Source organism: Triturus cristatus, chromosome 6 (assembly GCF_964204655.1).
Source record: "Triturus cristatus chromosome 6, aTriCri1.1, whole genome shotgun sequence".
Lineage (NCBI taxonomy): Eukaryota > Metazoa > Chordata > Amphibia > Caudata > Salamandridae > Triturus > Triturus cristatus.
In genome coordinates this window covers 138,676,236-138,748,324 of record NC_140589.1, presented here as the reverse complement: position 1 = coordinate 138,748,324, position 72,089 = coordinate 138,676,236, and positions in this window count along the sequence as shown.

Genomic DNA, 72,089 nt, shown 5'->3' with positions numbered 1-72,089 from the left:
ATGTTGGCCAAATCAATAACAACATCAAATCAGTTGGCATAAAAAGCACTATTGTCTGACCAACCAAATGACAAATGATCCCCCCAATTGAGAAACAAGCATAAAACATGCAGTAGGTCTCACCTTTCATTAAGTTAAAGCCATTTGCTTTGCTATACAATACCATTATCAAAGCAAATGGCTTTAACTTAATCAAAGGCGAGACCTATTGCATTTTCAGTGCTTGTTTCACTATGGTAATGGTGGCTTTCCCGTAGAAAAGCAACGAGTTACATTATAACACGCTATAATCATAACTACTGTTTGACACAACACAATGATCCCGCACTCAAATTTCAATCAAAGTATATATAAAGATATTTAAATACAAATATACATTAATGAATCATGTTTCATAAGATCAAATAGTAGTTCAGCAGAATTGTTTGCATTCACAAATAGGATTTCTCCTTTCTAAAACCTCATAAAATCTGAAAGTATCTGAGAATTCGAATATCAGATATGATGATTATTTGTAAATTTGATTGTTGTATTTCACACAACATGGGATTAGTCAATATCAATCATCCTCCATTCCGATTTCCAATTTGTTGTAGAATTTGATCAGCCGGCACGGTAGCGTGGCGTCAGTCAGGTTTACAAATAATCATCATATATGATATTCGAATTCTCAGATACTTTCAGATTTTATGAGGCTTTATAAAGGAGAAATTCTATTTGTGAATGCAATTCAGCACAGACCGCAAGAAAAAAAGTAGTTTTTTGTGCCCTGAAGAAGCCCACGAGGATGAAACGCGTTGGCTACGGACTTTTTATCTTGCTGGAAAGAAGTTTTTGAATAAAGGATCTGATGAAAACAATTCTGCTGAACTACTATTTGATCTTATGAAACATGATTCATTAATTTATATTTGTATTTAAATATCTTTATGTATACTTTGATTGAAATTTGAGTGCTGGACCATTGTGTTGTGTTTATGGTTATTTGAGACAGTCTTGTCTCAGGAGATTTAGGGGTTTTGGATCTCCGGTCCTTAGCACCTGGCTTGTATAGAAAATTTATCTCACTAAGGATAGGTGCAATTGTGTTTTTGCCCCAAACCTCGTTCTTTTGTGTAACAATAAGTACTGTTTGAGACCACCTAGTAAAATGATTCAAATACTCATTGTAAAATGGATTTTAAATGTAACCTAATTGTCAAGTCACATTTAAAATTACAATTTTGAAGATAACATGTTTAGAAAGTAGGCATTTTCCTGCTAAGCCAAATGTGCCTTTTTTCCTGTGTCTAGGGTCACATGACTCTTAATGGCTCTCTTGTGGTGTGATGTGTATTCTTCCCAGAGAGTGGACGAAGGTGGAGTGGGTGTGGAGTACTTCCTGACGTGATGGCTTTGAAGGAGCTGTGCGCCTGCCCTGATTGTGCTGGAGCAGAGTTTTCTGTTTGAAAATTCGTTGGGTTTTGAAGCTCTGGTATGTCTATTTGTCATATTAATTTATTAATAACTAGCAATTAATTATTTGTCTTGTACAAGTGTGTTTATATTAATCAATCCGTTTGTCCTAATAAGAGAGAGTTACACGTGGGTACGCATAAATGTGCTGTTTAACAATAACGTGCGTGTTTTCATGTTTAAACGTTGCTATGTGCTGTTTATTTTTTAGCACAAAACGCTTTCCGAATTAATGCTTTTCTATGTTGCAAGTGCTAGATAGTTACATACACATAAGGGTATTAGTGGGGTTAACACTGTTTAATCACTATGCTGTGGTAACGTTGTTTTTGTTTCTTTTAATTAAGATGGTCTATTGTGGCCTATGGTGGCCTAGTCAAAGATGGCCGATTTTGTAAGCCTGGCCTCGATTTGAAAGTAGAAAACCGTGATGGGAGAGAGCCCTGCTGAATATGGTCCTGAAGTCAGCTGACCACAGTCCTTGCTTGCCTTGCTGAAATTTCCGTGAGGACAGCAGCAGCCTGGGTAATCTTCAAGTGAAATGGAACGTCCTTGGCAGCCTTGGGAAACAAAGGAGCCTTAGAGAAAGACTCTGAATATTGGTCTCATTGCCGAGGAGAAGTAGAACTAACAAGATACATTTGTGATTCTTGGTTCCTGTTCCGTAGTTTTTATTTTGTGATTTTTCCTGAGCGGAGATTTTCAAATGTAGCAATGTTACATCCTTTCCTTCTCGCTCTGCTCAGCGGTCCAGCGGACATTACAACTTTTTTATGTATCTTTCCTTTGTTCGATTTATTATAAAATTGTTAGCCTAGAGAGGGCACTTGCCACTTGCCATTTGCCTTTGCCGCGTACCGAATCTGCGTTGCTGAGGATTGATGCTGAAGGGACTTCGTCTTGAGAGACTTTACCGAGAGACTTGTCCTGACCCGTTCTGACATTTAGCTAGAATAGGTAACTATGAGAAAAATGATTTATTCTGATTGATTTCCATTTTGACTAATTTTAGATAAAGCAATATAATTTGAACATGGTGTTGGATATTATTTCTTGTCAATTATTGTGTATTATATTTTGATTATTGCCGTATAGGTTGTTTAGATTATGTTTAAGGGCAGTCTCAATAACCAGATCTTATCGACCCCGATATAGATGCAGGGTGTTTAGGAGTTTTCTTTCCACAGGTTTATTGCTGGAAGAGTATTTGAGCGTATGTTAGTGAAATGGGCCCTAGCGTATGAGGAATGTATGTGCGTGTAACTGTGAGATTACTCTATCTGTGGTAGTGGGAATATTATACATACCCTGATCTCTATCAATTTCCTGGTAGCAGAGTAGGATGGTTATTGATGATTGTCTTGATCTGATAAGATTGCTTGTACATTAGCTTATCGATTATTGATTATTGGTTGATGTTGGTATATGTACTAATACTATATGTTGGAGTTGTAATGTTGAGTTATATGTAGTGCTTCTGGAACTTGGGAGCTGGTAGCAGTTCCGTAGTAGGGCAGAGGGAAGTATATGCTGCTCTCGGGAAAGACGGAATTGTAAGGAATAACGTGTGACAATTGAAGTTGCGCGTCACATTGTCTGGGTTTGGAATCAGTGACATTGTCGTATGTTACTATTAGATATTTCTGTTATATAAGGAGTGTGTATGATAGTGAAGGTTATCTGTGAAACTCTGGTCTTAAGTCCCAGGGATCCGTAAGGATTACCGTTAAAGCTTATCGCGGGAGAAGTAATAGGTATTCTCTGAGCTTGTTTGAGAAACTGGACAGAAGAAAGCTGTTTAGTTGATGTATGTTATAATTCTGTAGTGGAGCAGATTATTCGCTGTTCTCGGGAAGCAGGATTCTCTGTGTATGTACTATATTTTCTTGTATGAATGTGCGTAAATGTATATACATATTTAATTGACTGTAAGACTCTTTGGACAAGACCTAGAGGAAACAGTTAATGAATGTATGTTAGAAGGGCAGAGTAGAGGGATGTGCTACTGTGTCAACGAGAGGTTTCTTGTGAAATAGACTCTCTTTTACTATTCTGTGGTTAGCGAAGCAGACAATGGAGATGTTTTTATGTTGTAACTAATAGATTTTGTAGAAATTTTGACACGAAGTCTACTGAGAAGATTTTGTAAAGGAGGGGTAGACGAGTGACAGAAGACAGGAGACAAGCGACTGCAGCGACTGTTGACGTCAGAAAGACCGCGCTCTGATTGGATAGTGGATCAGAATAGTGTTCGCGCTAGGATTGGTGCGTTGGTGTGAGCCGCGCAAGGATTGGAAGAGCTATTTAGTGACGTAGACGCTCCAGGATTGGTGCGTTAGTGTGAGTCGCGCTGCTATTGGTTGAAAATTCGTATTGTATATTTATAATACGGAAAGAGTAGAGAGTTTTTGGTAAACGCTAAAATGTATTACCAAGAAGGGAAAAAGAAGAAAACATTTTTTGGTAAAATTAAAAAGTGGTTTAACAAGGATAAAGATGTTAAAACGAGAGAGGGTGAGTTGTTACCTCCAACGAAAACACCTGCATCCTTTATGGCTGCGAAATATGGGTTTCATACCTGTATATGGTTGGAGAATTGGGTTAGGTATACTAAAGAAGATGGTGTTCTAGCATTTCCAGAACATGGTTCATTTAATCTGGCCGTGTTGAGAAATTTACGGGAAAAGATGTTATGTCTAGACCCGAAACCAAGACCTACACAGTTCGAGGCTTTAGTGGAATGGGAAGAGGAAGTACATGAGCGAGAAAAACAGAGATCTGGAGGGTACTACAGATATATGTTTGGGAGGAGACATGATCGTGAGACTCATCATGATCGAATGAAAAGGTGGCGAGATGTTAGTATGTCAGAGGGATTATATCCGATGAGAACAGTTGAAGGAGGAGCAGAAAGGGTTCCTGAGTCAGAAATGAGAAAATATGGAGTTAATGAGTATGAGGATGAGGTCTTGAATGACATGATTTACAAGAGACCACCTCCATATAGACCAGAACCGGATAAGAGTACACCAGTTGTTTCTCCGATAAGAGATACAGTTTGTGTCAGTGAGACAGAAAATGAGACACCTGAGTTAAGAAGTGATCACTACCTTGATGAGAATGCCAGACAATTAGCCAGAACTACAACAGAGTTGACTGAGAAGATTAGGGAGTTAACGAAGAATCTGGAAGCTGTTACGGTGCCTGTAACAATAGGTCCGGTTATGCCTGTGTTTGACAAACAGAGGACAGGTGAAAATGGACTGGTGATTCCATATGTTGGGAATAATTTGACAAATTCAGTTGGTCCTTCAGGAGATTCAGGCAAAAGAGCAGAAAGAAGTGACCTGAGACAATCAAGACATGACACATGTAGTGAAATATTAGATGCTAGTGAAGCTAGTTGTTCAGGGATGCCAATTTTAGAACCGCAAAAGAGAGTGGTTCCAGTGAGAAAAACTGCTGAAATAACAGTTGAAGATTTGAATGATTGGATGAAAGTTCTACAGAAAAAGGATAAAGATTCACAAGTAATTGACGTGGCTAGGTTACGTGTAGAACTAGAGGAGCTTGTTACAGGAACAGTTCCAACAGAAATTCTGAAGAGTCATCATGATGGTGAGCTAATGTTTATGTGCAAGAACATTACCTGGAGAGCAAGAAATACACATGACAGGCTAAGAGCAATAGCGAATGAGCAGGGAGTTGACATTGATAAAGTGAAAACTTTACAAAACACCTACAGGATGGATTTTACAGAGAAGGATTTTGAAAATTTGAATGCTACTGGTAGAACAGGACAGATTAAGGAAATGGTAGCATTATTGCGAAGATGGGGTGATGTAGAAAAGTGGAAGGATAGGTGGTATAAGAAAAGAGATGAAGCTGAAGATAGAACAACTTATTCAGCATTTCCAGTGAGAGAAAAAGAGAAACCAGTGGATAATTATCCTATGAGAGAAATACCTGGAGGAGGATATGTACATGTTCCATGGACCAGACAAGATATTTTATCATTCACGAATGATTTCCCTCGATTGAGAGAAAAGCCCGTCGAGTGGTATAGGCAGGTAGATAGGTTTGTGAAATTGTCAAAAGTGCTGTGGGTTGACCTGAATAGTCTGTTTGATATAATTGTTCCAGCAGACTTGTGGACTGAGTGTAAAATAGTTGTGAGTTGGCCTACTGAGGAATATCCAAGAGACCCAAGAACAGGGGCACCAGATCCAGAGGTAATGAGAAAGTATGATCAGGTGATGGTATACCTGAAGAGTAAAGTTCCTGCAAAAGAGACAGACTGGGTAAAGATAGATCGAACACAACAGGAAGCGAAAGAATCAGTGCATGCTTTTTACGAGAGGCTGATACTAGCATTTAAACAATTCAGTGGAGATGAACACCTGGGTGACAAAGATTTGAGTCATTTTGTATACAGATTTGTATATGGCCTTAGACCTGAAATTGGTGAGAGAATTCGTGAGCATACAGTGGATTGGCAGAGTAAGAAAGTAGATGAGATTCTGAGACATGCGAAATACTTCAGTGATGAAATTGAAGCGAAACAAAGAAAGCTGAAAGAAAAAGCAATGTGGGCACAAGTGAAAGTTGCGGAAAGACAGGAAGCACAGTTAGTGGAACAGGCGAATAATCCAGGAAACAATGCAGGGAATAGACCTAGATATGCAGGGAAAGGAAAAGGAAGTCTTGATGAAGCGAAAAAAAAAGTTTCCTTGTCACAACTGTGGCCAATTGGGGCATTGGAGATCGGAGTGTCCTAATCCACCATTAGTGAGTAATGAGAATAAATCCTTAAATCAACAGGTGCAGAATGAAGGAAATAATCAACAGCAGCAACAACAGAAAGTTGTGAGACAGCAGAGTCAAGAGCCAAAACCGCCCTTGCCGCAGAATAAAGGGTTACAAAAGTATAATCAGGATTCAGGATTCTACAATGATGAACAGGTAAACAAACCAAGACGTTCAAACAAGGTACAACAGTACTTGTTAAAGAGTGAAGGGAGTGAATCTGAGGGTGATTATTGACGGTGCCGAGGAGAGGAAGAAGAGTGCATACTTGGTGCAACTCTAGAAATAGACCAGGCAGGACCATTTGTGGATGGGAAAATAAATGAGGAGAGTGTTACTTTTTTGGTAGACACAGGTGCGACAAGATCAACTGTCAGGTCAACAGATGTTAGAAATCTTCCTCTCTCGGATGAAGCAATCCAAGTAGTTGGTGTAGCCAATACGCAAATCAGAACACGTCTTACTGAACCAGTAAGAGTACAGATAGGGAAATTTTCAGACATGCACAGATTCATTGTCTGTGACACGAGTCCAGTGAACCTGTTAGGTAGGGACTTGTTGTGCAAGATGAACTGCACAATTTTTTGTACACCGGATGGAATAGCCTTTGAGACACCAGATGAGGATGTTTTGTACCGAGTGACTCTAGAAAATAGAGAAAGTGAGTTAATTGGTGCATTTGCTGTGTTTAATCCGGAGGATTTGCCTCGAGAGCTGAGAGACACAGTGAAAAGGACAGTTTGGGATTTTACTGGAGAAGATGTGGGATTGATGAATAATGTAGATCCAGTGAAAATTGCAGTAAAAGAGGGAATTACATATCCTAACATTCCTCAATACAAAATGACACCAGAAATAATTGAAGGAATAACTCCTATAATTGAGAAAATGATTCAGCAGGGAGTCCTGAGAGAACTACTGAGTAGTCCGTGTAATTCACCGATAATGGGACTAAAAAAGCCTAATGGGAAATTTAGGATCGTACAGGATTTGAGAAAAGTTAATCAAATTGTGGTGGCATGTTGTCGTATTGTGCCAAATCCATCAGTGATCCTGTATCAAATTCCACATGATGCCGAGTGGTATACAGTAATTGATTTGTGTCATGCGTTCTTTTCAATTCCATTACATCATGATAGCCAGCCGATTTTTGCATTTAGGTTTGGCCAGCATATCTTAGCATGGTGTCGTATCCCACAGGGGTATACGGAGAGTCCTTCGATATTCAATCAGTTATTGAAGAAATCGTTGGAAAGTTTGATCATGCCTGAGAGCTCAGTACTAGTGCAGTATATTGATGACCTACTTGTGGCATCAAAGACACGTGAAGCTTGTGAAGTAGATACCATAGCTTTACTGAATCATCTGGCAGATGGAGGGTTAAAGGTATCTCCAGCCAAATTGCAATTTTGCAAGAAAGAGGTGCATTATCTTGGACACAATATTGAAAAGGGTCTGAGAAAAGTGACGGATGACAGGATCAGAATAATCAGAGAAATGAAAGCCCCAAAAACTCAGAGGGAAGTGAGAATGTTCCTGGGTATGGTGGGTTATTGTCGTCAGTGGATAATTAATTTTTCCTTGATAGCAAAGCCACTGATTAAACTGACAAAAAGTGAGATGACAGATCCATTGGATCTAGATGCAGAACAAATGGCAGCATTTGAAGAGCTCAAAAGTAAAATGTGTGAGGCTCCAGCTTTGGGTATGCCTGACTATGAAAAGGAGTTTGAGTTGTACTGCAGTGAGAGAAATGGATGTGCACTTTCAGTGTTAATTCAGAAGCATGGATTACTGAGAAGGCCTATTGCGTACTTCTCATCGACACTTGACCCTGTAGCTGTGGGTTTACCAGGTTGTCTGAAATCTGTGGCTGCAACATGCAGAAGTCTGGAACAAAGTGAGGGAATCATAATGGGATATCCTGTAAGGGTATTCGTACCTCACAATGTGGCAATTCTTTTGACAAGAAGCAGAACCCAGTATATGTCACATAGTCGGTTGACTAAATATGAAAAAGTGATTCTGGGAGCATCAAATGTGACTCTTGAAAGATGTGTGAATGTGAATCCAGCGACACTCTTGCCGGATATTGAAAACGTGGGTGTAAAGATGGAAGATGATCATGATTGTTTGGATGTGCTTGAGTACTGTACAAAACCGAGACCAGACATAAGGGATCTTCCCTTGCATGAGAGTGATCATGTGTTGTTTGTGGATGGATCATGCCTGAGAAATGATGATGGTGTGTTATGTGCAGCATATGCGGTGTGCAAAGTTTCAGAAGTCATGGAAGCATCACCATTGAAAGGAGTGAAATCTGCGCAAGTTGCTGAATTGATAGCATTGACAAAAGCTTGCGAAATTGGGAAAGATTTGAGGACGACTGTGATGACTGATAGTCAGTATGGATTTGGAGTTGTGCATGACTTTGGCCAGCTTTGGCTACAAAGAGGTTTCTTGACATCGAGTGGAACTCCGATAAAGAATGCTGAAATGATTGGTAAATTGCTTGAGGCGATACAGCTGCCTAAGGAGTTAGCAGTTGTAAAATGTGCTGCCCATGGACAGGGAGAAGATTTTATCACGGTTGGAAACCGTTACGCAAATGATGTTGCGCAATACTGTGCCAAAACAAATCAGTCTATTAATCGGGACGGAGAGGGGGAAATGTCTTTTCTCTCTGTGATGTTTACTAATGTCTTAGAAACCTGGGATGAAGTGAAACAGTTGCAGGATGAGGCAGGAGAGGAAGAGAAAAAAGATTGGATTAAGGCAGGATGTGCTCCAAGAGAAACAGACCATGTTTGGGTCTACAGAGATGGCAGACCAGTAATGCCTAACTCCATTTTGTCGTCAATGGCAAGAATGTATCATGGCCAGGGACATTTGGGGAGGGATGCGATGGTTAGGTCATTTAAACAAACCTGGTACAATGCAAAGTTCAGGACAATTGCAGAAAGCATCTGTCAAAGGTGTTTGGTTTATCAGCAATTTAACACCGGGAAAAAGACAGTGGTGAGTCTGGGGACAATAGGCAGAGAAGGAGGTCCTTTTACAAGAATGCAGATTGATTTCATTGAAATGCCCCAAGTAAACAGACTGAGGTATGTTCTAGTGGTAGTCTGTTTGTTTTCAAGGTGGGTGGAAGCTTACCCGACTAGAAGAAATGATGGAATAACAGTGGCAAAGTTACTGTTAAGGGAGTTGATTCCTAGGTACGGGTTCCCAGTAACAGTTGAGTCTGATAGAGGTGGACACTTTCAAAATGAACTCATGGGTTTGATTTGTGAAGCATTGAAAATACAGCAGAAGCTACATTGTGCATACCGACCAGAGGCTTCTGGTGTGGTTGAGCAGATTAATGGCACAATCAAGAACAGGATTGGAAAAATGTGCTTAGCCACTGGCATGAAATGGCCAGATGTTTTACCTCTAGTGCTGATGACTATTAGATCTACTCCAGATAGAACTACTGGCTTGAGTCCGCACGAAATAATCATGGGACGTGCAATGCGCCATGCATGTGTGCCTGTCAATAAGTTGGTGACAATAACTGATGACATGATTTTGGATTACTGTAAAGGCCTGGCTGACGCAGTTCATTCTGTGTTTCACCAGGTTGGAGAAGAAGCTACCACACTTGAGAAGAAGCAAGCCCATGATCTGAGTCCAGGAGACTGGGTGAGGATTAAGGTACACAGAAGAAGAAATTGCTTGGTTCCAAGGTGGGGAAGGCCGAGACAAGTTATTCTGACTACGACAACTGCAGTAAAGTGTGCTGGAGTGAGACACTGGGTACATGCAAGTCATACTCTGAGAGTTCCAAACCCAAAAGAAGGGACTGGTAAAGAGTATTTTGAAGAGTCAGATTCCAGTGATGATGAAGATACAGAATCAGTGGGGAAAGAAGTAGGAAAAGCTTCGAATGAACCACTGCGAGTATCAGAGAAAAGATCAGATTCTGTGAGAGAGCCTGAAGTTTCAAAAAGCAGTGAAGGAAAAAGAAAAGAAAAGAGAAATTTCACAGAGACTACTCCTGAATCAGAAGAGGAGGAGATTGAGGAACCACTTGAGATTATACTTGAAGAAGTAGGGTCAGAAGAAGATAGAGAGGGAAAGATTGCGGAAGACCCCCGAGGAGGTGTAGGGAACATTCTTGATGAGCTAGGTGAAGGGACAAGTAGACAGCAGAAGATTGCGTGTCGGAGACTCGAGGAGGGACAGAAGTAGGGAAATCTCAAACAGTGGTGAAAGAATCTGTGGAAAAGAGGAAGACTGCTAGAAAACGAAAACAGAAGGCACTTGAAGCAGAATTGGATGATGAGAATGAACAAACAGAGGGTCGAGTTCTGAGAAAGAGAACTTGGATTGGAGAAAGAAGTAATAAAGAAATGAAGCCGAAAAAGGTGATAAAAGGAGATCGTTGGCCTAACAACAGAGTTAAAAGGCTGAGATACAAAATAATAAGAGCAAATACATCAAAAGCTGAACAAGTGAATGAAGTATCGAGTCAAAGTTCAAAGGCTGAAGGAGAAGAATCAAAGGAATCAAAAGAACCAGTAGAAATAAAAAGAGTAAGAAGACCCAACCAAAAGTACAGATCACCGGAATGGTCTTATGTGGCACTGTCTGAAGAAGGAAAAGAAGAAACAGTGACTCGAGATAATCCGGAAGAGATCTTGAGAGAAGTGGTTGAGGAAGATACTGGTGAAATTCTGAAAGTACTCTTGACTGACATTGGAGAAGAGTCAAGTACTGAGGATTTTGATGTTGGAGATCTAATACAATTTGATGTTGAAGAAATTGAAGTGAAGAATGACAAGTATCCAAACTGAATAAAGAAAGGATTCACTTGGATTAAGTGAACGAAAGGATCATTTGGAAAAACTGAAAGACTGAAGAAAAAATTTGAAAAGAATTGTTGAAGAATTTAAGAGTTCCAATTTCAGTAGTGGAGTAGTAGAGGCTAAATTAAAGTAGTAAAATGGCTAACATAGAGGATAATCGAAATAGATGTGCCTTCTTTAAAAGGTGGTGTAGAATGTGCTGCTGCTGTACTGGATTATTAATGCTTCTATGGGGTGTTTTAGTTTTATTAGTTACTTTCAAAGTTGAGTTTGAGATGCATACAGAGAATGTGACAAATGTAGAGAAGAATTCGCAAAAAGTAGTTCCGATTAGGATTAGTAATACTTACATACACAAAGATAGGTCAATTAATAACTTTTCTAGTAATGTTTTTTCAAAATTGTTATATGAATATGTGAAAACAATGGAAGTGAGGGATTGCTACGTTTGTATGCAATTACCTGCATCTATTTCAGAGGGTGTTACTTATCATCATTTACCAGCTACATATGGTATTTCTTGTAGTATTTTAAGTAGTGTTTTTTATTTGTTAGGGAAAGTAGATTATAAGATGTCTAACAGAGATAGTATTTTTGGGCATTTGCCAATGAACAAAGAGCTGAATCCAGCTAAAGAAGCTAACACTTTTGGTGAAATTTTTATTGAAGAAAAAGGATTAACATTAGAATACATTTTTAAGAATAATTTAACTTACAGTCTGAAAGGAGAGGAGAAAGCTTTCCTGGATATGGTAGAGGAAAGGAGATTGAACATGCAGGAGAAAGCAGGGAAATATAAAGTGAGTGAGACAATTTGGGACATTGAGATGGGAAAAGAGTTGAAGAATGGGGCTAGTCCAACTTTAGCTTTAGATGCACCACAGAAGGGTAAACTTTGCATTACAAGAAGGAAATCCCAATATGATACATACTTTGTTGGGACTAGTGAGTGCCATGATACATACTTCATTGCAATAGGTTGGGGTTTCAGAGGTGGAGAAGATACAATTTTTCCAGGAGTATACTATGTTTGTGGGAACAAGGCTTATTACAAGTTGCCTGACCATTGGTATGGCACGTGTTATGTGGGCCTGGTTTTTCCAAAGATTTTTCATATAGATAAAATAACAGATGTAGAACATATTAATTTACTAATGCGTTTTAAGAGAGAAACTTGGTCTGAAATAGTGGGTGATATTTTTGGAGTTTTGATTCCAGCAGTGGGAATTTCTTTGAATGCTTATGGAATTCGGAAACTGTCCACAGTGGTTGATCGCTTATCGACAAATACCGCTGGAGGGTTTCTTTTGGTGAATATGGAATTAAGTGCCGTACGTGCCATGTCTATGCAAAATCGACTTGCCCTTGATATTCTATTGGCCAAGGAGGGTGGAGTCTGTGGAATGCTGAAAGTTCAACATTGTTGCACTTACATTCCAGACGAAAGCAAAGACCTGAAGGTCTATATCAAAAATATTACTGATTTGCATGAAGAATTAGTACCACTTGAAGCTGAGAATTTATGGACTAAAATAGCTAATAAAATGATAGCTGTTAAGGATTTTATTGCAAAAATAGGTAGTACTATTATAGGTAGAATATTGTTTCCTTTAACTTGTATAATTGTTGCTTTATTGATAATAAGATTAGTGTGTGTGTGTTGTAAAAACAGGGGAGGGAAGAAGAAAGTGAATAAAGAGAAGAAAAACAAGAGGTTGAAAAGAGAACCGCAAGAAATTGAATTGGAAGAATTGAGGGAGAGTGTTTACTTAGAGACAAAAAGGGATGATGAAAGAGTGACTGGTGTGTAATGTTGTGTAAGGGGAAAAAGACATTTCCGATTTCTCCTAAAATGGGACTAAATTTTCACTATTTTTTTTTTGGGTTTATTTGGTGATAAAATCACCAAAGGGGGGATTGCTGGAGCAGAGTTTTCTGTTTGAAAATTCGTTGGGTTTTGAAGCTCTGGTATGTCTATTTGTCATATTAATTTATTAATAACTAGCAATTAATTATTTGTCTTGTGCAAGTGTGTTTATATTAATCAATCCGTTTGTCCTAATAAGAGAGAGTTACACGTGGGTACGCATAAATGTGCTGTTTAACAATAACGTGCGTGTTTTCATGTTTAAACGTTGCTATGTGCTGTTTATTTTTGAGCACAAAACGCTTTCCGAATTAATGCTTTTCTATGTTGCAAGTGCTAGATAGTTACATACACATAAGGGTATTAGTGGGGTTAACACTGTTTAATCACTATGCTGTAGTAACGTTGTTTTTGTTTCTTTTAATTAAGATGGTCTATTGTGGCCTATGGTGGCCTAGTCAAAGATGGCCGATTTTGTAAGCCTGGCCTCGATTTGAAAGTAGAAAACCGTGATGGGAGAGAGCCCTGCTGAATATGGTCCTGAAGTCAGCTGACCACAGTCCTTGCTTGCCTTGCTGAAATTTCCGTGAGGACAGCAGCAGCCTGGGTAATCTTCAAGTGAAATGGAACGTCCTTGGCAGCCTTGGGAAACAAAGGAGCCTTAGAGAAAGACTCTGAATATTGGTCTCATTGCCGAGGAGAAGTAGAACTAACAAGATACATTTGTGATTCTTGGTTCCTGTTCCGTAGTTTTTATTTTGTGATTTTTCCTGAGCGGAGATTTTCAAATGTAGCAATGTTACATCCTTTCCTTCTCGCTCTGCTCAGCGGTCCAGCGGACATTACAACTTTTTTATGTATCTTTCCTTTGTTCGATTTATTATAAAATTGTTAGCCTAGAGAGGGCACTTGCCACTTGCCATTTGCCTTTGCCGCGTACCGAATCTGCGTTGCTGAGGATTGATGCTGAAGGGACTTCGTCTTGAGAGACTTTACCGAGAGACTTGTCCTGACCCGTTCTGACATTTAGCTAGAATAGGTAACTATGAGAAAAATGATTTATTCTGATTGATTTCCATTTTGACTAATTTTAGATAAAGCAATATAATTTGAACATGGTGTTGGATATTATTTCTTGTCAATTATTGTGTATTATATTTTGATTATTGCCGTATAGGTTGTTTAGATTATGTTTAAGGGCAGTCTCAATAACCAGATCTTATCGACCCCGATATAGATGCAGGGTGTTTAGGAGTTTTCTTTCCACAGGTTTATTGCTGGAAGAGTATTTGAGCGTATGTTAGTGAAATGGGCCCTAGTGTATGATGAATGTATGTGCGTGTAACTGTGAGATTACTCTATCTGTGGTAGTGGGAATATTATACATACCCTGATCTCTATCAATTGCACTTCAAATGGTAGCCTGGGGAGCTGTAAACTAGCCCCTACTGACTTCACAAGACCAGCCTGTCCTTTTTTCACTAACCAGGCTGGAGCCAAACCCAGGGGAAAGATATTAACTGACCAGATTCAGTTAAACAAAAGGGTGTCACCCACCCGTAAGCTGGCACTGGACATAAAAGTGATACACTCAGAACCTGAAACCAGAATACTCCTGGACCAGAGACGATCCAGAAGAAGGGCTGCACTGCTGTCTAAAGACAAGCGGGCCTGATTGCTTGAACCCAGGACCCCAGAAGGGACTACAAGGGGACATTGGCTGACCTCTTGTTTGAGTTACAGGGGCACAATAAGCTTCCAGAGGCCTGGCCAGCTTTCCAAGTCTCCATACCCAACTGGACCTGACCTGGTCCCTCCGCTTGCCTTTGCGGGAGTGAGTTCTGACCCCAAAGTACAGCCTTGAATACCCTGGACCCTTGGCTGGAGTCAGAGTGTACTTCTCCCTGCTTAACTGAAGCATTCACCAGATCCGATGCAGGGTGATGCTGAGCAACACAGGGCCACATATCGCAGTACCATGCAGATCCTGTCGGCGGCTTCACCTGATCTGATGCAGACCAACACAGATCCTTGCAATGCAGAACCGCGTAGAACCTACATCAAGTATAGAAGGTATAACTCCCAGGGGACTGAACCTCGTCCTGTACCCTGCCCGTGCTCCATCGTGGTCGGCCTGAACTTGTAATTATTTACCCTATCCGGCGCGACCAGATACCCTCAGTTGCTACTTTGCCCCTTATTGTCCTATTTTGTAACCTTAGGCTTTAAAAACTCATAACTCGTGTTCTACTGGTTGAATTGTTTTTATGTCATTTTCTTTAATCTAAATTACTCTATTTTACAATATTCGTTTGGGATTTTTCTTTGTGTATTCACTTTATTACAGTTTGAGTACTGCATAAATACTCTACACATTGCCTCTAAGTTAAGCCTGACTGAGTGTGTACAAAGCTACCAAGGGGGTTAAGCACAGGTTTAATTAGTGACTTTTGTGGTTCACCCTGACAAGTATTGTGATTATTCATTGATGTGGAACCACTTCATCAAATATTCCTGTTTCTTACATGCACCTGCTGATTACCACACACCAAACAGAAGGGAATTAGTGGGTGTGCAATTTGCATCCACCATGGTATTCCTAAGCACTTCTTTTGCAATCAGTTATCAACAGCATGGAGCGTGTGGTAAATATAATTGTAAAAATCAAAGCAAGTGCAATTTTAATAGCACTTGCGCACAGTTCTAAATGATAATCCTTGTATATGTAGACTTTTGAATCTGCTGTGTTTTTTCTGCAAACATAAAGATGGGCTACAATTGTATGGTTGCATGTCTTTAGGCCACAAATCCTATTTGCTGCAACATTAACCCATTGAATTAACACAATGAACATGCGGGTTGTATAAATTAAATTCAATTTTACCTTTCCTAAAAAAACTCAAAGCATATACCCTTGATGTTTTTTTAACTTCATTTGAAATAGTAGAATTTCAGTACATATTATTTGGCTGTTCGCTGAATGGAAGTAGAAGGATAAGGTTTAGGAACCTTCAACTCAAGACACTCTACTGTTTATCTCTAAGGCCAACTTATATGTCCTAAAATGGAGTACAATTTTCACACTAGTAATTTTTCACGGCTACTAGGATTGTGGAGAAGGACAGTTGGTAACACAGTTCCCAAGTAACCATGCAGTGAACCAAATATTTGCCAAGGAGCAGGTTAGATGATACCACAACGTAATTAGAAAGCAATTGTGCACTTCAATATTTAAAAATGTTTGTGGAGTGGGACAATGTTATTGAAACCTGTAATTGCGGCCTTATGTTTGTGGATGGCTGCACCAATAATAAGCCATACAATTGCAACCACAGTGCACAAACTTTGAGTCTTTCTTGAGTTTGGGATCCAACTTTGCTAGAGCTGATGGCAAGAATATTTGTAAAGGACAAGAAGATCTCCAGAGCTGAATGACTCCTTCATTCCAAATCATCATCAGCAATCTTCGAAATCTAAGTCCAGTCAATTCACTCTCATTAATTATCAGTATCACGACAAATTACCTGGAATCTTTTGGCACTCCAGCCCATTAAGTCAACAATGTGAGAACATTTGCCTATGCCGATGTCAAAGATTATCATCTGAAGACCTCTGCACACTCTGTGTTTGCCTGTGCCTAGCAGTTCAAGTTTTCACTGGGAAACCAGAGGGGCACTCCTTGGCGTCAGTGATCATTGTTGTTATTGCTAGTCCAGATTTGGCAAGAAAGAACCAGGAATAGATTGTTTATACGAAAGTGTGATGCACTGATGAAGACTTGGAATTGACGATAAGGCCCAAACTGTATATATATATGTCTTTCACACTCTGGAGCACAGAGTGCGTCCATGGTGCAAAGTATTGATACCTACTCATGTGGGTAGGTTCTCATAAATCATCACTGTGTAAATTATTTGACTATATTATTATATTATTTTTCAAAAATGCATAACTATTTCAACTCACATGGAGTGTTTCTAAAGCAACAACAGCTTGTCATATATGAAAGAGTCCAGTAGAGAATTAATTAAACAAAGTAGAATTTAACAAATAAATTGGGTGGAAACAAGTATTTGGAGTTTATTGAACAATTCATCATACATTTTGATTTTTTCATTATCCATATTCACATAATAATTAACATGTTATCAGTATGAGACACTGGATAGAGAGGCAACTGGTTGTTTTAGTCAAGTGTAAGGAGTAGAATGTACATCTCCCAGTTCTAATGAGACTGCATCACCGCCCCATGTTTTGTTGTGAAATAATCATTGTTACCATTTCACTGCATATAAAATGATTAAAGAATCATGATGAACATTTCCATTGACTGATTAAATACTGAGCAGACATTTCCATTGGGAAAATATTCAATATATGAAATAAAAGCTAATGAATTATTAAAAAAAGACTAATCAATTGCCAGGGCTGGGGATCAGAAAATGTCTTCTCCTTATATGCACAAACCAAAATGGATAGAAAGTTTCTGATATTGAAAAAAAGATTCTTACTGCTTCATTCAATCTGTTGAAGGAGTAAAAAAACATTTACACACCAAAACATGTCTGCTAGAAAGTGTGTTATGAGGAAGGGCAGGTTATTTAACACAGTCCAGAAATTTGACTTTTCATCAGACACTCATGAACCATAAACAACTTCCAGGGATTTTCTGCAATCACTGCTGATCATGAAAATCAGGAGACCTTGCATTCCTTTTTGACCTTCTTTGGCACCTTGACCAACTGGGAGCATTTTTAGCCACTGTACTCACATATGTATCCTGTGCTTAATTTGTAAAAAATGAATTGCAGTTGCCCAAGGTATTTCAGGCGGGTCCACCACAGCTGGCAATGCTTTTTAAAGTACACTAAAGAGTTAAATGCACCACTAATGAACTCTGTTACAAATTAAATACCCTGCACCACCATGTTGTGGAGTCTCATAAGCAGAGCCCAGAGTTTACAAATAAGTACTGTGCCGATCACCGACAAACACTGACAGAAATTAAGCACCAATGTACCCACAAACTACAGATAAAGCGGTACTTTAGTGACTGCAAAACATTTAATTGTGAAGAGGTTTTTGAACTGTAAGCCCAGCTTAGACTGAGCACCTGCTAGGATCTAATCTAGTCCATGTTGGCACTTCTGGCTTGGCCCATTAAACAGTTCTGTCCAAACAGGGTCGTTTTCTGGAGATATTTCCACCACTACAGTTTACAACTTTATTGTACAACTTGATTCTGCAATATTGCAATTTACCACTTTGATGCCATTGAAATTATTATTAGGTTTTTTTTTCTTACACTATGCCGGGTCCCTTCTCATTAGGAGAATCTTGATATATTTTAATTTCCCTTGCCTAAACGTTATCGGAGTAGGAAAAAAAGTGATAATTACAATCCAGTCCCAAGTTGGTACGCAACCGCTAAAACCCACCATTAGTATGCACTTAGGCATAGCTTTGTTAAAATCACTAAAATAAGATAGCGAATATAATACTTTGGGAATTGGGCCTATTTACAAACTGCCTATTGTAGTATGTTTTGTTATGCCACTATAGTACTACAAAATGCTATTCTTAAACCTGTGTTAGGAGTTTCCGTCTCTGCCTCTCCTATATTTTTTTGTGCAGAGACTACTAACCTGAATTCAGGGTTGTAGCATATGTAAGTATACGGGGGCAGATTTACGAGGAAGTGCCCCAGCGCAGCAACGCAAGCCCTTTGGCTGCGCCACGCTGTAGCACTTCCAAAGCACAGGGATGCAACATATTTACAATAAGATGTCGCATTCCTGTGCTCTCCCATGCGCTGGCCAACAAACAGCTGCCATGCGCCGGCGCAGGCACCCTTGCACCAAGGTGCAAGGATGCCCTTGTCATGGGGCGATTGTTTTTGTGCAGGAAGGGGCACCTTTCTGCACAAAAATAATCACTAGAGGCATTTTCCTCTTTCAATGCGTGCTGTAGAATGCAGCACACAATGAAAGAGGATGAAAGAGCAGAAATGAAAACATTTCTCCTCGTTGCGCCTCCCTATGCCTTCCCTAGGGAGGCGTAGCATTCACACGCATTTGCAGATTTAGGATTCCTCGTAAATCTAGAAATGGGTCTTGTTCCATGGGTGTTGCGTGGGAACACCCACAGCAACACCCATGGAATGCCCCTTTCACAAAAAGTGCTTTTAAAGGGGCCATATTTACAAGGACAGGAAAAGCCACGCAGGGTGGCTTTTCCAGTCCTTGGGGCAGAGAAATACGCCACCAGTACGTCACAAAAGTGACGTAATGGTGGCGCAAGGGGCTTATAAATCTGCCCTATGGTTTTCTCGTAAATGCGAGAGGGATGAAGAGTGGTTGGGCAAATGTCAATACTACTACTAAAAAGGGTAGGTGTTCAGTGAGAGGTAAGAGAGGTTAAGGAAGAGCTAGAAAGTGATCTAGGAAGGGACGTGTGCCCACACACAAAGAGTATGCCCATCACTATTCATTAACCGTCCTGCTAAAGTTAGTAAAGCCAAGAAGGGAAGCAAAACAGCAGGCAATTAGTCCAGCTCAAAACTGAAGTAAGTCTAGCAGCACACATGGCCAACCTCTGGTTCTGCAACATCCGCTCATAGAAATCAATAGAGGTACAGATTTAAAAACAACCCCAAAGGAAATAATAATAAATCAATTCAAATTATTATAAAAAGTTAAAAAAGAAATATACATAATTTAATGAAAGGAATATATACAAATAATATATACATATATTATTAATTATAAAATATCTTAACCTCTGTTGCATTAAAAAGTAATGTAAGAATATATTTTACTAAAATATAGTTACACTTCTTTTAATTATATTTTTACTTTAGGTGTTTTAATTTAAACTTGATAAAAAATAAATTAAATGTAGTAAATGTATGTTTATGTAATTGTTAATTCAAACTTAAGTTAATAGGGCCATTGCATATTTTCCTTTCGTTCTACATTTAAAATACATATATAACATGATTTTACTTTAAAATGTAAAATACAAATATTTCACTAATGTTTTCCATGTTTAATAAACTTTTCAACTTTTTCCTATACTTTACCATCAGGAGATTCTGCAGTCCTGGCATTAATAATTATTAAAAGTGGTGTGTAGAATAAATCAAAAGATATGTAATTATATTTTAATAGAAATTATTATTACAATAATGTTTACACTCAAAAAAGGTTATTAAAATATTATATAGCTAAATAATAATAATGTGCAATTTCTAATTATTTAAAATAAATCAATATCATCATTTATATTTTTGAAATTTGGAAATATTTAAATAATGTTACATTTTCCCACGAGGTTTAAATTAAAGTCCCTGCCTCCATTATTTTGTATGGGGCAGTGTTGCAGTACCAGTTGTTGGCCCTGTGTGATGCTGAATTTACTACTGTCTTTTGTTCAGTAGTAACTTAGGGCTTGATTACAAGTTTGGTGCAACAGCGCCGGCTCAACTGCGCCAAATCTGGTCATGGACCGCCGACCCTATCACGAGTTGTAAAAGTACAACTCGTAATACGATCGGTGATCCTCTGGCCTTTAAATTACACATGCGAATTACTCATATGTGTAAGTTAGCTTTGTGAATAGCCCCCTCAGTGTTTTGCAACATTACTTAATTCCAAGTCTGTAATATAGATTTACAAACCATATTTACTATGCATTCACTACTAGCGAATAACTTGCACATAGCCATCAAGTGGAAGCCTGTGGTAACTAGGTTCAGCCTATAAAAAGGGGACCAGAACGCATCAGTTTCCTTTCACAGGGACTGCATTCTAAGCAATGAGGAGAAGTATTTTGGCAGGACATTAGAGCAGAAGAAAGAGCTAGGAGATTTTTTTTAGGGTCAGATATAAATACTTTGATCAAACAGAGGAAGAGATGTAGAGCAAAAACATTGAAATCTGCTTTTGTGGCTTCTGCGATTCCACACACTTTTTTTGCCTAAGAAAAGCATGTTTGCTGTTGTTGAACATAGAATAGATTTCTAAATTGTTTAAAATTACCTACTTGAGCCCAGTCTGTCTCTGGTAATAATTGACCTGGTTCTGATGTTGCTCTATGCTGTGCCAGTAGTCTGCTTCACATTATAAGTCATCTCAAAGGAGAAAGTACTTGTGCAGGGGTAAGGGAAAGGTTGTTGTGTCAGCACATGTAGGGTTGCAAGGTTTAATTCTGGACCCTGATGTATTTTCCGTACTAACTGGTGTAGGTACACTAATGGAGGATTCCATTATTTCTTAATCTTCTGTATCTGTCTGAAATTCTCGTTCCTCTTCCTGACATTCATTGTCCAAAGGCAAATTTGTACAAAATGTCATTTGATTTACTTACTAAGAATTACAATTTGATCTATAAATATTAATATACAAGTAAAATATTTGTATCTTATTCTACTAATCTCATAATTCATTTATTTAAAAACAATTATAACATGTATTACATCTGGAAAAAATACTTTACATTTCATCAAAAAAAAGGATTTGATGTTATAATGATTTTTAATGTGAGGCATTCATTAGAATGTATAATAATGATTACTATTGAAGTGTATTATGGTATTTTTAGTTCTTTATTTGAAACATGTGAATCAACAGCACAAGGACCTAACAGCTTTCCTAATCGCTAGATAATATACAGCATATTTATGAAGATAATTTACATGTTCTTGTAACTATTAATACATACCTTTTTCAAAGTATCATATATTTAACCTGTACTCGATGGTGGGATCTAGCATGAGTTTCACTCGATGATTTTCTCAGCGGGGTTTGCAGGGGGAACAGTAGAGGATCTTACGACTTCACTGCTTCTTAAAGCTTGTTTTCTTTAGTGCATGATCGCAGGTCATTCCAACGCTTATGGAGTTTGTTTATTGTGAGTTGGGTCACACCAACATCATTTATCCTCTCGTATGCCCAGCCACATTTTTATCTAGTTGGACTCAGGTACAGTTAAAGTTTACTTCCGCCAAATTTAATGCCGCCTGTGTTTTCATCACCACCACTCTTTTCATGGTGGTCGTACCGCCATGAAAAATGTGGCAGTGAGGAATCTCGTAATATGCTTGGCGGGCCACCCCCAGACTTGTAATAAAGCCCTAGGTCTGCTCTTGAGAATTTAAACCAGCAATGTGTTCAATAAGCAAATATCCTATTTCTCGTGTCATCAGTAGCAGCTCATTCGACAGTTGCAAATTGCAAAAACAAATTTGATATTTGGGACTGTTATAGATTTGCAAATAGGTGATTGCTAAATTCAAAATGCGAGTCCTAAAATATCACAAAAACGGAACAACTAGGAATAATAAAATAGTTTTGTTATATGGAAATTGTGATTGTGAATTTTTGGGAATTGCTGAATTGCAAAAATACATATTAGTACATTAGACACTAATTTCCTTATCTCTCACAGTACACCAACCATAGCTCAAGTGAAGTATTTTAAAACTAACTTTTAATGCAACACGCATGACACAATAAGACACATTTTCAATTGGAAAAAATGGAGGAAACATTTTAATTCTTGTACTTTTGTAAAATAACATGAAAATGTATGAGTACATCTGGCTCATACACATTTAGCAGCCACGTTATTTCCATAATTGTTCTTGTATTAACGTTTGATAGGACAGTTTAGGCTATCACAAACATTCATGTGGAATTTAATTTGTATCTATCAATTTTATAATGAAGATCCTGGTAGGGCTCTGAAATTTAAATTCTGCCAACAAAGATCTGTGAATTTCACAATATTGAACCTCCATAAATGTATTTGAAAAGATCTATTCAGACCTGTGTATAGTCCGGTTCCATAGTGGGACAGAATGTTAGGCCAAACTGTAACACCTTGATTTAATCTGGTGTCAATACCCTTTTGGATAGATTTATTAGTGTCATTATTTCTTGGGGAGTTATCTTTTCCCTCTCCTCCCCCGACTGCGAGTGACTCTTGGGGTGGGTGCTTCTCCCCCTTCTTTTTTGTCCCCTCCTTGTTTTATATTTTTAGGTTGATGTTGCTCCGGGGGATGGGTTCTCGGTACTGGTCTTTGTCTCGCCTCTTGCATGACCTTGTACTCTAGAAAATACCCAGGCTCACTTGCATTCAGTCTTTTATCCATTCCTGTTGACTGATCGCCTTCCGCGGTCTCCCCCGCTGATTCTGACGTTTCCCTATTCGAATGTGGAACACATCCTTGTTGGCTCAGCTTTTTCCTAGGGACGTCATACTTGCGTGCATACTTGAGTATTCGGCCTGTTGCATAGTTCTGTTCGTCCCTTTGGAACTTTGTTTGTTTCGGCTTTCGAATTACTGCCTCATACTCTTTGAGACGTTTCATCATGCTTTGTTTCAACTCCTCATTTTGTTTCTTGTCCTTGTCTTTGCTAATCATCTCCTCGAGATTTTTAATCTCGATCAGCAGTTCTTCTCTATCGCTCGAGGCATATTTTATTAGGATCCTCACCATGCCTTTGGCTGATTCGGTAGTATGTTCATACCAATCCTTTAATAATGCTGGATCAGGATTCTCATAGGAGGGGACAGTAAAAATACATAGTCCCCGTGGGATTCGTTCAAAGTCTAGATATTTTTGTAGGGAGGTAGACTCCCACCACTTGCGTATTTCTTTTTCTTGGGTTTTTTCTGGTGTCTGGTAAAATATTTTCAGATTACTTGGCGGGGTACTGCTGACACTAGTTCTTTGTGTTGCCGCTTTTCTGTCTAAACAAATGTCCGCTGCTGCTTCCTCGCGCTCAGTGACTGTTGACATGATGTCTTGTGTGCACGTTTGTCGGGGGCCCGCAATCAATTGGTTATTTTTAAACCCTCGGGACTGTTGCTAACATTGCCATGTATACCACAAATTGTGCGCAGTGCATGCCGTCACTCACCAACTTTCCCCGCGGAAAGTCCGTAGTCCACTCCTCCAGCTCCTTCAACTGCAGGCAGTCGATAGTACAGCAGTGGCGGGATGGTTGCATCCCTGCGCGCAGTGAAATGGACGAGGCTACGCTGATGTTGCAGAAGCACTCTCTTCTGTAATAGCAACGGGGCTATATATATATATATAGGTGGCTGATGGCTGTTAGTTTTTAACATAGGTAAAAATTAGGCAGATTTAAGGCTTGGTGGGAAGGAGTGGTTGAAACAAGACAAGAAACAAGTCAGAGCTCCTGCAAATGAGGCTCATGTTTTTCTGGATGACTGCGAAGTAACTGGTTCTGTCAAACCTTGAGGATGCTCATAGTTTCTGAGAAGCTGAAATAATCTGCCTCTCTCCCTTAGACAGTGGACCCTCAGTGTGAAGAGTAACACCTGAAAAGGATGTTTGATGTTACAACGCATGCTGTTACAACGAAACTGTTACAACGCAAGTGGATTTATAACGCATGCCATTACAACGCAAGTCTTTACATCGACTTGCGCTAGATGGCGTGCTAACATTAGAAAAGTGTAATTTACTATTCCAACTCCAGTCCACTTAACAGTAGGGAAGGTGTTGGGATAGTAAACTACACTATTTGTAATGTTAGCACGCCATCTAGCGCAAGTCGATGTAAAGACTTGCGTTGTAATGGCATGCGTTGTAAATCCACTTGCGTTGTAACAGTTTCGTTGTAATGGTAGTGCGTTGTAAAAGTTGCGTTGTAAAGGTTGTTCCCCCCTGAAAATAATGCTACCCTGGGGAAAAGAGTGTTCGGAGGAGAAAGAGAGAGACATGTGCTGTCCTAATGACGATGCAGCACAGCATGTCCTAGGTATTCACAATGACCCACAAGATGTTTGTGTGTGAACACTGATAACACAGAACACATTAAAAAAGAAATCTATAATAACCATTCATTTCTCTAAGGCCCAAAACCCAAGGTGGTGCTTACCAGGATCTGATAGGTGAATCACTGTAACTGGCCATGTAGCTACCAGAATAGAGCCATAGAACCAAAAAGGTAGGAAGAGGCAATGAAGCGGCGCTCTGGTCTTTGGATTTTCAATAAATGAGCCAAAACAATGGATGGATGCCAAATGGTGAATAGGGTAGCACTGATGAAGGCAAAATAAAATATAGGTGAGGAAATGCCAAACTGTACAAACTGTGATGGAAGCAAATGAAGCCCAACAACCACTGTTCCCAAACACAGTATTCCATGATTGCTGTCCATTTAACTGGAAGTGAAACCAGTTCCAGACCCCAGTTGATTGAGCTTCGTATCCTCCTGAGTCGTAATGGGCTATACAAATTTCCACCTTCCCACCATCCAGAGTTTTTAGGCCTGTGTATGTTCATCCCACTGCTAAACACAACTATATCTTGCTAGGATCCTTGGAAAACTATGTCATAACTATCTGGGAATGCTTTTCTGTAGACCTGATTCTGGGAGACTAACACGTCTGAGAAAGTGGCTCTATCAAATGCTTTGACTAGCGTAGGAGCAATTACATATAAAGATGGTTCCTAGGATTGTTCAGAAGCGTCATAGCCCTCACATGCCACTAAATATTGCATCTGGTTCTAAACTCATCAGAAATCCAGCAACCCATCTACTTCAAATTCAAGGGACCCATCAATCATGACTGGGGGTGCTGGTGTTAAGGCTGATGAAGCTAGAAATGGGGGTGTGAACAAGGGACAAGGGAACCCTGTAAGTCAGGAGGGACCAAGGGTAGCAGTATATTATAAGAGACAGAGGTCCCTATCAAGGAAAATACAAAACCACAACCACAAAACTACAATCAGAGTTGGGTATATTTCTGTGCAAATGGAAGGTATTATATTTATTTACATATTCAATAAACATGAAGCAACATATAACATCCTTAAGTGAGCAAGAAGTGACGGGGTTCTGGAAATCAACAGATTTCCTGACCTCAGGCATATAACTGCAAAGTGACTTTTGGTGATATATAAATCACAGCAGTCACAATGAAAACAACATCTTGTTCTCCACCTCAATCATGAGTAAAGGTTTGGAGTTAAGATGTGGGCATCTTAACTCCAAATGCATGATATACTGCTACCCTTGGTCCCTCGTGACTTACAGGGTTCCCTTGTACTTTGTTCACACAACCATTTCTAGCAAAGGTACTAAGGAAGATCATCAACAAACAACTCATGACACACCTGGAGCAAAACCAGCTACTCAGCGCCTTCCAATCCGTCTTCTGCAGCAATCACAGCACCCAAACTGCCCTGGTCACAGCCACCAACAACATCAGAGCCCTCCTCAACCAAGTAGAAACAGCAGCTTTGATCCTCCTTGACCTCTCAGCAGCCTTCGACAGGGTAGCCTTCAAGACCTCCCTCAACCTATACCGCTGTCTGCTGAGGGCAACAAAGAAGACAGCCCTTGCCACATGCATCAAAACTAGCACCAACAACACCAAGGAACTTTTAAAATTGTTAAGTAATTCTCCAACCCAGCTGCTAGCGAAAACAAAATCACACCATCACAGGAGCTCTGCAACATAGTTGCCCAGTTTTTCCATGACTAGATTGCAACCGTATACAGAAACTTCAAACCCCACTACATATCTACGGACTTCCTCAACAGATACGCCACCACCGTAACCAACATGAACTGCACACTGACCACCTGGAACATCCCGTCCACCCAGGACACCACCTCCACCATGAGTTTAATCCAACCAGGAGCTCCCACAGACCTATGCCCACACCACATCTTCAACCTCGGAAACCATGGATTAGCCAGGAACTCACCACCCTACTCAACACCTCTATAAGCACAGCAACATTTCCCGATGCCTGGAAACATGCCGAAATCAGACAACTACTCAAAAAATCCTCCACTGACACGGGCGAACTAAAAAAATACCAGCCAATCTCCCTGCTCCCATTTCCAGCAAAACCATAACCACAAGACTACAATCAGAGTTGGGTATATTACTGTCCTAATGGAAGGTATTTTGTTTATTTACTTATTCGATAAACATGACGCAACATATAATATCATAAAGTGAGCAAGAAGTGACGGGGTTCTGGAAATCAACAGATTTCCTGACCTCAGGCATATAACTGCAAAGTGACTTTTGGTGATATATAAATTACAGTAGTCACAATTAAAAGAAAATCTTGTACTTCACATCAATCATGAGTAAAAGTTTGGAGTTAGCAGCAGACAGCGGTAGAGGTTGAGGGAGGTTTTGAAGGCTACCCTGTCGGAGGTGTCCTTGCTGGTGCCCCATCTCCTCGCCAACTGTTTGCTGTCTCGTATCGCTGATATGAGTTCTTGGGAGTACCAGGGGCCTTTTTGGAGGATTTTTTTTGGATGTTGCTCTTGATGGAGATGATGCTATTTGCGTAATTACTGATCTAGTTGTTGAAGCTTTTCACTCCCTGTTCGAGGTTGGTGGTGGTAGCAGGGTTGGAGGTGTTGAGGGCGTTAGCCCAGCTCATCTCTGAGATTTTGTTCCACCTTCGGTAGGGGGTGTTGGTCATCTTGGGTTTGGGGTTGCAGGGGTTGGAGATGCTGAAGTGGAAGATGGAGAGTTCGGTCCATGCGGGTTCTGTGACATGGCTGTATTTGACATGGTTGCTGGAGGTGAAAATTGAGTCCAGCAAGTGTCATGCGGTGTGTGGAGGTTCGTTGATGATCTGGGTCCATCCGAGGCTGCTCATACTGTCGAAGAGGTGAGCAGTGTTTTTGTCGTTGGGGTCTGTGATGGTGTTGCAGAAGCTGGAGCATGGGCCTGGGCCTGGGGGTCAGTATGCGAGGGTGCCTCTGATGGTTGTTTTGTCATTTGTGTGGCTCTTTAAGTTGAGATGTTCCATGGGGTGGTGGTATTCTTGGTGGTGGTGGTACACTGTGTGGCTCCTCCCGGCTTGTTGGTGCGTTCCTGGTGAGTGAATTTATAACTGCCAGGAATTGCTGTGGCAATGTCTGCTGCGGTGGTGGGTTTGAGCCATGTCTTAGTGAGGAATACGATGTCAGGTGCGAGGGTGGCGATGAGGTTCCATAATTCAGTGGAATGCTTGCATAGTGAGCGTGTGTTGAGAAGGGTACATGTGACGTTTGTTTTTGTTCAGGAGATGTCTGTGGTGTGTTCGGGGTGGGGCTGGTCGGTGGGCACAAAACTGCCCCAACAGCATACAAGGAGACATCTAATTCTATTATGAAGGGTAAGGATGTGATCAGGGTGTCTTTATATGTGAACTGTAAATATTACAACGCACCTTCACCACGTCATTATGTCTTTGAGAAGGATTGTGAATACAGCCTGTGTGTGATACTCAGACTACTTTAATTGCAGTATCAGTATTTTTTTTTTACATTAGGCAAATGTAATAGCAGGAATACTTGGATTTTGTGCTTCTGCCTGAATTATTCTCTCTTTGTTGGTTCTCTCTGCTCTTGGAGACAAAGATAGAAGCATCACTTTGACCTTAATATAATCAAAATAAACTTTCTGCTATATGGATTGGTTTATAACAGCATATGGGAAGTGGTGTTGTTCCATGCTGTAATCCTTTGTACTGTCTATGATTAATAACAGACCATATATAGCTGTTAGGATTTATTTTTGCATGTTTACAAATCTATACATCTTTAAGGAAGAAATTACACTTGAGCTATTTTACTTTTGGCTTCAACAGCACTTTCCATTGCTCCTGTGCTTAATATCTTTATGGGAAGGCTGAAAAACATCAAATTACCTTTGGCATGCCCCTCTCCCAAATGTGTTAAGAACTCCTCTATTTTCTTTGACCTCCTAAATAGAGGCACTCCTCCACAAGCACTGCTTTGGTCCTTCTACCTTCAATAACTGGGAAAGCATTGTTCAAACGTCTTAAAAAAGAATCACCTTCACCTACAAAAACTCTTCCTATTGTATCTATGGATCTTCTATTGGAAGAAAGTTGCCCTTTACAGCCGTACATGGAGGAGACAAACACCAAGTTGCAACATCCCATCGATAGACGGTCTCAAATGGAGGAAAGACTTTCCAGAACTGAACAACATATCACAACTTTTGGATCTACTACTCTTCAAGTAAATAATCTTCAGGCTCAAGTTTCCTCTCTTCATAAACAAGGTGAGGACCTTGAAAATTAAATTAGGAGAAACAATCTACTTATTTATATACTACTTGAGGGTACTGAAAGTATTGAGCGTCTCACTTTTTTCAAATAATTTTTTACTAGAATATTAAACATATATCGGAAGGAACTTCATTTAATATCCAACGTGCTCACAGATTAGGTCATCAACCTACAGTTCCTTTCATTTCTAGACAACCAAGAGGAGTAATTTTCTATTTTCTGGAATATATTGACCTACTTAGTGTTCTTTCAGCAGCTAAAATGATGAAATGTATCTCATGGTCAGGTAAGGTCCTGTATTTTTCTCAATACTGTGCCAAAAAGTACTGCAGATAGATGCAGATATTTCTTCAAAATGTGACCAGCACTTTGCTCCCATGGTGATAGATTTGGCTTGTTTTATCCTTGTCTATTTAAAATAACTTAGCAAAATAAGACAACCACCTATGAGGATCCCGCCAGTGTGAAAATCTTCATCGACACCTGCAAGATAGAGAACTGCTCCAACTGTTGGTCAGAGCCATTCTGAATGCTTCGAAATGGCCTGTTCGGATTCCTTTCTGACTGACCCATTTTGATGGGGTCGCTCGTAAAGGAATCCGAACCGGATTTCCGAATGGCTTCTGACGGGCTCGGAGAGGCCGGATGTCATTTGGAAATCCCTCTGGCGGCTCTTTCCAGCTCAGGGATTACGATGGAAGATTCCAACAGCCTTTCTGTGCTGGCCTTTCGGACACAGAAAGGCTGTGGGAATCCTACTTTGGGGGCCCCCAGCAATGCCCCCATTGGTGCAAGGTCTCCGGATGGTGGCCTAGGGGGGACCCATGGTGCCCCCTGTTGATCCCGGTGCCTGCCACTGGGTGCAGAAATGAACTGCACCTCTGCTCTTCACAATGAGAGCAAGCATTCAGTTTGGAAAGCATGCTCCCATTGTAAATAATAGTATTGCGACTGAACGGGGTTCGGTTGCCTCCTACATGCTGGGCTTGAACCTACGAAAGGAGGTAGTTCGATTCCAGTTTTCAAAATATGTCGGAAAGACTCTGTTCCTTCCAACATTGTAATCGGCCCCTTAGTTGAAACAGTGTATGAGAAAAATTTGACGACTTACATTTCGAGCATGAGTTTGTTTCTAAGGGTACTCATAGCATGCATATTAACTCAGAGCTTAGAGACAGAGGCGTCAAAAGGATTTGCACAGTTTTTATTGAGTATTTATACTTACAATCCAGGTAAGTGTGCTGCAGCGTGAGAATGGTGAGAGGTGTAGAAGAAAAAAGTTGCAAGACTGTACCTGTGGGGTTGTGTTGTGAGAGTTAGGGCTGATTTTAAAAAAAGACGTTACGTGAGCTTTTCAAGATGCACTAGTTCCATCCCTTTCTTTATAGAACATATACGTTGTAGTTTCAATGGACTGAGTACCGAAACGCTCAGGGGCAACCATGGGTCATGAGACATCAGTTGTAGAGTATACTCCTGCAGGTTAGGCGATAAGCATATGAACGTCTGTGCATTACTGTCCTCTAGGCATGCCGGATAATTGATAATGTGGAGTAGAGGGCATGCTTTTATGCTGTTGGTTAAGCTGTATGCCACCATGGCCAATGATAATTCTCAGTGAAACCTACCCTATATTTTGAAAATTAGATAATATCAAGCAGAGGCCCAGTATCATTCAGGAGTAATAGGGCCTACTCATGTAGGAGGATACCATTGAATGTGGTGGGAAATTCACTTCAGAGAATGACATTGGTGGTAAGGATAAGAGCTCCTGTTCATGCATCTGGGAAGTCAGGAATTGTCTCTTCTTCTGAAATTGCTGTTACAAGCATAGTGGGAGAGTTAAATTACAGCATATCCTGATTGGTAAAATAGGCAAAGATGTTTTTGCCCTGCCATTTAATTTGTCTTCCTGTTGGCTTCCATTTTCCTTAATTTTCTGACTCGCTTCCATAGCTCATTTTTTTACTTTACTCTCATCTATACTACTATGCAGACCACTATCCAAGCCCACGCCGGACTAGAGGTGAGGAAGAGAAATATAAAACAAGCACTGGCAAAGCCAATATGTCTGGCGTTGGCTGCCAGCCTTTTGACTAATCTTTTGTCATATTTCTGCAAAACTTTGTTGTTCAGTAAGCTGCTGGGTCCTCATTAAATCTAAAAAAAAGAAAACATTTGCTATTGGCAAACTTTTTTTTGGTCTTAAGAAACTACATATTGTCATGATACAACTTGTACTGAAGAGAACTACTTTGTGTGTGGATGTTCTCTTTGTGGAAGTGTAGAATGCCATAACGTATAGTGAAGTCAGTCAATGCCCCTTGATATATGCTGAAGTAGGTGAAAGAAGCATGTGAATGACACAGACTAATGGATGAAGTCTGGCTTAAAATTCCTATTAGCAACTATGTTATCCATACTTTTAGTAAAATCAAAAGGTTGTGGCTAACACAGACCAAAAACAAAATTGGTCTGGCATTGGTTGCTAGCCTCGCCTTTGAGATTAGAAGCGAAGGAAGGAATGAAGGGGGGAGGCAAAAAGGAAGGAAAGGCCCAAAAAAAGAAAGAAGGAAATAGCCAAAAAAGATAGAAGGAAAGCATGAAGGAAAGAGGCAAAAATAAGAAGGGCAAAAAGAAAGAAAGAGCTAAAAAAGAAAGGACATAAAGAAGGAACGAGCCAAAAAAGGAAAGGAAAGAAAGAGCAAAAAAGGAAAGGAAGGTAGATAAGACCAAAAACGTAAAAGACGGAAGGAGCAAAAAAGAAAGAAGGAAAAAGCAAAACAGAAAAAAGGAAAGTTATGTTATGTTAATTTACTGGATTTGTAGAGCATGATTAATCACCAGTGAGGGTATCCAGGCGCTAGAAGGGTGTTATCTGAGTCTGGCTGAGGACGATGTAGGAAATAGTGTACTAATGAAAGAGTAGGTCTTCACCTTCTTTTGGAATTCCAGCAGTGACATGAAGGTCCTGATGTGGAGGGGGAGGTCATTCCAGGACTTCGCTGCATGGTGGGAGAAGGATCAACTCCGGCTCTGCATATGCAGGGTGCGTGGTGAGTGAGAGAGAGGCAGAGTGAAGATGCCTGGAGGGTTGGTGGAAGATGAGGCAGTGGTTGAGGTAGGAGAATCCGGTGTTGTGCAGTTTCTTGAATGCTTGTGTGAGGAGCTTGAACTGACATTGTTTCTGACCGGGAGCCAGTGTAGCTGCCTGAGGTGGGGTGTGATGTGGGTGTGACAAGGGACGTCAATGATGAGTCTGGCGGTGGCATTCCGGATGCTCTGGTTTTTTGAGGAGGCTGGAGGGGCTGGTATTCCTAAATAGAGTGTGTTACCGTAATCTCTCATGCTTGAGACAAGGGCATGGATGGCGGTGCACCTTGAGTTCTGAGGGAGCCACTGGGAGATCTTGTGCAGCATCCACAGGATGAAGAAGCAGGAGGAAATGATGGCATTGATCTGTGATGCCATGGAGAGTTTGCTGTCAAGGATGATACCGAGGTTTATGGCGCTCAGTCAGGTTCGGTGTGGGGCCGAGCTCTGAGGGCCACCATGAGAAGTCCCATGGGGAATTCTGACTTCAGAGGATCAGCACCTTTGTCTTGTCGGTGTTGAGATTCAGGCAGTTCTCCTTCATTCAGTCCGCGACTCTGGTCATGCAGTTGTGGAAGCTGTTCAGAGAGGAGGAGGATGAGTTGCGTGTCGTTGGCATAGGATAGGTGTTGAGTCTGTGGGATCTGATGATGTTAGCTAGTGTAGTCTTGTAGGGTCTGAAAAGGGAGGGCTGAGAGGCCATCCCTGTGGGGCTCCATAGAGGATTTCCTTAGTTACTGAGGTGAAAGGAGGCAGGCGTACTCTTGGTTTTTCCTATGAGAAAGGAGATGATCCATTTAAGTGCTGCTCCCCATATTCTGGTGCGGTGGAGTTGGGCGACGAGTGTGTGGCGTAAGATAGTACGAATGCTATGGAGAGGTCGAGGAGGATGAGTACAACTGTCTTGCCTGGGTGGAGTATGGTATGGATGTTGTGTGTGGCTGCGACGAGGGCAATTTCGGTGTTGTGGTTTCTTAGAAACTTGGTTTATGAGCTGTCCAGGATTGGGTGATGTTCCAAGTTTTTGACGAGTAGCTGGTTGATTGCTTTCTCCATGACTTTGGTCGGGAAAGGTAATAGTGAGATGGGTCTTTAGGAAGGCGTTAACCTCTGCATGTTTCCAGTCACCTGGGAAGGTGGTGGTGGAGACTGAGATTGAGACTGTTCCTGGGACAGCAGAGGTTGACGATGTGGTGAGGGAATAGGACAATGTGGGCCCTTAAGGATTTATCTTCATGATGGAGAATGTGTCCTGGAGGACTGGTGTCTTGGCTCCATTTGGTCAGCTGGGTGTCTGTTGTGCTGGTGGTGGGGAGATTGATTAAGTCGGACAGCTTGGGTTGAGGCTTGAAGTTTTGGTAGACCATAGAGAGGGAGTGTTTTCCCTCCCCCGCTTTCAGCTCCATTGGTGCAGAGGCACCGTCCCGGCTCTCCTGTCTCCACTACCGCAGTTCGAGATCCAACCTTGGTGTATGTTCTGTGCATTACGTGTTTTGCCATGAGAAAAGTGTCTTGAAATGCTGTGTGTTACATGTTTTTGCTGGGATTGTGTTGTTTTTCTTGAAACACTGTGACCAGATAGATTTCCTCTGTTTTTTATTTCCCTTTGGGTGTGACTGTTTACACTCTGTTGTGCCTGGACTTGTTTTTGCTCTTCTCGCTCCATTCTGTTGCCTCCAGTTTCTATGGTGTCATTTCCCACCGCCACTCAAACCCCCTGCCCTGCTAGCTCCCGGACAGCCCCTCCCACTTCCCAGGGCTTCATAATGGAGACTGAAGCATGGCTCCAGTGAGTAGCCCTCCACGACTTTGGTCGTGCTTGTCGCTGCCCCGCTTGCAGCTCCATTGGCGCAGAGGCATCGTCCCAGTCCTCCTGCCACTGCTGCTGCACTTCGAGATCTGGTCTGCCTGGTGTATGTTCTGTGCACCCTCTACCACAGCTGGACCAAGGCCGCTCAGCAGCAATGGACCGACGCCCTAAACACTGCTCAGCTCAACATTACTACAGACCTGGCAAGACACTAGAGAATTTCAACACCTGGATCACCAGTGCTGCTGACCAAGTCACCCCATCAAACCAGTCTCAGCGACGCCATCGCCAAATTCATAACCCCGATTGCAGTTCATTACATGTTCCTGTAGACCTCAATTTCCACGTGGATGACCCCACAGACACCACAAACTTACTGGAAAAAGTACACAAAATCGGCCTCAATCAGATTATCACCGACCCCACAAAGAGTGGGACATACACTAGACCCCATCTTCACATCCAGCAACAGAATCAGATACAGCCACAGCTCAGAACTCACCTGGATGGACCACTTCATCATACACCTCACCCTCAACAGTCCGCCGGCCTCCACTCTCAACCAACACAGCACCCCCTACCACAGCTGGACCAAGGCAGCTCAGCAACAATGGACTCACTACCGACCTGGACCAGACATTAGAGAATTTCAACACCTGGATCACCAGCACTGCTGACCAAGTCGCCCCATCAAGCCAGCCAAATCACACAGACCCACGGAACAAGCCAGCTGGTACACGTCAGAACTTAGTGCAACTGAATGCAGATGTAAACAACTGGAAAGAAGATGTGAACCAGCAAGAACGACACAGACGAGCCACCTACAAATCAGCCCTCAGTGACTAACACTGCCAGCTCAAAGCTGCCAAAAAGGAGACCCTGACACTCCAGATCGAAACGAGCACCAACCAAACAAAGGAACTGTTCACCATCGTCAGAGTGTTTACCTGCACAGCAGCCACAGAAAACTCCATCAATCCCTCACAGGAAGTCTGCGACTTCCTCTCCGACCACTTCCACAACAAGATAGCAACCATCTACAGAAACCTCAATCCAGAACCCCCGGACCCCTCCTGCAACCCATAAACCACACCACCAACCACTCACTCACTGAATGGGAACAACTCAGCCGCAAACAACTACTGCCCTGATGAACGCCATCCACTCAGGAGCACCTATCGACCCCTGCCCCACCAACTCTTCAACCTCAGAAGCAGTGAGATCAGCCACTAGCTCACCACCATCCTCAATGCCTCCATAATTACAGCTGCCTTTCCTGATGCATGGAAGCACATGGAGGTTAGACCCCTCCTCAGGAAACCTTCAGCAGACCCCAGAGAGCTCCAGAACTACCTGCCCATCTGTCTCCTCCCATTCTTCACCAAAGACCTGGATATGGTCATCCATCTTAAACTCACTGATCATCTGGAAAGAAACAAGCTGCTCGACCTATCCCAATCATGTTTCAGAGCCAACCACAGCACTGAGACAGCCCTGATCGCAGCAACAGACAACATCGAGTCCTATCCAAAATAGGATTATCGGCCGCCCTCATCCTCCTGGATCTCTCCACAGCCTTCAACACCGTGTCTCAACACACACTCATCAATCGACCCCGCCAGATTGCAATCGCAGATGATGCGCTCAGATGGATAGCTTTCTTCCTCACAGGATGCACCCAGGGAGTCCGCCTCCCTACTTTCACCTCGCAACCCAAGCACACGATCTGAGGAATATACCCCTAAGGCTCATCACCCAGTCCTACCCTCTTTAACTTCTACATGACCTCTCTCACAGTCATCATCCGATCGCACAACATCAACATCATCTCCTACTCCAGCAACACTCAGTTCATCCTCTCACTCTCAAGGAACCCTACCCTGCCAAAAACTAATTACCACAACTGCATGAAGAAGTCGTGAAATGGATGAAAGATAACCGCCTGAAACTCAACACAGAAAATAAAAAAGTACTGATCTTCGGCAGACACATTGCCCTTTGGAATACCTGCTGGCGGCCAGAGGAGCTCAGACCCATCCCCATGCCAAAAGACCATGTCCGTAACATCTGCATCATACAGGACAACAAACTCTCCATGATACAACAGGTCAATGCCATCACCTCAGCCTGCTTCCACACGATCCGCATGCTCTGCAAAATCTTCAGATGGCTCCCTTTCCGCAGCAGAAGAATTTCGGTGTTGTGGTTTCTTAGAAACTTGGTTTATGAGCTGTCCAGGATTGGGTGATGTTCCAAGTTTTTGACGAGTTGCTGGTTATATAATAGAATAAGAATGAGTCCAGCAACAAAGCAAACAAGCAAATGCTAATGATAAAGTCCGTGGTGCCGGGCTGCTTTAAAAAACAAGCATTTGCAATGCAATAGGTCTCGCATTTACGCGAGTTTGAGCTATTGACATTGCAAATGACAATGCCTTTTTTTTTTGTTTTTAAAGCATAAATAAAAGGCATTGTCATTTGCAATGTCAATAGCTCAAACTCGCATAAATGCGAGACCTATTGCATTGCAAATGCTTGTTAAGTAACTAATGAAATTGTGATATTTGTTTATGAAGAGGCATTACTGAATGCCATTATAATTACTGAATTAAACAACAGTCATCCTTGAAAAGTAGAGATGTGTTCTGTAAATATAAATTTATTTCAGTAGTAGTTGCTGACATGAGAACAAATTTCTGAGTGTCCGTATCAAGAAAATATACAATTTATTTCTCATTGAGGAAAGTCTTCGCTCAGGCGAGGTGCCCGGGAACGCACTCAGCAGGCCTGTTTGAATGAGTGGCTTGTGAATAATTGCACTTGCCAGCAAAAGAGCTGGCCTTTTTTGATACAGCCATGCAAGTGCACCTCACACTGGGCGCACCCAGTGCTTCTTCTGCCACTTACGCTAAGTGGTCAGACATCTTCATATCCATGCATGTCTCATCTTTCAAGGGTGAAGGAGAGATGGGAAGACCCATTGGAAACCAAGTGGGGCAGGCAAAGTGAGGTAAAAACTTATCAGAAAAGGTAGAGATGGTAAGAATGACAATTGCTTAATGAAATATGCACATATTTAGCAAAGGTTGCGTGCATTAAGAGCAAGTGCATATATGATAAGCCTTTGATCTTCACAGAGCATCACTTTGTCCAGTCAATCGTGGGCGTGCACTAAAGCAGATCTGATCAAACTGACCATCACAGGACCTTATCTGAATAAAGATTAAATCATCAACATGTACACGTCTATCTAATGGTCCTTGCTTTAGGCCTTGTGATGTCACAACTGTGTAAGGTAGTTATGAAAAACCACTATGAAAGGCAGTATCGAATGCTGGGACTGACGAACCTGATCCTCCTGAACATGTCAATGTGCAGTTTCAAGAGGAAGTTGTCGAGTTCAGTGTAATCCTTTTGCATCATGGGAGCAAGTTGTGCCTTTATCAGGATTGAGGAGCACAGGATTTACGTATGTTACCTATATAAAGTTTGCTTGTGGGTACCGATTAAGTACACTTGGTTTATTGCTATTGTAAGGTTGGCGTTACAAGTAAAACACAATGATAATTTTAAATATTTCTTACACAGATGGTGACTTCTGTGCCCTCTTGTTTTTGCCCAATGCAGCTTTGGTTCATGACAATTGTTTTGTCACGTCAGGCCTCAGTTTTCTTTTGAGTTTAGGCTCATAGAAGTATAGGATTTTTTTTAAGTCTACTGTGAACCCATGTTATAAAGAAGTTGAACAGAAAACATTCAACTGAACCCTGAATGCCACACAATTAATAGCTTGGATACTGTGTTTGACTTTTGCTCTGAATTAAACAAAAAGAGGTTGTAAACTCGATGAGGGGGTATATTGCTGCCTTTGATGAGCAAACACGTTCGTTTATGGAGGGCCTGGGAAAGGGAGCCCAGGGGCACCACCAAGCCAATTTTAACCACCCAAAACTGCAACGCGCAGCAATTCCAGACTGGAAGCAATTTGAATGGTCAAAGCAATTGCTGTCACCCTCAGGTACGAAGAACGCGGCGGAGGCTTTTGTACACAAATGATTACAAATAAAAGCACACATTTTGTCAAAGCGATAGTGAAGACTTAACATATTGACCCCCTGGTGTCGCTTTAACAGAATTAATGTGCAGGGCCAAAGAGATCGAGTCCGCCCTGAGGGGGGCTGTAGGCCAGCTTGTGGAGCGTGCGGAGAGATGGGCTGAGTGGGAGCACTCCGCAGGGAGGCCCGCGAGGCTTGCACATAAGTGAGATTAATCAGCCCCGCCGCCTACATAATGACTCACTTCTGACATCATCAAAGTGCTGCAGTGCGAGGCTGCGCTTGTCAAGCATCGTCTTGAAGGAAGAGCGGCTCGGGAGGGGCGTCGATAACCTGTACCTGCCTTTTCTGCTGCAAGCGGAAGTATACGAGGAGAGTGAGTGACCTGCACTTGTGGGGAGCGGAGGTGAACCCCCAGTAGTGCTGAAGCCAGGTGTCGCCCGGCGGCAGCTGGTAATGCCTGGCCATTATGGGGTAAATAATGAGGCTTCCTGGGAATAATTCACGGGACCCCCCAGGGAGGCCTGCTTTCCTCTATTAAATCATAACGCGGAATACTGAAAATTAAGAAAAATGAGCGCTCGAGGAATGCTCCAGGGAGCCTTTTTTTTCACCTCAGACTGATATCACCCGCAGGAGGAAGAAAAAGCAGAATAAGCTAAAAAAAGAGTTAATTCTTCATAAAAGTAGAGACAACGTTCTGGACGGGAACGTGTTCCATTGCATGCGGTATAGAAACCTGCAACCAACACCAGTGCGTGCTGTTAATGAATGGTATTGGAACAAATGTTGCTGTACCTCTAGTAAAGCATGTTTGAACTCATCCATAACAAACCTATACATAACAATTAACAAGCATTGAAAGCATGCGTCATCACGATCTCGATCGCTCTGAAAGCGAAAGTGATCGCGATGACGCAAGAGTTTTCAAAGTGCTGCTGAAGGCTGGCGGTTCGCGCGTGCACGGTCGCATGAACGCAAGCACTACGCCAGCCAGCAGCACTTTGAAAACTCACCTACAAAATGTCTCTCCGAGCCAGCGCATGCGCTGGGCTCAGCGAGACCTAACAAGCAGGAAAATGATTGCAAGCGAAAGAGAAAGCACGGTAACGTTGGCTTTGGCAGTGATAACTGACTTTCCTCCAGCTCTGCCAACCTCTGTGAATTCTCTAGAAGCATAGGGGCTCTCTAGCAAATCTTCTCAGTGGGCCTTTGCTGTCAAGTGAGTACTTTTGATAAAGGTGCTACATTTTTATATTATTCCCATTCAAGTGAAACCTCAGTAGTTATGCTTTGGGGATTCTTATATCAAAGAGATTTATTTTAAAGTTGCTTTTGACATTGTGGCTTTATACTAACCCATTTGCTAAAAGAATAGAGACACTTCAAAAGCTATTTACCTCCACCTTTCCCTTTATTAATTTTTAATATCATTATTTCAAATGAGAATTGATAACCTTGGTTTGAGTCATAAATGCTTTATTCTTTAATGTTTAGCTGTGTCGTTTCATCTCTATATCCCTACCCGAAAACACTTTTTAAGAGTAAACCTTCAGCCTCATCCGAGGGTACCAAAAGGTGAGACATTGCCTGCTAACACCTTCCCGTTTCTAATAATACTGACACTTGAGTTAGTAGAAAAGCTTAGAACGAAGCATCTTATTTAACAAATACTATTGGGTGTACTGGTAGAAAACACAGCACAGAATTGCCAATGTAATTTTTGTTTCAAACTTGAAATATTTTACTGCACGTACCTCAACATTCCAGAAGCCTTTAAGTCATGAGAATACAAACTCTTACAAGTTACGTCCTAGTAATTAAGCATTATTAATTTGTATCTATTTTTGCAGTTATCATATATCACAAATTTGCCGCAAGATCTTTAGATTGCTTTACTTGAGCACTAAATTACATTACAGAAGGGCAGATTTTTTTTTAAGAACAGGGAGATTTAGTGATTTTTCCAGAATCACAGGATTTTGATGCAACACCGGAACTGGAACCTGTTTCGTCAGTTCCTAAATCTGCCGCATCTCTTAGTAAATGCACCAATCGCACATCGTCGAACATTCAATCCAATTAAAAATTAGGACTTTTAAAATCCAGGATAATAAAAAGCAGTACTTATTATTACCATTTCGGTATCAACTCAATATCCTTGCAGCCAATTGGTATTACGGGCTCTCTGCTGTTTCCTACCGATTCAATCCAGCGCAGTCTGTAAGGCTGTGCTGGACGAGTTCTGTGCATCTGCGAATGCTTGAAAGCCGAGAAAAGCCCGAATGTTCAGTAATGCAGCTTGCGCGCTATCCGTCGTCATCCAAAAGAAACACAAAGAACAGTTGTGTCCTCAAGTGCGGACCAGTTTATCAATTTTGACACTACAAGCTACGCCGCTGTACCCTGCCAGCAGCGCCGAGAAAATTCTGGACTGACAAAAAAGAAGATTGCGTTGCCTTTCCTAAAGTGGGTGTCTGGGCTAAGTTGGAAATTGCTGACAGGACTCCAGTGGTGAGCTCCGCTGCTACCTTGTGTGTTCAAATTCAAACAGGAAAGCAAAAGCCTGCCTCCTCACTCTCCTCCCCACCCCCTGGCCATAGGAGCACAGCCCAGGTGGCCCTCTCGCCAAAAAAACAAACAAAAGACAACAGTTAGCCTCTCCACACACACACTGCCTCTGAAGCCACACTGGGAAAAACTTGTGAACAGAAAGAAAGACAAACACTCGCTATAGCCCAACCACCTGCAGATGCCGGGGGAGGGGGGCAAAGCACAAGTAATTATTTAAATTAAATGCGCGAAATGTGCTTGCATCACCACCTACCTGCCACATCTGAACTGGAACCTGTCAAGAATCACAAGTCCCAGCTGCGCAGGGAAAACCTGTCCCGGAGCAGAAACGCACCTCAAACAGCGGCAGCAGCCAGGATTTTCTCACCCGGAGACGAGATGAAAGAAAACAAGTGCGTGCACCTCGCGCTCAAGATAAAAAAAAGTTTGAGGAGAGGCAGCAGGGGGAGGGGATAGAGGAGGGGGCCTGCGCCTGTTTCCCTTGCGGGAGTGAGCAGGAACCATCTGTCAAAGCTCGCTCCCGCAAGGGAATCGCCAAACGTGCACACGTTGCCATTGAAGGCAATACAAAGCGTGCACGTTTTGGCTGAAAAGGCAAATCAATTGCTAAAGGTCTTCTATGTAGCGCATGCGCGCTGTGTAGGCGAGACCTAAAAATGACAGTGCCATAAGGGAGAGCCTTGGTGCGCTACACTGGTCAGAAAAGGTAAGTAAAAGTGTAGTGTCCAGTCGGAAAGGAGAAGGACCACTCATCCCTTTAACTTCCTGTAACCTTTGTAGCCATGATAAGGTCAAGCACTTTCTCACATTCACACTTCCACAGTCATTTCACAGTCACTATGCTTCTTAAAACACTTCAAATACTCATACCTTCTACTTCAGTGATGTCCACCCTAAGGCTAGGAATGCTGAACCAATGCCAGGTCCTCCAGAAATCCGGAGATTAGCCATGGACGTCATTTAGGAGTCGCCAGGGCTCCCTGTTGCGACCCCTGGCATGCCCCTTGTGACCCCTGGCACTGCCTTTGCAACCCGTAGCGTCAGCCGTGGATAAATCAGTCGAAGGAACAGAAGCAGCTGGGGTAGGACATGGGAAGCAGCCTGCCACTAGGACGTCGGTGGGGGGTTCACTCACCTCGTTTTTGTCATTTTGTTATTATACCAATAGTGAATAACATTACATTATTCGTTATTAGGTTCATACAAATAGCTGGAATATGACTTTCCCTGGCAGCTGAGGTAAGTAAAAAGAATGCTTTTAACTGTATGCCTGTTGTGTGCGTGCTTGCAGTTTTAAGTGCGTTTATGTAAGAGAGAGTGTGTGTATGTGTGAATGTTATGCATGTGTAGGCAGAGTGTGTGTGTGCATGTGTGAGTGTGTGTGAATGTGTGTATTCGTATAAGCATATGTATGTATGAGTGAAAGTGAAGGTCACGTGGCATGCAAAGTCACTTCCGCTGAGGCTACCCAAGGCATTTTGGTAAATTGACGTCAATGAGGTTAGCCTGTAAGTCTGGCAAGGATTCTCCCTCCTGGAGTCATTTAATATTCTCTAATTCCACTGCTTGTTTTGAACAGACTGCAGGACAAAGAAACCTGGTTATTGTTGAAGACCCCCTGGGGAAACATCTGCAGGGCCTAATTGCTGTGTGCAATTTACAGCATGTTGTCTCTGTCGTAAAAGCATCCACGGACACGGGGATAGCCATTAACATGTTTTCTTGCTGGTAGATTCTGGCAGTGTTTTTGCACATTTATGGTTCCAAACTTTAGACCGATCGGGCTAAATGGAATTAAGATAAATGTGGCCAGCACGAAGGATGTGTACAGCAGCGCCATTTCACAACAATGGCCTTCTATCAAGAAACAAAATCAATATCATCCCGCAGACAGTGCATACAGATAAGCCGCTGATTATCAGCAAAATAACGAGCTACATTTATGTGCCCATTTAATAATGTTTATTTATGACTCAGCTGAAAGCCAGGCAACAGGGAGTGCATATTTTATGGCAATTCTTATATTAAAACTAATTGGACTTTGTGAGCCAGGACATCTTCCAACATTCAGCACGCTTGCAAAAAAAAAAAAAAAACATTTTGTGTTCTATGGTTGATTTAATGATAGAAAATTGGAAGGAACAATATTCCCTCTGCAACTAGAAAACTTGCATCGGGAAGAGTTAGCATCCCCACTGTTCATTTTGTAAGCAATCTCCGTTCTTTTTTTAAACTAAAAAACGTGCAAGATGTACTAATGAGATCTTGAATGGCAAGTAACAAACACTGGGCTCCACACAGTCTGTCTTTTTCCTGTATCCGATACATGGATGTCGCTCTGGATGTATGACCTGTGGTGGGGCCTGGGGCACCCACTTCAGGAGCACATGCGCTCTGTAGCTATGGGACGCTTTCATCTCCTGAGTGTAGCCCTCATTACAGGAGGGTCTGTCTGTCACTCACGACTCAGTCAAGATTGGAAGATGCAATGCGCTCCTTCAAACGTCTAATTACCCAACTCCTTGCAAGGCAGTAGTAGTGGCATGGGTGATTTGAAAGTGGTATGGTCTCTGGCATGAAGGATGAAGTCACCCCTGAGGCTTACAGTGGGCTGCACCCTGACTGCTGATGGCATTACAAGAAAATGAACATCACTCTTATTTTTGGAACTTAGCTCTGCTAGATGTACTCAACTTGAAACATATATGCCGCATGGAATCAGTTCTGAATGATGAGCAAACACGCATAACATTTGCATTGTGTAGAATATAGGGCCTGATAGCGAGTTTGTAATATCGCCAATCGCAGCGCTCCCAAGAAGACCGCTGCGGCAGCAGTCTCCCGTCCGCTGCATTACAATGTCACTGCTGGGCCAGCAGCGGTGTTTCTGACGGTGGGGAATATTTTTTCATATGTGTCGATACAGGTGTGTATAGTTTGACTTCACACGTGTTAAATGCATGACTCGTGAAAAAATACCTACTACCAGTACTTTCTCATTGCTGGAGTCTGGACCGTATGTGCCCAGCCCAGTCAATTGGTAAATACTGCAAAACGGAATTACCTGGATTTCGGCCCAAACAGGGTCGTTTTCCTCGGGATCAAGATGCTGCTGTGAAGGGGGGGGGGGCTGGAGGAAGAAATCCACAAGTGAGACTGAATGGAAGAAAAGGAAATGGGTGAGTATGCACCCAAATTCCTTTGATTCCGCTGACTCAAAGCAGGCGGTCTTCCCGCCACGGTCGGCTCGAGGAGAAGCCGACTCAAAATTCCAATGGGAGTAAACTTGTCTGTACATCCCTCAGATAGCTGCTTTCCCCCACCACTGGTACAGTGGTCTGCGAATGGCTGGTGGAGTCAGTGGGAGGGTCTTTCCTTCAACAGACCATCAACATCGTAATTCTACAGCCGGACTGCCAACTGTGCATCAGGGAATTTGACTCCACTTCAACTGCGGTTCCCTGACTGCTCAACTCGTAATCAGGCCCATAGTCTGCTCTTGAATGCAAATGGTTTCATTCCTTAGAAATGTAAATGTTTATAAGTACTGATTGACCTGAGTTACTGAGTTGATTTGTCTGCATTGATTTGGGCATCTAGATCATGATGTTGTTGTCTTCTTGACCTGTGCTTCTTTACATTCGGAGCAAGTGAGGTAGGGAAGGGTAGATGGATGTTTCCGAACAACTGAAAAACACCACTCCCATGAGTTGACCATTGTTCAAACACCTGGGTTTACCCCGCGTGGAAACAGCACACCTTATTTTACCAGCCAGAATATCTGCCTGGTAAAATGACCTTGGGAAAGGGTTGCATTGCAGCCTGAGCAGGTTTCATAGCCCCCTCTCAACCCCTCACAGACAAAGGCAAAGGGGGGCATGTATTGCTAACCCAGGCCTCTCCACCTTGTTCCCTTCCCTCCCTCCTCTACATGCTCGGGGAGGTTGCAAATAATTGTGTTGAAACCTCACAAAAGAGGGAATACCATGCAGAGTACAGCACAGTAAGCCCAAGTCTGCACAGCTACACCTCTGCTTTGGGGTTTAACTCATATTAGAACATTGGAATGTTGGGAGCTCCATTGAAAACAATTGAAAAGTGATCCCGGCTTCAAATGGCCGGTAGAAGCCCAGAGCTCCAAAATCCAATGTTTGATTTTGTTCACAGCTGTTGCTATGAATAAAGGTCTCTCGGAGCCCAAGGAGATTTAAACCCCCTCGGACTTCGAGAGGCATTTGTTTTACTAATTAGAAAATTCTGCCCTCTAGGGGCGGAATATTCTAATAGCCTTAGGAGCTCGCAGTGGTGGGCTCTACCGACCATTAAAGGCCTGCTCCCTTGTTCAGGGCCCTTGCCGTAATGGCCGGTAGAGCCTGCTATGGCGGTCTCTAAGGCTATATTAGAGCTCCCAGTTTTATGGTATTTATTTTTATGACATTTCCATCCGTAAATATCCATAATAAATATTTGTTTTGCTAATGTTATATATATTTACCTGTTTTTAATTTAATTTCAACTGCAATTGGTATAATTCTACTTCATTTAACCACTAAAAGTATCGTGTTAGAATGTCCAGTGGGTTCTGGAACTTTCCAGTACAATTGTCTAAAAACATTTGTATTGTAGACCAGCTCATCAAAAATATGCCCATTTACAGTTATCTAAACTACATTATAACACTGGAATGTTGGGAGCTCCATTGAAAAGTGTTCTGGACTTCTAATGCTTGCTAGGAGCCCGGAGCATCAACATTCCAATGTTTTTCCACAGTTATTTCTGTGAACAAAGGCCACACGGAGCCCGAGGGGATTCTAATCCCCTTGGGCTCCATGAGGCCTTTGTTTTACAAATTAGACAATTCTACCCTCAGTAGCGGGCTCTACCTTCCATTAATGGCCTGCCCCCTTCTTAAAAGCCCTCGCCTTCAGCTCAGGCCTTTAACGTGGGAGTGGGCCTTCAATGGCTGGTGATTTGCCTCATCCCCTTGCAAGGTCAGGAGCCGATCCCTCCTAGCTACTGCAATTATTTAAGGCGCGCTAGGCGAACAGCTAGAGAGCAGAAAAAATGGCAGCTCTAATGGTACAATGCCAAGGAAGAAAATCTTCACTTCCCTCGGCCCCACCTCTGACAACTCCCAACAATTCCCTGCAGCAAAAGTGAGACTGGCTCAAGGACGTTTCAGCCGTTTAGCTGGGGGAGGACATGGGAAAGGGAAGAGGGATAAGAAAGTGGTCTGACCAAGTCAGAGGAAGAGGGACGTGGGCCTGAAGATTCAAGATATTGCTAAAGACCAGGTCAATAGTATGACCTTTATCATGAGACGGTCCTTCCACTAGCTGAAGCAACTGTAGGGAGGCCAAATCATGCAATAACATTTTAGATGAACTATCATGCAGGTCATCCATACGGAGATTAAAATCTCGGAGTAAAGTAAAATTAGGCCTATCCACAGCTAACTCAGCAACGACCTTCGGGGAGATCTTGAAGGAATTCGGTATAGAGACCTGCAGGTCTATATAGGAGGATTCCGGCAAGAGAGAAGATAGGGCCTAAGGTTAGAGAAATGGCTAGGCTCTCACAATTAGAGATGGGGGACAAAGATGAAGTGCATTTAAGTGATTTCCTATACACAATTGCGATTTCACCAGCTACTTTGCCCTTTCTATCCAGCCTTACAATGCAGTACCCCGGGGTTAGAGTTTCAGCGACAAATGGCTGAGAGTCCTCTGACAGCAAAGTCTCCATGAGAAACATTGCGTCCGGAGTAGCCCCAGATAGAAGATCGAATATGTCTAGCTTGTGGGTCTCTAGAGAGTGACAATTCGCTAGATAGAAATGCCAGCCTACTGGGGAGGATATGGGGGATCCCTGGGGATGACACAATCTGGGCTGCGCTAAACCAACTGCAGTAGATGCAAGACCGTGATGGAAGATTAAAGTCAAAGGCATGCATACAGGAAACGGATGGTGGAGTATTAAGTGCTAGTAATTGGCCATGTGTATAAGTTACCTTATCTGACAGGGTAAGGGCAGCATCCCTGGCCCTTAGTCCCAGAAGGGGGCAGACAGGCGCAAACAGTCTTGCCTTGGGACCGCCTTTGGCGCACCAGTGGCGCAGCTGCACCTTGTCCCTCATTTAAGGTGTGCTGGTGGAACAGCTAGAGCGCACAAAAAATTACAGCTCTAATTGCACAATGCCGAGGAAGAAAATCCTCACTTCCCTCGGCTCCACCCTCCGACAATTCCCAACAATTCCCCTCAACAAAATTCAAGCAGCCACATGTTTTAAAAGAATCTCAGTGTTAAAATACACGGCCCCTGTATTCCCCGCAACAGATTTAAACATGCAATTATTTTTTTAATTAAGTTAGCGTTAAAAAGACAGCATGAGACAGAGTCTAACTGAGAAGAAGTGGGAACGGGAAGAAAGAGACAGAAGAAATGGTGGAAGTGATAATGATGAAAAGGTTGAGCTGTCCCGGGGCTGGGTTTAACCTCAAGCTCCCCAAGGGAATAGTACCAAGGTACACATAGGGGGATAACATTGACAAATGACTCACAGCATTTGAGAGGACCCTTGAGATGTGGGGGGCTCGCTCCAAGCACTGGGGTTCACTCTCGTGGGAACTGATTCCAGTAGCTAGGAGGGATTGGCTCCTGACCTTGCAGGGGGATGAGGCAAATTTCTACTTTCACAAGGCAATGCTTAGTTGAGAAATGGTTTGACCCCAAAACAGTGCGGGGTGAAATTCAGGGAAACCCAGCAAGTGAGGTGAAATATGTGGATCTCACAGAGAAGGCACTAGGATGCTGGGTTGATAGTAACCAAGTAGACACATATGAGGGGTTGCTTGATTTGTTTATGAAGGAACATATTTTGACTCATTGTGTGCAAGAGAAGTTACACCAGTACCTAGTGAACTCTAAGCTGACTAATCCTAGGGAACTAGCCAGGACAGCTGATGAGTGGGTGAGAACCCAGGTTTCCAGTCAGCTCCAGGGGGGTGATCAAAAGAAGTGGGGACAACCCCCTAAGGGAAAGCCCCAGGGAAAAAAGGTCAAAAACAGAAGGAGTCCTCCAAGATCAGCAAAACCCTGAACAGGGAGGGGGGGTTCAAGCCAACCTAAATTTAAAGGAAGGGACAACCAGAGAAAGAATGGTACGTTCTTTGACCTCTCAAAGGTGAGAAAGTGCTTAGACTGTAACCAGCCAGGGTACAAGAAGGGAGATGCTTCCTGCACCAAGAAGCCCCCCACTGGTGGGCAGCCCACAGGGGTTGCTGGTGTGAGTTTGGGGGTGGAGAGTGTCCCAGGGAGGGGTAGGAAAGGGAAAGAATCATCCTTAGTGTCCCTGGGAGGGGTGGATAATGCAACCCTGTCTGCCTTACCCCGAATCATGGATAAGTATAAGCAGAGGCCTAAAATCAATGGGGCTGAGGTGGAGGCTCTGAGTGACACAGGGGTTGCTGGTGTAACTATGGGGGTGGGAGTGTCCCAGAGATGGGTAGGACAGGGACAGAGTCATCCTTAGTGTCCCTGGGAGGGGTGGATAATGCAACCCTGTCTAAAGGCCTAAAATCAATGGGGCTGAGGTGGAGGCCCTCAGTGACATAGGTGCCAGTATGACTATGGTTATGGACATACTGATGTCTCAAGAGCAGATCCTACCTGGTCAGTTTCACCAGGTGACCAATGCAGACAGCAGCACCAAGCTCCATCCCCTCGGCAGGTTGGATTTGGGAGATGTCACAGCTTCTGAGAAGGTAGATGTGTCTCCTGTGCTTGCTGGGAAATGGTCTTGAAGCTTTTGAGTGGTCAGAGGTTGTAAGAGGGCTCCATATGAGAATATTGGAGCTCCCTGAGTGGGTATGTGCTGTGACTAGGTCACAGACTATTCAAAAGGGGAATAGGGACGCTTTGACTCTGGAACAAGTGGCCAAGCATCACAGGACAAGGGCAATGGGTCTGGTGAACCAGCCTAGGGAACTCCAAAGGTGCAGCAGGAATCTGACCCTGAGGAGGCAGATCTGGCCTCTGAGGGAGGGACTCCATCCCTTTCAGAGCTGTCAGATTTGGCAGAATTGGCAGGTGGACCCTCGAGAGAGGAGTTTTGTCAGGAACAGAGAGACTGTCCGACTCTTGAGGGCTTGAGGCGGATTGCCTTGAATTAAGAGGAGGGGGATGTGAGTGGATTTCACAGAATCTACTGGGAAGATGGACTGCTCTATACTGAGGCCAGAAACCTAAAGGAAGGGGCAACCAAGAGAGTGGTGGTGCCCCAGAAGTACAAAGAGCTCATCCTGACTTTAAGTCATGACATCCCCTTTGCAGAGTTTTATATAGCGCGAACTTGACCCAAATCCAACCAGGTATCAGAGCGCTTTACATAGCACCAGTTACGTTACATGAGGACACACGTTCATTTTTTTTTTTGTTAGGCACGGGGAGATTAAGGGGCATATGTATCAACATCACCATTTGCGATTCTCAAATAGCGATTTTTAAAGAATCGCTATTTGAGAATTGCAAAACGGGATGTATTTAAAAAATTGCAAACTTTTTGCGATTTCTTAAAATTCCTTAATTGCGATTAGCAAATTGCGAAATCGCAATTAAGGAATACCTGCCCATTCATTTCTATGGGCCAGGATACCCATAGGAATGAATGGGAAGTAAATCTCAAATAGCGAATCGCAATTTGCTAATCGCAATTTGAGAATAATTTCAAAGGTGCAAGGGTGTCATGATGACACCCTGATGCACCCCTGAAATGAGCATGTGTGTGCATATGGCGCACATACATGCCCTAAGGGCATGTATGAGCGCCACGTGGCACTTTGTAAAATTCAAAAAAGTGCATTTTGAAAGGAAATCGCAAATTACCACCAACTGGAAGTTGGTGGTAATTTGCGATTTCTTAAGGATAATTCGCACAACTTGGGTGCTTTTTACATATCATTTAAGAAATCGCAATTTGCGATTTCTTAAATGCTTACGCAAAATTAAGAAATCGCTAAATTAGCAATTCCTTAACTTTGCGATGGGATTTGGCTCATACATCCAGATTACCGATTTTTTAATCGCAAACGCTGTTATTTTGCGAATCGCAGCGTTTGCGATTAAAAAATCGTTTGATACATATGCCCCCAAGTGATTTGCCCAGAATCACAGAATGTTTAGCGTTGTTACTGAGACTCGAACACAGTTTCTCTAGATCCGAGGTCGAGCGCCCTAACCATTAGGCCAAATCCTCTCCCCTGATGTCTGAGAAGGTAAAAGAGTTCTGTAGCTCCTGTGTCACCTGTCAGTCCAGTGGCAAGGCAGGGGACAAGACAACGGCTCCTTTGATACCACTGCCAGTGGTCGGATCCCATATGAGAGGGGGGATTACATTGTTGATCCCCTAGAGACACCCAGTGCATCAGGAAATAAGTATATCTTGATGGTAGTGGACCATGCCACAAGATACCCTGAGGCAATACCCCTCCGAACAGTCACTGCTCCTGCAGTGGCTAGGGCTCTACCGGGGGTGTTCCCAAAAGAGGCTGTTTCAGATAGGGGCACAATCCCCCATGTCTAGCTATCTGAAAATGATGTGGGATGAATGTGGGGAAACCTATGAGTCCACCACTCCAGACTAATGGTCTGTTGGAGAGGCTCAACAAGACCCTGGAGGGCATGATCAATGGGTTGTCTAACAAACTCAGCAGAAGATGGGATGTTGTCCTCCTGTGCCTACTGTTTGCCTACAGGGTGTCTCTTAAAAAGGGGTTGGTTTCAGTCCCTTTGAGGTGTTGTTAGGGTACCCTGTGAGGGGGCTATTGAGCCTGCCAAGAGAGTCTTTGGAGAAGCCTCTCAGGGAAGCTAAGGACAATGTGCTTGACTATGTACTAGGCCTTAGATCTCGCATGGCAGAGTACAGGTACAAGGCATGCAGGAAGCTAGAGGAAAGCCAAGAGCTCATGAAGCACTGGTATGATCACAAGGTTGCAATGCCTGAGTATGCTCCAGGTCAATTGCTATGGGTGTTGGAGCTTGTAGCTCCTAGGGCCTTCCATGACAAGTGGCCTTGGCCCTATCCAACCCTTGCAATGAAGGGTGAGGGTACCTACCTGGTAGATCTTAACACCCCCAGGAAACCTCACAGGGTCCTGCAAATCAACAAATTGAAACCCGAACTTGACAGGGCAGACATTACCATGTTGTTGGTCACCGATGACGGTGGAGAGGAGGAGACTGAGCCAGTGCCTGACCTCCTCTCCATCAGTTTGCAAAATGGGTCAGTGGAGGGACTTGTACTCTCTCCCAAACTGACAGACCAGCAGCACAGAGACCACAAGCAGGTGCTGGGGTAGTTTGCTAGCCTATTCTCTTTGACCCCAGGTTTCACTGATTGGTGTGTACACTAAATTGACAGTGGTGATAGACAACCTGTCAAGAATAAACTGTACAGGTTGTCTGACCATGTCAGAAACAGCACCAAGGCTAAGATGATGGAGCTGAGGGCAATTGACCCTCTGACAGGCTATGGGCCTGCCCAGTGGTGCTGGGACCCAAACCTAATCACCATGGTGTAAAGAAGGAGTTAAGGTTCTTTGTGGACTACGGAGGACTCAATGTTCACCCTATACCTAGAGCTGATGATCTAATTTATAGGTTAGAGGCTGCTAAGTATCTTAGCACATTTGATTTGACTTCAGGCTAATAGCAAATTGCCCTCACTGAAGGAGCAAAGGAGAAGATAGCATTCTACACACCAGAGGGACATTACCAGTTCAAAGTAATGCCCATTGGATTAAAGAATGCCTCCGCCACCTTCCAAAGGCTGGTAAACAGGGTCCCTTGTGGGTGTGAGCCGTTCAGTGCAGCTTACCTGGATGATATAGCTGTTTACAGTTCTACTTGGAAGGATCACTTAAACCACTTGAGGGAAGTACTTCAGGCCATGCAGCTGGCAGGCCAGACTAGGAAGTCCAGCAAGTGCCAAATAGGGTAGCGTTCCATGGTGTACCCTGTAGGTGAAGGCCATGTGCAGCCTCTCCATGCCAAAATGTAAACCATTTTGAATTGGGAAGCTCCCAATACCCAGACACCAGTCATGGCCTTCCTCGGACTGACCGGGTACTATAGAAGGTTTGTGCAGAACTATAGGACTATTGTGGCTCCCCTGAAAGAACTCACTTCTCAAAAGAGGCCAAAGAAAGTTGTGTGGATCACTGGGATCCACACAACTTTCTTTGGCCTCTTTGACACTGGGTCAGAAGACTTTTGACACTCTGAAATATGCTATGTGTATAGCCCCAGTGCTGCTGGCCCCTGACTACACCAAGGAATTTGTCATTCAGACAGTAGCTTCAGAAGAAGGAAATGGCGCAGTGTTGGCACAGGTAAATTAAGAGGGCCTTAATCAGCCAGTTGCCTTTATTAGCAGGTCACTTTTACCCAGAGAAAAAAGATGGAGTGCCATTGAGAGGAAAGCCTTTGCTGTGGTGTAGTCCCTGAAAAAGCTGAGACCATACCTGTTTGGTACTCACTTCAGTGCCCAAACTGACCACAGACCTCTCATGTGGCTTATGCAGATGAGGGTGGAAAATCCCAAGCTATTGAGGTTGTCAATTTTCCTACAGAGAATGGACTTTATAGAGGAACACAGACCTGGGGTTGCCCATGCGGATAGACTTTCCAGGTTTTTCCACTTAGCTGATGAGGACTACCTGGGTGCAGGTTAGTGATCCCTCACATTTCGTTTGGAATAGCCATGTTAGAAAGTCACTCTTTTTGGCCTGATCACCCCCATTTTTTTGGTGCTGAATGTAACTGTAGTAGCTAACTATGGCTGTGTCCCGGGCTATGCTAGTCAGGCCCAGGGCCAGTTCTATGTTAAACACAAATACATACATTGAGGGACACTTATAATTGGAATTGTCCTACCCTACAAGTCCCTAATAGATAATAGGGCTTCAGGATGAAAACTACCCATAAGTGCCTAGTATATAATAGGGCATGGCAGTTTAGAGGCAAGCAGCCTTTGTTGCACTTGCATGTTTGCACTGCTGAGAGATAATTTTAAAAGCAGCCCTATATTTAAACGTAGAATTCACTGCAAACTAAACTTTGGTGGTATGGGTACTTTTAAAGTGTTAATCTGCCTTATTTTTTAATTGTGGGTACTCACAAGGTCTCACCTAGATGATCCAGGGGTGGGTGGGGGGACAAGCAACTTTAAGCAGGGTCCCTACAAAAGAGGTTTTATAAACCCTTGTGATTGGAAACTGCCATTTTATTTCCCCCCAGTAGGACATTCACTACAAAGTCGCCTTAGATGCTGTGGGCACTGTGAAAGGATAACCTAAATTGTTTTTGCACATTAGGTCTCCCCTAGGTGTTCCAGGGGAGGGGAGTCCTGTAATTAGGAGCAGGGACTTTATAAAAGAGGTTTTATAAACACGTCATTTTTTTCCCCTTGAACATAGTTGGCCTCAAACGCTAACATGGCAATATGTTATGGACGCATATATATTGCTAGGAGAGTGTGGAAAATATCACTCAAAGACTGACCTGAATGGTATTAATAAATCCAGCAACTTGGTATTGTTGAATTTATCATAACGTGTGCAGAAAAGAAGTTATAAGAATTTCTTTTCTATAATCCAAAACCCAGCCTCTAGCACTCTCCCCTGATTGTTCAGCCCTCATGGGATTAGGCAGTCTGCCTTGATTAGGTATGAAGTTGCAGGCCGGGCAGAGGCTATCTGATGTAGCGAGCTGGTTGGGGAACAGGAATGCCAGAGCAGGGGATTGGGTCATAAATCATCATCTTCAGGTCAAGCAAGCCTGTCAGCCTGGGTCAACCCCTCTTCCTGCCAGATGGGAGGCTTAGGAAGGAGTTCACAGATGTGAGTGGGGGAGTTCATGGAAATAACCCATACTCTGAGTTCGGTTTAGTTAGCTTTGCTGCTCTGCTGAAATTTCAGCCATGATGGATTTTGAGAGAATACTGCTTGCTGAGACAAGACTATGCCACAATGTAGGAAGTTGTCATGCTTTGGGGTGTTGCCCTGCACCTCAATACACAGGGGTGCTCCCCTGCTTGTCGCCCAAGAACACTGGATGCATATTGGAGAGGTGCAGAGCCTCTCAGTATTTCTGCTGGAAACTATAAGAAATGGGAGGATTGTCCTGCTGGAATCCTGATTTGCACCTAAGGGCCTTTCTGATGAAGACTGTGCCTGCAGCTCTGAGAACTTTGTCTTGCTTCAAGAAGGAGTAAAGAGTGGACTCCCTGCAGCTACAGGTCAACAGAGACTAACTGACCCATCTCTAGCCATACTCCCACTCCTGGAGGGCGTCCAGTGGAGTTTTAAGGGGTTGACAAAGTGCATTGTGGGAAGGGAAGTCCAGGCCTGCCAAGGACATTCTAGGAGTTTCAAGACCCTTGGATTTCTGGACACTTGGAACCCACTAGGAGACCTTCTGGAAGGACCTCCAGGTGTTTGGTAATGTTTGGGACACTTTTTGGAAAAAGATCTGTGAGGTGACGGACCCAACCGCGAGAGCCAAGCCGACCACCTTCAACCGCGACCCGGCCCGGATTCCAGGTTTGTCCCACTGAAGAGCACCAGAGGTCCGACTTCCAGATTTTGGCCCGGAGCTCCCTGAAAGTCAAGCTGACAAACCCTCACCAACTGCGGACTGGCAGAGAGAAGCGAAGGCCCTCAGCTGAAAAAGCTCCGGAAAGGTTTCTAAGTCTACATTGAGAGGCCTACTGCATGGGGTATCCAAGCAGGGCTCCATCGCGGTCGACCTAAACCTTTGACTTTGTCCTGGTCAAGCATGACCAGATGTCCAGAAGTGGTGCTATTGGTTTCTAAGCACTAGAAAGTGTTTATTTAAAAAAAATATATATCTCTGGTTCCCTACTTTGGATTTTCATGGTTTTGGTGTAATTTAAAATATTTTCTATTTTTATAAATTAGTGTGGGATTTTTATTTTGTGTTGTGTCTTACTTATCCACTGCATTGATGTTTTCCAATGTTTTACTTGCCTGTCTCCTAAGTTAAGCCTTATTGCTCGGTTTCAGCCACCAAAGGTTGTGCAAGGAACTAATTTATAGAGACCCTAGGGCCCAGTACTGTGTTGGTGGGCTTGTTACTGGTGTTAGGTGCCTACCTACTACTCCCTATAACCCACCTTTCAAAAAAAGCATAAAACCTTCGTACAAATTACTCAAAAGAAAATACATCAGGCATTAATCAAATCAAATATCTAAGAAAATCAATGAAGAGATTCTGGAGCGAGGTACGGGGTCCTAGTCCTCTTCATGGTTTGGGTTTTCTGAAATAGATAATCAAATAAATGTCCTTCCACAGAATCATGCTCTGTGATTCCACATCATAGATTCTATACCCATTAGCAGCACCCATAAGAACCCATTCATATTTATACGGCATCACCAAGGACAGTATACGAAGGAGATGCGAAATGTGTAACAAGAATGACTCAAATGTTTTACGGGAGGCCATGTTGCTAACAGCAAAGTGGGTCCTGCAGCAATGTTGCCCGTGTAACATGTTAGGTCATCTCGCAAAGGTTTGTGACAATTCAGAATGTATATGAGTAAGAAAGTGAATGTGGAGCAAGATTTTGACACTGCACCAGAGTGTGAGCTGACCAAATCAGCCTAATGCTTTAATGATGCCAAAGAAGATACGATCAAGTATTTATCGAAGCTGGAGATTGGAAGTTCTTGCTGACTCTGGATCATCAATATTTCAGCTACTTGTTTCCTCACATTTTAAAATAAAAATAGAATATAAAGTAAAATGGGATGTAGCTCATGATCATCTGCTTAATTGAGGTTGTAGGTACCAAAACTATTTAAAAAAATGACTCGTAGATCCAGATGCCCAACAACAGATATACTGTCTAATGAATGGTGATTTAGAAGGTTGGATTTTGGAAAACAATATTTATTCACAACGACCTAGGAAAAGCAGAAGGATTTTTATCATGAAAAAACTTAAAAAGTGTGCTATTCCTGTTAAACACTATGACCCAGATTTACTAAGCCTTTGCGTTGTCCTTACATCCACTGTGCCAGCGCTAGTAGAGAAGAAAAATGCGCCATACCTTTGTAGATATGGCGCATTTCTGATCTCTCCTATTCAAGTAACTCAACACAGCAACTTTGCTTGCTGCCCTGCGCTGCATAAAACATTAGGTAATATGCCCATACGAGTGAAATTTACAAAGGTTGTGTGTTACTCACGCTTGTAGTGCTCTTCATGTACTTGAATACGACAGCACTGACTCACAACTAAATATGGCTCAAGATTAGAAAAGTCGCATTGAGTGTGAGGACGTGCCAGTCAGTGATACGTAAATAGATGTGTGATGACAAGGTAATCAAACTAGTTAATTCTTCAGAACATGTTTCTCTTTTAATTACTGTATATTAGAACATTGGAATGTTGGGAGCTCCATTGTAGACAATGGAGTGCTCCATGCTTCTACGGGCCGGTAAAGGCCCGCAGAGCAACATTCCAATGTTTTACAAAAGCCTCTCAAAGCTCGAGGGGATTGAAATCTCCTCGAGCTTCGAGAAGCCTTTGTTTAATTTGTTAGAACATTCTGCCCTCTAGTGGCAGAATGTTCTAATAACCTTATAGCCCTTCGTAGCAGGGCTATACCGCTATTAAAGTCCCGCTGCTTTTGTTAAAGTCCCTCGCCTTCTACTCGGGCCTTTAACGCTGCAGCGGGCCTTTAGTAGCCGGTATAGCCCGCTACGGCGGGCTATAAGGCTATAGTAAAAACTTAGATGATTTGAGATTATGGGCAGGATTCACAAAGATTGTAAATCGGGCAAACTCCCGGATTTCTGTTACTTTATGGCACTGACCTGTTGAGAGTAGTTTTCTTTCCTCGCCAGTGTCAGTCCTGTAGGAATGACAAGAGATTCCAGAAGCTGGTTCTCTTGGCCTCCCACTCACTGACCCCCCTCAAATCTGGTTGATGACTCAAGCCATATCAGTACTCACGGGAAAGTGGAAGTGGATAAAAGAAGAAGGAAACAATGTTCTCTGTTAGAGTGGTAATTCGGTGGATAGGCACTTCTCACTATTCCGACTATTGTTGCTATGACTTGTGTTTGTGTGCATCTAATGACTGAAGAGAGATGGCAAGTGAGAGTACTCTTATACAAAATGTAAAATATTCCAGTTCCTACCCCTAAACTCAGCTTACTATGTTCTTTCCTCTCTCCTACTTTAGACTTTGATCTTTGGAGTGAAGAATATACGCCTTTATGAATCCTACAAGAACACAACTGAGAAAGTTACTAAATAAATGCAATGTGACTGAGTTATGTGGAGTCTGTTACTTGGACCGTGGGATGCCCGGATCTGTTTTATAAACCGTATCTCCTCACTAAGAGGGATAGAAGAGTAATTGGAGATCAGTTTTTAAAGTATCTAAAGGAACTTAGGGATTTGGAAATGCTGAAAAGGGCGACTGCCAGATCACTTCTGTCCCTCTGAACAGTGGCGAGCCCTGAACCTTATCTTCTCACTGTTACCCACCCGAGGGAAAGATCACTCCTGACTTAAATTGGGTCATCTATTTGTTTTCCCCAGGGACAGTTTGACCGGAATACGTGTAAAATACACTGCCAGTATGCTGTTCTCTTTTACCTGCAGGTGTGTTATCATGATTCTCATTAGCTAGTGAAAGGCTTATTTGTGGGTATTAGATTTTTGATAGTAAGGCCTGGAAGAAGAAAGTTTGCATTAATTGTGAGGAACCAATGACGAGACAAATCTTTCTGTTCAAAGTGTACCAGGACGAAGCCACATTCAAGGTTAACAGCTGCGTACAATGTTTTGGAGATGGGAACTTTGGGAATATGTTGACTCCCATTGAACGAAGTTGCTTGATTGGTTCTCAGTGGTCGGAATAAGATATGGATGTTCTAGAAATTGTTCACCACATTTTTAATTGGTATTTCTTAGTTAGTTAGGGAGGCTTCCTCCTGACTTTGAGAAGGAACAGATCTCTCTCTCCACTGGCCTTCTCTGAGTGCAGGCTTTATGCTGAGCACGCCCTCTATTTTCCTAATTCGACTTCTACTGAAGTTCGAACTCATGCTGACACTTTCTATGCTCCTCAGTAGAAATCTTCATTAGATTTTGTCCTAGCACATGTTGAGACTAGAGAGAGAGAGTTTTTTAATGGAACACCTGACCGCATCAATCTATTTCCTGTGCATTGTGGCTGTTACTATTTTGTATCTCATTTTATTACGACTTAAATTACTAGCACAGTCTGGTCTCGAGACAGTATTGTTAAATCTTTTTAATTTATTTCTGATTTTTATATATACTCGCTGGATAAATGTTGTAAAATAAACCTTCATGGCTTAAATTATTGATTGTTGGTCATTGTTGTGAAGTCACATTGTCTTTACAGAATATACATTTATTTTAGTTGTTAGCTCCCGCACTCGGCTTCAAGTCGACTAACAAAGTTCCATACGACCAATGGGAAAATATATTTGATGATTTTACCGAGAGATTGAGGTTAACATATCCAACCTCCTTCAGTCTCAAGGCATGCATAACTTTCTGGCAGAATGGTAAGAATTTGTCAGGCCATTTCTTGATCTTGCTGTGACATGTTTCCCATTCTGGACAACACATCTATCCTGGCATTATTACTCCATGGATGATAGGAGATTAAACCCATATTGATTAAAGAAGAATCCACCACAATTATTTGACTGATAAGACCTATGCAGAACGTACAAATTTTTTTTAGACAATATCCTTCCAGTGGTGAGCTATGATACATCAGCCTTGACAACAAATGGTGTTTCTGGATTCCAGTGCCTGAAAACCGTTGCTGATGTATACTTACTTTTTTGTGACTGAAAGGTCGTTCTTCTTCCACAGAGCAGTCAAACTGTGCTCTTGGCAAAAGTAATGAGACTGAACGTTACACAATCAGAAAAGTAGGTAATGCACCATTGGCAAAAACTGGCAAAGCCAAAGAATCTCAGCACTTCTTTTACAGATAATGTGGCTGACCACTGCAAAATGTAATTAACTTTACTGGAATCTATTTCAATTCCCCCAGGAAAAATGAAGAAGTGTAATTATTGCACACAGTCTGTATGAAACACTTACATTTCAAGTTTCCAAAGAAATGGTATTGTCAAAGCTTCAGCAAAACAGCTTGGATGTTTAGGGTCTTGGAGTGTATTAAAATGACATTGATAAAGACCTTAAATCTGATGTCTAAAAAGCACTGCAAGACCTCATTTATAAAAAAAAAAATAATAGAAAGCCACTTTGACTTTGCAGAGTCCGAAAGGCATAAACTTTTACTACAAGATGTAAAAATTGATACGAAATGCAGTCTTTCACTCAACCCACTTCCAGACTCTGACAGTATGCTCGACACAAATTGAGGTTTGTATTAATGTTAGTGTCACTAGCCAGGAGCAACAACACTGGGTTCACATGTAGAGGATAGTTATTCTTGATGTTAACTTTATTGATGGCTCTAATAGAAGATCAAAGTTCTCTCATTTTCATTGGCACTAAGGACAATAGGGTTGATACTTCTGTTCAATGCTTTTAGGAACTGTTAGCCAGGAATTCATCTAGATATGCTTTTAGATATTGTGTTTCCTTTTCTCCAGGTGCATATATTCTAGTCCATGATAACCCTGCTTCAAATTTGAGATCAATACAACAGTTAAATTCCCTGTGAGATGGAATAATCCCTGTTTTAACCTTGCCAAAAACATCAGTGAAATCCCAATATTTCTCTGAAAACAGCATGATTTCACAACATGTGACTGTAGCTCCTGATATAGGTTCCACTGGGCCAGGAAAGCCTGGATAACAGGTATCTTGAGAGTAATAGAATTTAGTGTGAATGTATGTATCCTTCAATCTTCCTTGCTGTTCTGCAAACATAAACACGATATCTCCATGATGAAACCATACTGGGTAACATTAATGGGATTCAACCAGACCTGTCTGTGTCACAATTTTAAACAGCGGACTGTGAGTGGCAAAGTCTGCATAGTGATGGACCGGATGTAAGCTTGGAAGGATACACTGCCCTCTCAGGTTCTGCCTTTGGTACTCTAGTGAAACCTAGGGGTTTTGTATAGTTGATATCAAGGGAATTTCCTGTGGCTCCTGAGTCCAGAAGTATGCTTATCTGCATAGAGGCTTTAGAAAATTGCAGGTATAGTCTTGTGTTCAATTGCTACTTGCTAGCACTAAATGTGAGACCAAAGACTGTTGCTTACCCAACATAAACGTCACCGTTACTGTTGAGAAACATTTCCTGATTATTCTGACACTCAGTCTGAAGCCATAATGGTGCCATGTGTTGTCTTGGGCCTGGTAGGGAATTTCCTGATGAAGTTGCCTTCTTCTTCTCTGCAGTATGAACACTGATTTAATGTTTGCTTTCTGTCTTTCTCTTGTTTAGTTGGGGGAGGCTGCCCAAACCAGATCTTCAGAGGTACCATTGTAAGTGCCTTGGCCACAATCACAAAAAACTAAACCAACACCACTTGAGCTTCCACCAATATATAAACATATATATATATATATATTTTGGTTTTTCAAAAAATCTTTATTGAACATCAAGGCATGATACATTGGTGCAGTTGAATAGAATAGCATTACAGCCACACAGGACATGAGCAATTGACCACATCCAAGGGAGAATAAACAGTTAGCATAACATCCTGGTGCATAGTAAGAGACACAACTGAATTGAAGGACTGTATGAAAGCGATATGTAGGGTATTAATAAACTGTTCAGTCGGGGTTGGCAGGAGCATTGTGAGATTCAGGTATGGGTGTCACTTCAGGGGTCTCCCAAGAACTGGCTCCTCGGTGTAAATAAGCAATGAGGGGACCCCATATGTCGAGCGGTCTGTTAGCTGCAGGCATAAAGTCCCAATATTCAACTATATGTGTCTGACAGTGGGCAGCGTCTGCCAACCAGTGTTTGGATTGCGATGCCGGCCTGCTGCCCCAGTGGATTGCCATGTGTCTCCTGGCCAGGACTAGTAGCATTGCAGTCAGTTTTCGATTAGCGTCAGTAACGTGCTTGACGTAGCCTAGCAGGCAGAGGAGTAGATCGGGAGTGACACGTTCTAACGTGATTTCACTGGTAATTGCTCACACTTCCTGCCAGAATTCCGAAAGCTTGGGGCATGAGCAAGCCAGATGCCTGAGAGTCACGTTAGGGGCCGTGCAGCGCATGCGTTTATCACTGTCAGTCAGTCTCATCTTGTGTAGTGCAGTTAAGCTTCCACCAATAATTAAGAGTATTTGCAGAGTTTAGCTGTGGATGGCATCGGGAAGTGAGATTTCGCTACTTACGTGGATTTTGTGGTGGCAATGGCACCCACCAGTCAGGACTCGAAGGAGCAACACTCAACCACTATTCAGCGGAAGGGTTGATTTCCTTCTCTGACTCAGCTGTTACTGTAGCCAGAACCTGAACCTCATCTGCCATGGTAATCCCTTCCTGATACATATCACTTAGGGAATGCGAGGATGTGGATTTGTCTTTCTGTGAAGACTGCCGCTAACTTTCAGATTTGCAGCTTTGCAGAAGCTATGCAAACTCTATTTCACCCATTGTGCCTTCTCCCTGCACACCCGACTCTTACAGATTCAAGGAGAAAGCGTGGAACAAAAGACGAGGCACTCTTCTGAGGATCTCTCTCTGAAGGAACTGTGGTGAGGGCTTTTGTCATTTTTGGACTCGGCTCACTTTCTCGGTACAAGCGTGTCTTAAGCAAGCACAACAATCAAATACCTGTAGACTAAGGGCCTGATTTAGATCTTGGTGGTATGAATAATGGATACTCCATCACACTGCCCGCCTGATTACAGGCATGCCAACCTTTGGTTTAATCATGGTGGATACTACTCCGTCTCCACTGTGATCAAACCTCCTTACTCGGTAGGCCCGTCAGAGGCTGACCTCTAATTCTGCTCACCTAATTTAGATGGACAGAATTAAAGGTCAGTTTTCATTTCCCGTCACATCTGGGAAACCCTGTCAGTAATGGGAGTAAAAACAGCGAAATGCTTCCCTCGCCATGGGAGATACCTCCCATGACAAGGGAAGCATTTTCTTTTGTATTTTCTGAAAGGAAATCCAACTTTAGGATTTTCTTTTTGCAAATTAAAAAGAAACAGTATGATGGATGGCTCTATCATGTTGCCGTAAACTTTCTTTTAATATTACCTCTTGATAACGAATACGCGTCCTTCAAAGCACTGTGATAGAAAATTCTACTGTCAAGCTCAACCATGTTCATAGGCATGAAGGACTGAAATGTGAGTCTGTGGCCTTCATAATAAGCACACTGGAAGGAAGTGCTCACCCCAGTGGGCTAATGCACCAGTTCATAACCAATTTTAAAATATTGAGATGGGGTCACAGGGCACGGGCCCTTACTCACAACATATCAAGCTGCTGTGAAACATTAATAGGTATGCCTATAATTTGTGAAACATTAAGGGAGTCCTGACGTTTTTGTTTGCTGCAATTTGCATTGTGGGATTTGTAGTTTCACATTAATGAGTATAAGAAGAGACTCCAACATACTACGTTATATTGGCAGAAAGGGCTTGGTGTCATATGACAAAGAGGCAGTTGCAATTTAAGCTTTAAATGCATGGTTGTGTATCGTTCTGTTAGGTGCTGTGAAGGAAGTTGTCCACTCCTAACAGCATTTATAGTTTATTGTTAAAATTCCCAGCATGGTAGCATCAATGTCATAAGTATTTAATTTTCCTGGAAAGTGCAGTGTGAAATCTCCTTTTATCGCTGAAACTTGCCGAAAGCCAGAGCCGACTATTAGGAAGCCACAGGGGGTGACTTGGCAGCTGTGTGTTAAAAACAACAACTGCATTATATCAGGGGACACGGGTCAGGTTAAATACAAGCCCCACTACAGCCACCGCCCTAGTGCCTACCAACAACGGACTTAAACAGGGCAGTGTGCTGGGCCCTCTCCTCTTTAACCTCTATACTGCAGAATTGGGAGCCTCCCTGCAAGTCTAGGTACACCAAGGCTGGGAAGAGTGCGTCTCCCCATTTTTAGGTTTCGCATAGGGCAGCACATGCGCTGCCTCTACGAGGCATTAAGTAATCATTATTAGTGGTGAAACTCCACCCATTTCGTTTCTATTTGTTTTGTCCCTTGGCACAGGTTACATCTGGCATTGCTCTTCTTATCTCACTGATTGATTGGCTGGTGGTCCGATACCTCACTTTCGTTTTGCCTCCGTTTTGCAGAAAGCAGCACCGACCAACTACAGGTTAGTTCCGCTGCTGGCTGTTATGTATTCATTTTGGGGACTACTTGTTTGTATGTGATTACGTGATACAGCCCACCCCTGGCTCGAACCCTGTTCTCCAGCTCCAAAGTCGGCAGCGTAATACCTTGAGCCACCTCCCCGTGTCGATTTTCCTTATTTCAGTAGTCGATTAGTGAGTGCTTGGTACTGTACATTTATTCTAACACCCCGTGTCCATAACGGGGCACCTAGGCGATACTCGGAAACGCGCTGCTCTCGTATTTCTATACAGCTGTCCTTCAGTAATACTCAGATATTGTATTTTAATTTTAGTTTGTGAGAACAGGGCGGGGGAGTTTGTCCGCCGTTAACTTCCCCGATCTATTGGGGTTCAGGGGGCAGAGTGTGTGATGCTGGCGTGTTGTGTAGGGACGGAACGGGGGGCTGGGGGCGGATAGCATTCTCGTTGGCTGTGATCAAGTTAATCCGGAGGTAATCCTAATTGCAACAGTGCCCATCCGAAGGGGAGTTTTACGTTCGAACTGCTGAGGGGGCGCCCTGTGCCCCTTTGAGACAGAGTGCCGTGCCACGCCCCCTGTGAGATGTGTGTCTGTTGTACTTTGTGCACTTTGCGTGGATGCTGTTCTGTGCTGCTCAGAAGTGCATGAGTGTGTATAGTGTGTTTGTGTGTGTCTATGCGTGTGCATCTGTATGTGTGTGTGTGTCCCTGAGTGTTTGTATATGTGTGTGTCAGTGTGTGTTACACTGTGTCCACTGGGTGCGCCACTGTGTCCCACTGGGTGCTCAGTTCGAAGAGCCCCATACCGTGGAGTGTTGTGTGCACGTATGTTGTGCTCCTCTGAGGAGAGTGTTGTTATGTCCCTGTGAGGTGTGTGCGGTTGTTCTAGTGACACACTTTCAGTGGGTGTATGTCGCGCCCTCTGGGATTGGCAGATATACTCTGCCTTGAATATGTTAAACTGAGCCCACTTGAGTTTGTGTGTGTGTGTGGGGGGGGTTATTATATGATGTTCCCCTGCGTCTTTGTGTGTGGAGGAGAGTTATGATCAGCCCCCCTAAGCCATTCAGCATCATATCGTCCTGATGGGTGTGTGTGGGCGTGGAAGGCCGGGGTATTGTGTGCAGTGTGATCCTTCGATGCTGGGTGAGTTCTGTCATTGCTTCCATCAGTGTTGTGTACACGGTGCCGCTCTGAGGTGTGTGTGTGTGTTTGGGGGGCAGGGTAGAGAGAGTGTGGTACACATAGGGACTCCTTAAAGCTGAGTGTGTGTGTAATGTGTTACCCTCGGGTGACGCATACCACACCACTCTGAGTTGTGAGTGTTGTACCCCTCAGAGGCCTCGGTGGTATCGCATCATTTCTCCGGCGGGTAAGTTGTACTTTCCTCTGGGCAGTGCACAGCATCGCCCTGAGAGAGGTGTGTGTGTAATAACATTATATAGTGCCTCTGAGGGCGGACTTGTGTTACAATCTGCCTTCTGAGTTGTGGAGTGTGCTCTGTTGTGCCCAGTGAGCCCAGTAGTAGTGCCCCCTCCCTGATGTGGGAAATGTGTCACAATTTACCCCTCCCCCCGCCCCACTTCAGATATCGGTAGTGGGTTATCTTGTACCCCCGGGGGTGGGGGTGTTGCATTGCGCCCCTTTGGCTTGTAGTGTGTCATGTTGTCCCTTCTGAGTTTGGAGGTTGTATTGTGCCCAGTATGAAGCTTAGGAGCGTGGGGGTAGCGGAGGTGGGGTACATGCCTAGCCACCCCCCATAGGTCGAGCTTCGTGTGTAATATTGTGGCCCCAGAGAGGTGTCATTCTGTGTGCAGGGGTGGGGCCTCGCCCGCCCCTCCCATCACAGCTTTACAGGAATAAGCAATTGAAGGTGTCCTCTTTCGTCCCCTAAGCCTGCTACTTTCACTAATGACTTACATAAACCGGGGACCTGACCGGATTATCCGAGCATTTGTCCTGCCTTGTAAATGTTGTCAGATTTGTGTAAGCACAACAATGGACATTTCCTCTGGGACCCCCTCCACGCACTCCACAATCCTTCTCGCACAGACATCAGCCCTCTGTTGTGGTGGATCCGCGCCACCTGCACAGAAAGCAGTAATGTTGTCATGGTGGAAAAAAGCGCTTTCAAGTAGACCTGAGGAGCTTTAAGTAAAAAATGTTTTCAAATGTTATAAAGCGCTTCCTTTCGCCTTCGGGATACTTCAAAGAGGTACTGCAGGGAAGCAATGTCTATGAATATTACTCCCATCAACGTTTACTGAGTAGGAAAGCGCTACCGGCCCATATAAATGGTATCAAGCGCTATACAAGTGGATATAAAACAATCTGTTCATATTTGCCATCCAAAGATAATGGGTGTACCATTTGCGCCTACACAAAACTTCGGCAAGTAAATCTTATATTGTGCTCTAATTAAATAATGTATATGTATTATTATTGTGGGCAACAACAACAACAAAAAACAAGTATTTGCAATGTAATAGGTCTCGCATTTGCTAGAGTTTGAGCTATTGGTATTGTAAATGACAATGCTTTTTATTTATGTGTTGTTTTTCAAAATCGATAAATAAAATGGCATTGATATTTACAAATGCCAATCACCTAAACTTGTACAAATGCGAGACCTATTGCATTGTAAATGCTTGTTCAGTATGCAGATGACACTGATGTCATAGACCACACCAGAGCCGGTTTACAGAGAGCCCTCAGTGCACTCCATCGCTACAAGCAGGAGAACAAACTGCAAGTAAATCAGAGAGTAAAACCAGGGTTGTCGTATTTGGCAGGTATCCCCATAAAAAAATCAAATTCATTTGCACCTGGGAGAGCTACAAATAACGACAGTCCCAGCATACCTTGGAGTCTGGTTCTCAGACGGGGCTAATCCGGCAGTTCCTCTAAGGCACTCCAGATCTAAGTCCACCTGTCTCACCCATACATTGAAGCGCCTAAGCAAGCGCCTACAGAGCTCAACCACCGAACCTATGCTGACAGTTTAGAAAGTGAAACAGATCCCGACTCTCAACTACGGCCGCTTGACCTTTCCTGGTGTCCTCGACAAGTTCCTAATTGACTCCCAGATTAAGGCATACAAAAAAGTTCTGCTTGCCCCGAGGCAAGCCAGGGCAATGAGGCTAAGACTGGAGTTGGAACAACCACTAAATAATAGGGGAACCCCTGAATAAATGTAAGTAGAGCAAAAGGGGAAGAACCAGAGTATCAAATAACAAACAGTCTGCTCTACCTATCTGTTTTGAAGAACGCACTTAAGTAATTAAATCAATGTGCCATACTAGCTAAACCATGCGCTCAACCAGAAACATAAATCAAGTTTTTTTTGTTTTGTTTTCTTTCCAGAGTTTTATATAGCGAGAACTTGACCCGAATCCAATCGGGTATCAGAGCGCTCTACATAGCACCAGTTACGTTACATTAGGACACACATTCATTCTTTGTTAGGCAAGCGGAGATTAAGTGATTTGCCCAGAATCACAGGATGTTCAGCGTCATTACCGAGACTCGAACCCAGTTCCCCAGGTCCAGGTCGAGCGCCCTAGCTGTTAGGCCAACCCCAACTTATTCAAACAACATTTTATTTATGTTTTACTGTTATTCAAAAACAAACAAATATATGCATAGATCATGTGTTTACATAATAAAATATATACAACAATTACTGTGGCCTAAATATGGGTGATTCCCATGGACTACCTTTCATACACAACATCCATACTCAAATAGACTCATTCAAACTGTGAACACACACCTAACATTCATCACAGTTCATATATGATAATAATTCAAGGTCCCTATACATATGCAAAATTGGAGGACTTTTTTTTCCCCCTCTTTTTTTCCGGCAGTCAAATTGCAAGTATTTAATTCAACTTTTGTAGCTTAATAAGTCAAATAATACTAAAAAAAAAAAAAAAAACTTTTTTCAAGAAACACTTTTTTTTAGATGAATTAAAGAAATTAATTGGACCAATATTTGTTCATCTTTACATAAATCAAACAGTGGACTACATATGTGGGGAACAAAAAGATCAAAAAACGCCGACGCGCGTTTCGATGTTCAACCCCTTTCCGGGGTATCACCTTCTTCAGGGCGTGAAGGTACATTCATATCCAAAGTCCATGGGGCCAAAAGGACGTTATTGGCCAGAGAAAGCTGTTCATAAGCGCAAAGGAACAAGCGGAGTGGTAGGGCTGATAAGGGTGCCTAAACAGAAAAGATTTGTATCAGTGTTTTCGTCCACCAGGTGGCATCATTGGCCAGGGAGGAATGTTCGCAGGTCAAACACACAAAGTGTCTGTATGATCGGGACTCCGCAGATAACGCAGTCCTTATGTCATTAGTCAGATAATCATGTGATGGATCTCTCCTTTCTATAATCACTTCATAAGGAAAGACGGAGCAAGAGTCCAACAATTGAGCCAACGTCTAACGTGAGTCTGAATAGTCCGAGCGTCCAATATGGTAGAATCCAGAATTGCGGCTGCTATGTGCGGCAGTCCACGAAAGCCCGCAGGAAGCTTGAAAATCCAGAGCAATGAGGCTAAGACTGGAGTTGCGCCTTGGGAGCCCAGACCTGGTGTGTCAGTGACCTATTAAAATATCATGACAGAGTCCTGTGGGGCCCAGAGACCAGCCTCGAGTACCACCTGAAATCATTTTTGAAGAAGAGGGCTCTCCTTGGCAAACTTGGTTAGTAGCGGCAATCGGCAGCATACATTTGCCCAGTCTGACTAGGGTACTCAGAGTGTTTTCTTGGAAGCATAGGCCCGAGGCCTCCCTGCAGCACCTGACGACGTTTCTGGTAGTTTCATAACCTGCACATGGCTTGCCGACCAAAGAAATTAAATTCTCAGTCTGGAAAAAAGCTGTGAACAGGCAGGTGTTTGAGGGGGACAATCAAAAGACTTCGTGCCAGCCACACTACCAAGACGTCGGGTGCATCTTACAACCCGGGGAAGGCACAGTACAAGCGTCGCTGCTTCTCCCTTTGTTTTGGTCTAACGTCGTCAGGTGCTGCAGGGAGACCTCGGACCTATGCTTCTCTGAAAACCCACTCGGTTCCCTAGCCAGACTGGGCAAATGTATTAACTCTATTAGTCTTTGATTCACTGAAGTCGCTACAGGATGACATTAGCTCTGGGCTGCCCATGGTACGTTCATCACACAGTCTGCAGGAGAGCAGCCAACCAGCATCGACAACTGCAAGGACTACACCCAGCGCTCCCCATGGTGACACAGTCCTGCGCTCTGCAGGTTGCCAGCCGGCCCAGCCCTGCACCTATCAGCCTCTGGCACCATCTTGGCAACCCTCACCTAGTGGGGGCCAGGGCATCTATCTAATACAGATTAAAACATCCTGAAGAGGCCATCTGCAAGCAGCCTGAGCCCCAAGCAGCAGGAGGCCCCACTAGTTTGCAATAGCACTTTATTACTCTCTTCCCTCAAGCCTGGACGCTGTCTTTTATGCTCAAAGGTGTGACAACCATCTGAGCTATCTTTTACCATTGCTTCTAATTTATTTGCTGCAGTCTTTTAAAAGTCTTATTAACAATGTTCTGGTAGTGTTAATTATCGTATTCTTTCACATTTAATTGCAATGCATAGTTTTTAGACATGTAATGATTTTAATTAATTGAACATGAATAGAATTACTTACTTACATTATTGATTTCAAGAATAGACTCCAGCATACTCGTTCTATTGATAAAAACGGCTTGGTGTTATATGACATGGACCCAGTTGCAATTGAAACTGCAAATGCACGGTTGTGTATCGTTCTGTTAGGTGCTGCGAAGGAAGTTGTCCACTCCTAACAGCACTTACAGTTTACTGTTAAAATTAGCGGCCAAAGTCTCATTGTGAAAATTATCCTTTTTAGGGGCTCACTGGTGCAGGGGTTCACCCTTATCTGTCCACTGGTTTTTAAATCAACAAAGAAGAGATTGGCATGCAAGCTGTAATATCAAAGAAATAAGTTTATTAACCTCTCATGAGTGGGACTACGTCAAAACTGTACCCGCAGGCCACTGTAGGAGGTAGTCCATAGAATACAGAAACCAAGGGCCTTTATACCCTATTTGTTGCATAGTCAGCATGGAGACTCAAAGGGGAGGTACAGGCATACACAAGAATAGTTATTGACTAACATGGGCATGGAGAAATTGCTTGGTCAACACAGTGGGAGGGGAGATATTACTGCTTATGTCAGTTGGAATAGCCTGACAGTACACTCTAAGACAGGTGCATTCTAGCAGCTACAGGACTTGCTGAGCATGCGCAGTGCTCTGGCTCAGGACTGAAGGAGTTAACTATAGTTTAACTATAGTTGATGACTCAAGTGAAATAGAAAAGCAGGCAACAGTGAGGACAGAAGAAGCACATGGCTAACACATGGCTAACTAAAATAGATGCCACAAACAAAATGGCTTCAGCTTATGCTAACGGTAATTTCTGCAATTTCCACAGATGGCCCTTTTAGCATTAGCTGAAGACATTCGCAATGAATTAATGGAAACATAGAAGTTGTACCTAGTATGCCCATGCACCTCTTGATCAACAAACAAAGGTTCACTTTCAGTTGGGGACTGGAACTCAGAAGCCTGATGCACAGATCCGAAGCAACCCTTGTTTCAGAGGGGGTCACCTCAGGCAAAACCTCCTTGCTCTTGTTATCGGTACGTGCCTCTCTCAGCTAGGCATAAAAACAAATGGAACAAAGCGAATGATCAGTGCTACATTCTGATTTGTGACCCCATCTTTCACCCAAGAGTCCTATGGCAGTGGCAGGGGTACATGCTTCTTTCGGACTTCCACCTTCACCGCTGTTCTAGTTGCCAGCAACGCCTGTGCTGGTTCCCTTCAACTTGGCTTCAAGCTGGACTGGCGCTGACTCCCCAGGCTGGATCTGATGTCCGGGCCCCTCCTGCAATGGTTGTAAGGCAGCAGATATCTGTTGGTGAACAGAACGGAGTTCTTTAGACAAGGCATACAAATAATCAATCAGAAGAGGATATTCAATCTCAGAAAAATGCCTAGGTCTTGGGACGCCCCACACATTAACTGGGCATCCAAAGACTACTTCATATGGCGATAATCCGGTCCTAAAGTATACTGTCACCCTTATGGACCTATTAGCGAGTATAAAACAAACTTTTAGTGAACTGGCAAGGGTATACTTAATTTTTCTCCCCTAATCCCAAGCAAACCGGGACAGTCTGCATTCATTTACTAAACATACTCTGAATCCTTACATTAGTGTATTCCTATATTATTCATCTGAGGAACCTAGAAAAAAAAAGGAATTTCAAAGCAACCATTGTTTGGTGTTTCTTGTGTTAGCAAGCTTGTGTTCCATAAATCATATAGTTCACAACACTTCCTCTACTTGTGATTTTTTTCACTACTGTACAGGACTGTGGACACTTCTAGAATTATTTTCCTTATGTAAGAACAACCATGTTTTGCGTTTTATGACCATGCTCTCATATTATAGGTGTAGCGGGAAACTCTAAAACTATGAATGTAACAGAGATCCATATTACATGAATAACTAATCAATTAAACATAACTTAGTAGGTACATGAATTTTCCAGCAGAACTTGTTTGTGGCAGACAAGAAAAGAAGCAAAGAACATTTTTCTCTTAAATATGTGTGCTAAGGGCATATGGTCTTCTTTCCTAGCATTGTGACACATGTATCATACTTTTCATGATCTGGGCCATGTAATATCATATTCAGGGGAAAAACCAATTGCCAGCTCTAATAAGGGCTGTCAGCTCAATTACACGGACTAACTGATAAAGGGCTCATGATGCCTCTGCGACTTTGTGCAGTGCTGAAATAACATAAACAATAATTGTGTTGCCACCTGGGAATTTTAGAACAAAAAGTACCCACCTATAATTTCCCTTAAAATTCAAATAAGGGAGCATCAGTCTATTCTACCCATCATTTCATTCTTATCTAATTCCATATTACATCAGTTTACAGATAGGAGGAGCAGTAACATGGCATATTTATTTATTCATTTTGTTAATTCTAACAATTTGTTCAAACAGTATTACTTAATAGCCAATTAGACGTGCACTGGTGAAGTGCTTTGTCTCTATTTATTCAAAAATATATTCACAGCATCTTGTGGAATGAATGACTAAAGCGAGCACAACCAATCGTCTCATAGCCGCTCTTAGACAGCTTAGACAGTCTCGAGAAAGAGAGAGAGAGAAAGAGAGAGAACACAACAACAAGCTGCCCTGCGTACTTTCCACGCAGAATAGCTCACAATAATACACATAATAGGCACAAAAACCAAGAAAAAGGACAATATGTTACTTAATTTGGCTAACCCTTAATTTGCCCAGGAGCTAGTCTCCTACCCCCCTTCGACAGTAGGTAACCTAAGCAGGTGACATCCTGTTGACAATACACACCCCTTATGGCAGCTGGGCACTGTGGAAATGTGGATTTCTCTGGTCAGTTATGTCCCCTATCTTGGACCCCAACGGTTCTATGTGCATGTCACAAGTACATGTATGTTCCCTCCAGTTCCAGTTATGAAGACGCAAATACATGTATGCCCACCGTCAACATGTCCTCTGCCAGATCCGCCATGAATAGGCCGGATATTCCATTCTTAAATATGAAAGGCCACCGGCTTTATATGGTTCACTTATGCCACTTTACAGTCCAGGCAAGTAGGCCCTGATTCTGTCATCTAAACTCCTCTTGCCTTCTGCCTCTGAAAGCTCCAGTCCGAGCCTGCATCTGTGACCATGAACTTTGTCTCATTCTCTGCGCGGCTCACGAAGCCTGACATCAGCCTATTCTCTGCCAAGAACTGTATTTCACCTTCGAATTATCTGCTTCCCCCTCAGCCGATGCATTCCTGCCTAGTAGTTTAAGTAAACATTCCTCCAGTTACCAAGCAAAAAAGGCCCATCTTCTCTGTCCTCATGCAAGTAATTCATAGCCCTGTTACCATGGAATATTCCTACCCCCTCGCATTCAGTGTAGACACTTAGACGCTTGTACACGCACGCACAGTCAGTATAGAATAGATTCTGTCCGAGAGTCCTTCTTTTATGGATAACATAGTTCTTTAA